General features: G+C 48.4%; 1 protein-coding gene across 1 annotated transcript; it reads left to right on the forward strand.

The window, feature by feature from the left end:
• The first annotated feature begins 13025 nt into the window (after nt 1–13025).
• On the forward strand, nt 13026–44470 carry KCNE2 (potassium voltage-gated channel subfamily E regulatory subunit 2). The gene is made up of 2 exons (XM_063950508.1): nt 13026–13068; nt 42098–44470. The coding sequence occupies exon 2, from the start codon at nt 42109–42111 to the stop codon at nt 42463–42465; it is 357 nt and encodes a 118-aa protein (XP_063806578.1). The 5' UTR covers nt 13026–13068; nt 42098–42108; the 3' UTR covers nt 42466–44470.
• Nucleotides 44471–72089: the final 27619 nt, after the last annotated feature.

Here is a 72089-nt window from a genome sequence, read left to right on the forward strand (position 1 = left end):
GAATGGTCGCTGTGGAGAGCGGAGGAGAGTGAAGCCGCCACATGGTAGCCCGCACAGACAGAGAGACGTGGCTGATCAGAGTGCCAGAAGAGGCTCTGCTACTACACGCGGGAGGAGAAGCGGCTGCGCTGAGAAGGGAGCCGAGGTCTGACCACTGCCCGCCGCCTGTCAGCTGTGCGGAGGAGGGAGCCCAGATCCGACAGCCGCCCACCGCCGGTAAACCACCTGAAAGGGGAGCCAGGGTCCGACCACTACCCGCCACCTGTCAGCTGCTGGAGAACACCACCGACCATGGCCCTGAAGGGAATCCCGAGCTGCCGGCCGCTGCAACATATGAAGTGTGGAGTCACACACCGCTGTCAGCATGCCTGAGCATAAGGGTAAGCCCCGGAGGGGGACACCTAAGCACCATAAGATAACGGGACAACTAAGCCCTCACCTCCCTGCCTATCAGCCTACTTAGGTCAGAGGCTTCTGGCCTGATCAATATTAAGGGACATGACAGTTTAACAGTGAGACACCACAGGGACATTTTGGCCAGGTCCCGAACAACCCGCAGTGCTATCCCGCGGTATTAAGGTCACAGGATATTGTCTGGACTAACCTCAGGGATGAAGCACAAGTTAGTACTTCATGCAGCCATGCGTTATTAAGGTTGCAGACATTTTACCCTCTATTCTGATCAGCGTGTGCTCTTACTCAGGCGCTTGATATGGTGCACTACTTTGTACCCTGTTGAACCCTACTGGTTATGTCCCACAGCACATAATTACAGGCTCATTTTAAAAGCTGGTCCTGTCTATTACCGAGACACTTGATAAGTTATGCCTCACGACAGGAGATAAAATCCACAATAAATACACGTTGATGCCTATGCACTCTCACCACGTTGGCCCATCTGCAGCTGGGTCCCGTATACCGGGTGACTTTTGTGATTCGTTTAAATTGACACTGGGACTTTCTAGGATTTTGTGTAAAGCCAGAGACTTCGCTATTTGAGTTAATTCCGCCACCTAGTGGCTCATTAGTATACTGTTTGTACATTCTTGAACCAACCCATGCTAAATGGTATTTGGGTTTTCTTCTATGTTCTGAAAAGCACTTATGTTAACGTTGTGTTACATTTATGCCTTTTATGCAAATGATATGTGATATTCTGAAATGTGCCTTCTGAGGTCAATTTGATTTACTGGCCAACACTTGGATACATTGATATCCTTTTCCCTAAGTTAATAAACTTGCTGTCACCATCAATTTGCATTTCCTTTGTCCGTGGGGTCCTTCGTGGGGTGTCCAGTCCTCTGCCACGGGCTCCTGTGGAAGAAGCTACAAGAGGTCCTGAAACAGCAAGCGTCATCTGGAAGTACAGGTATGACACTACACCATCACAGGGGCTGATATTACAACTTGGCATCATGAACAGGATCACAAATACCCTTGTGAACGGCGAGATGTCACAGCCGCAGGATGCAACTGACGCGGGAGTTCAACAACAGCCTGTGGCTTCTACACCAAACCGCGATTCTATACCAAGCTGCAGAAGAGCGCCTGAGCCACCCAACCCAGCACCCCCAGCGGCAGTAATGCCAACGACTCCGATCACCATGCCATATTACTTCGGGCCCCCTGGCTTCCCACATATTCAGGTGACAACCGCATCCGGGTGACCAGCTCCTTCAGGGAATTCAAGGAAAAGCTACACTCCATGTTCCGGTTATACACACTGAGCGAGGAACAACGGGCAGAGATTGTCATCGGCCAGCTAAAGGGGTCCGTGCTACGGGAGGCACGATCATGGTCAGATGCAGACCGAAAAACGGCCAAAGGGATTCTGAAGAAGCTGGCCAGCATCTATAACTCCCAGTCCATCGCAGAATTGAAGGGGCGACTATACGCCCGAAAACAACAACCGCAAGAATCCTTGCAAGATTTTGCCTTAGGATTACAAGAGGCGATGCGGGCAAACCAGGCTAGAGCTCCGAGGGATGTAGAACACGTTGACGAAACATTGACGGACCTGTTTATTGAAGGAGCCAGGAGTGAAGCAACAAGGGCCCAGCTTAGAATGTGGAGAAAACAGAAACCCGATTGCACCTTCCCCGAATTTAAAGAAACCTCCATGGCCATACTGGGGTTGAATCAGGACACAGACGCAGAATATGGGGCGACCTCGGAACTGACCGAGGATAAAGAGTGTGACGAAGCGCAACTGTATTTGATGCCCGAACCTGGCCAGCCTAAACGAGTCGCCACTCAGCAGGTCCAATCCAGCCAAGATCTGATCGGGGCTCTCACCAGTGCCGTAACACAAATGATGAAAGAAATCCGAGACATACACCTGGAACAGGCCGAGAATAAACATGGAGGATGGCATCGCAATTCGGGTGGAAGAAACAGACGACAATGGGATATCCTGTGGGGCTCAGGATGACACCCCACCGATCAGTTCGATTCTCAGGGGAGGCCCATCTGTCGACGTTACAAGTTGAGTGGACATATTGAGCACGAATGTGAAGACGAGCCTTTAAACGACGTGACCCCAAGCAAGAGACCGACCCTCGGGAAGAACCTCACAAATAGGTCCATCGGCACTGGAATGGTGGCCACGATACGTTGGCAAGTGTCCCCATCTGAAGATAAGGGTCAACGGAGTAAAAATGCCAGCCCTTTTGGATACCGGATCCCAAGTCATGACTATTCAGCTCACTGAGTTCAGAAAACACTGGGAAGAGAACGAGATCGTGACGCCACCTACCACCTGGCTGAGCCTACTGGCCAGCAACGGCCAACCGATTCAGTTCCGTGGCTACTGGGAATCTGACTTATCTATTGGCGAGGACCACAGCTAGAACACCAAGGCTGTTTGGTCACAACTTCCTGCAATGAACATCTGCCCCCTGTCATTCTGGGGATGAACATGCTGAAAAATTGTCCCGACGAGCTGGTGGAGGCCCTCAGGATAGAGATGAGGTCCGTGGCCCCACGACAACGGAAAACAATGTAGCAGATGATGCATCTGCTTGCAGGGCACAAGTGGTTCGCAAGCCCCAAAGGAGAGGTGGGCAAGGCCAGGATCATGGACCGCCAACCCATTATACTTCGACCCAATGCTGAACACGTGATATGGTGTAAGGCAAGGATCGGCCCAGGTGGGCGGGATTACGAAGCAGTCATCAAAGCCTATGACCCCGATGGGCAGCAGCCATTCGCGGTGGTCAGAACACTGGCGAGAGTGGAACGTGGAAGAGTTCCAGTCCGGGTACTCAATCCGCACTATTACCCGATCCGGCTGTTCCGGAACTGCCCAGTATCCAAGACGTGTTGGGAGAAACCGTGTCCAGAACTCAACAAAGAACTGTGGCCAGCCTAATCACCACGGACACTCCCTGGTGGAACGAGATCCAAATCGGAGATGCGGATACACCAGAGGACCAATGAGAGGGTGTTATCCAAGTCGTGTGCAGGAATGCCGGGGCTTTCAGCCAACATCCAGCTGACTTTGGTAGCGCAGAGGGGGTGCAACACCACATTCCACCGGAGTGAGCCCGCCAATTAAAGAGAGACACAGACCACTCCCACCGGCCATGTACCAACCGGTACGAACCATGATCAGTGAGATGAAAGAGGCTGGCGTGATCAAGGAGAGCCACAGCCCGTGGGCCACGCCGCTGGTCATTGTCAAGAAGAAGGATGGCAGCCTTCGTTTCTGCGTTGATTACAGGAGGTTGAATGAAGTCACCCACAAGGACGCATATCCATTGCCACGAATTGAGGAGTCCCTGACTGCCCTGAAGACCGCTGTCTATTTCTCAACCTTGGATTTGAACAGCGGGTACTGGCAGATCCTGATGACCCCGGAAGATCGGGAGAAAACGGCTTTCACCACCCCCATGGGCCTATTCGAATTCGATAGAATGCCGTTCGGACTCTGCAATGCCCCTGCCACCTTCCAGAGGGTCATGGAACACTGCTTGGGCCATCGTAACTTCGAGATGGTCCTCCTGTATCTCAACAACTTAATCATCTTCTCGAAGACGTACGAGGACCATCTGAAACACCTGGAGGAAGTGTTCGGACAGTTGACTCGCTGTGGCCTGAAGTTGAAGCCATCCAAATGCCACCTCCTGAATTTAAAAGTGCAATACCTTGGGCACATCCTGAGCGCTGAAGGGGTGAAGCCAAATCCAGAGAAGATTTGCATGGTGCGTGACTAACAATTACCAAGAACCGTCAAAGACGTACACAGCGTCCTGGGGTTCGTTGGATACTACCGACGCTTCATCGAGAACTTCGCTAAAGTGGCCTTATCACTGCATGAACTCCTGCGTGGCAAGTCGGGCCAAGAGAGGCGAAGTACAGCAGTGGTCGCATGGACCGAAGACCACCAAGCATCTTTTGAACAGCTTAAGCGGTCACTGGTCGAGGCACCCCTCCTGGCCTACCCTGACTGCGAGAGGCCCTTCCAGGTCTATACTGATGCCAGCCACCGCGGCCTGGGAGCTGTGCTATCGCAAGTACAGGGTGGCCGGAAATGGTGATTGTCTACGCCAGTCTGGGCCTCAGGAAAACAGAACGCAATAACGAAAACTACAGCACGTTCAAACTGGAGCTGCTCGCCCTGATCTGGGCCATGACAGAGTGGTTAAAAAATTACTTGGCCGCCACCCCTTTTCGTAATTGTCACCAACAACAACCCCTTGGCCCACCTATCCACGGCCCAGGTGGGAGCAATGGAGCAGAGATGGTTGTCACGCCTGGCAAACTTCTGATACACAGTAACATATCGCAGTGGGAAATCCAATGGCAATGCAGATGCCCTGTCCCATCTGCCCACAGCGGATGTCGAGGAAGAGGAACAAGATTGGGCTGAAGACGTTGAGTGCCCGGTCTTCAAGGCTCCTAAGGCACAAAGACGTATGGTCACCTCCGACCCTGTTGTTGTCACCACAGACCCCTTGCCTGAACCAAGTCTACAAAACAAGGGAGGATTTGATTGGGAGTTGATCCAAGAAGAAAGTTCGGTGATCCGGAACCTTAAAGAACTTCTCCGCCGGAATGGTCGGCTGACCAAAGTACAGAGGGCTACTGCAGAGCCAGAGTTGGTCAAACTAGTGAGATACCGTCATCGCCTGAGTCTTCGACAAGGACTCGTCATTCGCGCAAGTCTTGACCCTGGGACACATCAGCCCATCCATCAGGTCGTGGTCCCAAAAGAACGAGCCGGCTTCTTGCTCACCGCTTATCACAACCAGTCTGGTCATTTCGGGACACAGAAGACTGAGGCAACTCTGAGGAGGAGGTACTTCTGGATTGGAATGCGGGCTGATGTTGAAATATGGTGCCGCGACTGCGTTAGTTGTACCTTGAAACGCCCAGCTGAGTCCTCTCAGGAAAATCCCCTTCACCTGATTCCGAGCACAGGGATGCTCCGAGCCTCTCAGCAGAAGTCAGGGCCCGGTGGCCAATCTCCTACTGGAAATTACGTATCTGTACAATAACACGGAACATTGTTCAACAGGATTCACGCCCTTCTATCTGATGTTCGGGAGACAAGGCAAACTCTCCAAAGACCTGGAGCTCACCCCAGAGGCCGGAGAAGTGGATACACCACAAATCTACTGGGTACAGGAGCACCAGCACCGCATCGAGACCGCCAGACAAGTTGTAGAGAAGTGACTGGAAGTCGTACACGCCCAGCAAGAGAGAAATTATAGTGCTAATGCACGGCCGGTGCCTCTACAAATAGGCGACAGAGTGTGGAAAAAGAAAAACCGCCGAACCAGTAAACTCGACACCATGTGGGAGGCTGTGCCTTACACCATCACAAGAGTTCCAACTGATGACCAGTATACGTACCAGATCAGAGGAGAAGATGGTCGACTCAGCACTGTACCCCGTGACCAACTGAAGTTGTGTACTTCCGAAGAAACTGTGCCGCAGAAGGAGGAAAGTCCTGTGGCGGAGGGATGGGAGCCCCAGGGAGGTATACCACTTGATGACCCCATTAAATTGTTAATGTTTATGGGAAGTGCCATTCCTTACCCCATTACTCGGAGCACAGCTCCAGAGTCATCAGATGATGAACTCACCAGTGACAGACAGTATTCTTCTTCCGGTGTCTCTGATGCTGAAAGTGAATCTAATGTAATTGGTGTCAGGAGGTCAGAACGGAGCACTAAAGGCGTTCTGACCTTGCGCTACCGAGAATAGAAAATACAATGTGCCAAATGTAGATATGTTCATGCCGCATTTGATTATCTTTAATTGGTGAATGTTGTCATCAAAGAACTGTTACTCAGAGTTGCGAGTCACTATAAAAGAAAATGCGTGAGCACACGCATCCTTACACCAGGGGAACATGTGATACCCACATTTGGGGTATCATTGATGTAAACTAGCCCCAAATATAGTCCCTGCTGCCTGAGAATTGACCCTTATAAGGCACTGACAAGGCCAAAATCTTTTGATCCCGGTTGCCTAGCAACGACCCCCGGAGAGGGAGAACTAAGATGAGGAGCACCAAGACCCAGTGGTCTCCAGCCGTTCTGGGATGAGCAGGAACCCCTGGAGCAGCTAGTATTGGAAGAGGTGAGGTGCGAAAGTAGGAAGGAGGAGCTCACCGTAAGAGTGGAAGAGTGAAGGGCCCGGTGCGTTGGAGAGTTGGCGCTTCGTGGAGAAGAGTGGTCGCTGTGGGGAGCAGAGGAGAGTGAAGCTGTCACGTGTAGCCAGCACAGACAGAGAGACGCGACTGATCGTAGTGCCGGAAGAAGCTTTGCTACTAAACACATGAGGAGAAGCGGCTGCGCTGAGAAGGGAGCCGAGGTCTGACCGCTGCCCGCCACCTGTCAGCTGTGCGGAGGAGGGAGCCCAGATCCAACAGCCGCGCACGCTGGTAAACCACCTGAGGGGAGAGCCGGGGTCCAACCGCTACCCGCCGCCTGTCAGCTGCTGGAGAACACCACCGACCGCGGCCCTGAAGGGAATCCCGAACTGCTGGCCGCCGCAGCATATGAAGTGTGGAGTCACACACCGCCGCCAGCGTGCCTGAGGATAAGTGTAAGCCCCAGAGGGGGACACCTAAGCACCATAAGATAACGGGACAACTAAGCCCTCACCTCCCTGCCTATCAGCCTACTTAGGTCAGAGGCTTCTGGCCTGATCAATATTAAGGGACATGACAGTTTAACAGTGAGACACCACAGGGACATTTTGGCCAGGTCCCGAACAACCCGCAGTGCTGTCCCACGGTGTTAAGGTCACAGGATATTGTCTGGACTAACCTCAGGGATGAAGCACAAGTTAGTACTTCATGCAGCCATGCGTTATTAAGGTTGCAGACATTTTACCCTCTATTCTGATCAGCGTGTGCTCTTACTCAGGCGCTTGATATGGTGCACTTCTTTGTAACCTGTTGAACCCTACTGGTTATGTCCCACAGCACATAATTACAGGCTCTTTTGAAAAGCTGGTCCTGTCTATTACCGAGACACTTGATAAGTTATGCCTCACGACAGGAGATAAAATCCACAATAAATACACGTTGATGCCTATGCACTCTCACCCAGTGGCGTAACTAGAAATTTTTCTCCCCCAAGCCAAAAAATTCTTTGGCGCCCCCCCCCCCCCCACCCCCACCTGCCGCATAATTGGGAGCAAGAAAGGGATAAATATGCGAAGGCGCGCGCTGCAAAAAAAGGGGCGTGGTTTTGTTGGAATGGGCGTGGTTTCTCATAAAGGGGCGTGGTATTGCAGGAAAAGACTACCTTATACCCCAGTTTTGCAACCTGCACGCCCATACGTTGGCCACCACAGGAAAGAAAAATAATCCTGATTCATGCCCCTTACATTATTTGTCATTTTTCTTCCTTATAGTAATGCCCAGTATACATTATGCCACATACTGCAATGGCCCTTAGACATTATTCCACACACAATAATGCACATGACACATTATGCCACACACCATAATGCCCCCGACACATTATGCCACACACCGTAATGCCTGTGACACATTATGCCACACACCGTAATGCCTGTGACACATTATGCCACACACCGTAATGCCCCCGACACATTATGACAGGAATCGCAATGCCCGTTATACATTATGCTATACACTGCAATGCCCCTGATACATTATAGCACATACAATGCCTGTGACACATTATGACACACACCGCAATGACCTTGAGACATTATACCACAATGCCCGTGATATAGTATACCATACACCGTAATGCCTGTGACACATACCGCAATGCCCTGCCAGTTATACCCTATGCCACACACCGCAATGCCCGTTATGTATTATGCCACACTGCAATGACCCTGAGACATTATACCACATACCACAATGCCCGTGATATAGTATACCACACACCGTAATGCCTGACACATTATGACACACACCGCAATGTCCGTGATACATTATGCCACACACTGCAATGACCCTGAGACATTATACCACATATCACAATGCCCGCGATATAGTATACCATACACCGTAATGCCTGTGACACATTATGACACACACCGCAATGTCCGTGATACATTATGCCACACACCGTAATGCCCATTACACATTAAGTCCTACAGTAAGGCTTCTAATTACTTTTCAATTACCTTCTCGTTGTCAGGGGTTTCATGCACTGGGTGTCATGCTCGTTGCCAGGTGTTTCATGCACTGGGTGTCATGCTCGTTGTCAGGTGTTTCATGCACTGGGTGTCATGCTCGTTGCTAGGAGGTAGTCCTTGTTGCTAGGGCTGTGCTCCCAGTGCCACATATGACCCCAGTGCCAGATATTCCCCCACGGTGCCAGGTACTCACATGCCCCCGGTGCCAAATATAGCCCCCCCATGTGCCAGGTACACATATACTACCCCCCCCCCAGTGCCACATATGCCCCCAGTGCCAGATATTCCCCCCCAGTGCCACATATGCCCCCAGTGCCAGATATTCCCCCCGTGCCAGATATGCCGCCAGTGCCATATATTCCCCCCCAGTGCCACATATGCCCCCAGTGCCAGATATTCCCCCAGTGCCAGATATCCCCCCTTGTGCCAGACATCCCCCCCCCAGTGCCAGACATCCCCCCCCCCAGTGCCATATATGCCCCAGTGCCAGATATCCCCCCCAGTGCCAGACATCCCCCCCCCAGTGCCATATATGCCCCAGTGCCAGACATCCCCCCCCAGTGCCATATATGCCCCAGTGCCAGACACCCCCCCCCCAGTGCCAGATATCCCCCCCAGTGCCAGACATCCCCCCCCCCCAGTGCCATATATGCCCCAGTGCCAGATATCCCCTAGTGCCAGACATCTCCCCCCCAGTGCCATATATGCCCCAGTGCCAGACATTCCCCCCCCCCAGTGCCAGATATCCCCCCCAGTGCCAGACATCCCCCCCCAGTGCCATATATGCCCCAGTGCCAGACATCCCCCCCCCCCCAGTGCCAGATATCCCCCCCAGTGCCAGACATCCCCCCCCAGTGCCATATATGCCCCAGTGCCAGATATCCCCCCTAGTGCCAGACATCTCCCCCCCAGTGCTATATATGCCCCAGTGCCAGACATCCCCCCCCCAGTGCCAAATATTCCTCCCAGTGCCGCCGTCGCCGCCGCCGCTTATTGGAGGGACACGGAGGGCACAGATCGCCTCTCCTGTGTCCCTCCTGCTGCATCATCTCCGGCGGCCGCGGGTCTAATAGGGGGAAGTGCCGTCCGTGAGCCAATTAGAGCTCACGGACGGCACTTCCCCCTATTAGACCCGCGGCCGCCGGAGATGATGCAGGAGGGACACAGGAGAGGCACACGCTGTGCCGTCCGTGTCCCTCCAACAAGCGGCGGCGGGAAGGAGAAAGCAGTCTGACATGCGGGCGCTCGTCCGCATGTCAGTCTGCTGTAATCAGTGGCGCCCCCGCAGCCCCTCGCCCCCAAGCCACCGCGAGGACTGCGGGGGCAGTAGTTACGCCACTGCTCTCACCACGTTGGCCCATCTGCAGCTGGGTCCCGTATACCGAGTGACTTTTGTGATTTGTTTAAATCGACACTGGGACTTTCTAGGATTTTGTGTAAAGCCAGAGACTTCGCTATTTGAGTTCATTCCGCCACCTAGTGGCTCATTAGTATACTGTTTGTATATTCTTGAACCAACCCATGCTAAATGGTATTTGGGTTTTCTTCTATGTTCTGAAAAGCACTTATGTTAACATTGTGTTACATTTATGCCTATTATGCAAATGATATGTGATATTCTGAAATGTGCCTTCTGAGGTCAATTTGATTTACTGGCCAACACTTGGATACATTGAAACGTCGACTATCCTTTTCCCTAAGTTAATAAACTTGCTGTCACCATCAGTTTGCATTTCCTTTGTCCATGGGGTCCTTCGTGGGGTGTCCAGTCCTCTACTACGGGCTCCTGCGGAAGAAGCTACGAGAGGTCCTGAAACAGCAAGCGTCATCTGGAAGTATAGGTGCAACACTACACCATCACAGGGGTGGGTATTACACAGGGAGTGCAGCTGCTATGGGGCCCAGCAGTGGCGTAACTAGAAATTTTTCTCCCCCAAGCCAAAAAATTCTTCGGCCCCCCCCCCCCATCCCCCATAATTGGCAATAGAAAAGGGATAAACATGTGCGCGCCGCAAAAAGGAGGCGTGGCTTTGTTGAAATGGGTGTGGTTTCGCATAAAGGGGTGTGGCATTGCAGGAAAAGACTACCTCATACCCCAGTTTTGCAACCTGCACGCCCAGACGTTAGCCACCACAGGAAAGAAAAATAATCCTGATTCATGCCCCTTACATTATTTGTCATTTTTCCTCCTTATAGTAATGTCCAGTATACATTATGCCACATACTGCAATGGCCCTTAGACATTATGCCACACACAATAATGCACACACCGTAATGCCCCCGTCACACTATGCCACACACCGTAATGCCTGTGACACATTATGACAGGAATCGCAATGCCCGTTATACATTATGCTACACACTGCAATGACCCTGATACATTATAGCACATACAATGTCTGTGACACATTATGACACACACCGCAATGACCCTGAGACATTATACCACATACCACAATGCTCGTGATATAGTATACAACACACCGTAATGCCTGACACATTATGACACACACCGCAATGTCCGTGATACATTATGCCACACACTGCAATGACCCTGAGACATTATACCACATACCACAATGCCCGTGATATAGTATACCACACACCGTAATGCCTGTGACACATACTGCAATGCCCATTATACCCTATGCCACACACTGCAATGCCCGTTATACATTATGCCACACTGCAATGCCCCTGAGACATTATACCACATACCACAATGCCCGTGATATAGTATACCACACACCATAATGCCTGTGACACATTATGACACACACCGCAATGTCCGTGATACATTATGCCACACACCATAATGCCCATTACACATTAAGTCCTACAGTAAGGCTTCTAATTACTTTTAAATTACCTGCTCGTTGCCAGGGGTTTCATGCTCTTGGTTCCATGCACGGTGCCAGGGGTTTTCATGCTCAGGGTGTCATGCTCGTTGCCAGGGGTTTCATGCACTGGGTGTCATGCTCGTTGCCAGGGGTTTCATGCACTGGGTGTCATGCTCGTTGCCAGGGGGTAGTGCTTGTTGCTAGGGCTGTGCTCTCCCAGTGCCACATATGCCCCCAGTGCCAGATATTCCCCCATAGTGCCAGGTACTCACATGCCCCCAGTGCCAAATACAGCCCCCTTCCCCCCATGTGCCAGGTACACATATATCCCCCCCCCAGTGCCACATAAGCCCCCCTCCCCCTGTACCACATATTCCCCCAGTGCCACATAAGCCCCCCTCCCCCTGTACCACATATGCCCCCAGTGCCACATAAGCCTCCCTCCCCCTGTGCCACATATGCCCCCAGTGCCACATAAGCCCCCCTCCCCCTGTGCCGCATATGCCCCCAGTGCCACATAAGCCCCCCTTCCCCCTGTGCCGCATATGCTCCCCCAGTGCCCCCCATGCTCCCCCAGTGTGCCCCCGCTCCCCCCCCTGTTTTATGTTGGAGGGACACGGAGGGCACAGCGTGCGCCTCTCCTGTGTCCCTCCGTCCTGCGTCTCCGGCGGGTCTGTTAAAGGAAGTGCCGGTTCGTGAGCCAATCAGAGCTCACGAACTGCACTTCCTTTATTAGACCCGCCGGAGACGCAGGACGGAGGGACACGGAAGAGGCACGCGCTGTGCCCTCCATGTCCCTCCTTACAGCAGCGGAGGGAAGGAGACCGCAGATTGACATGCGGACAGCTCGTCCGCATGTCAATCTGCTAAATCAATAGTGCCCCCGCAGCCCCTCGCCCCCAAGCCACCGCGAGGACTGCAGGGGCAGTAGTTACGCCACTGGAGCCCAGAGCTGAGAGAGGCCACCTTCCCTGTCACAGTTATATATGTATTATATACAGACCGTAGCTACTATAGGTGCAGGGAGTGCAGCTGCTATGGGGCCCAGAGCTGAGAGAGGCCACCTTCCCTCTCACAGTTACATATGTTATATACAAGGGCGTAGCTACCATAGGTGCAGGGAGTGCAGCTGCTATGGGGCCCGGAGCTGAGAGGGGCATAACATTAAATAAGGCTCTACTATGGTTCAGAAAATGAACTAGGGCACTATTATAGGGCACAACATTAACAACTGCTGCAGAGAGGTGTCTCTCCAGAATCATTGGGATGGGGGCCCCTTCAAAATGTTGCTATGGGGCCAACAAAGTTCTGTTTACGCCCCTGCCTACAGACAAGAGTTCTTAAATCATGATAAATGACTTCATTCTACTGTATATAAACTACAGTAATTTAAAAGTCTCAAGGTCATGACTTCTGGATTTATCACATGGTCAGGTTGAAACGTTTCTGAACAATGAATAGTTATGTCTTATACTAATATTTGGGCCAGTGTTGTAGATAAGATTATACTGGGCAGTTTATATAGCGCAGCGTTACATGTGACTGGCAAAAGTATGGAATGATCAGAGAGAGGAATTCATCGCATCTCTATACAGTAAGTGCTCACTACCGACCTAACTACATAGCCCTTCCTGCACATGCTATAGCTTCAGTACTTGAACAATTAAGTAGTTTCATACATTGAAAAACAATCTACGCCCAGAGATCAATGCAAATCTTAATTATTATTATTATAAGCAACCAAAAAACAAACCTGGAGAAAGTAATTATTTGACTAAATCCTTCCCTGGTGGCCATAACTTTGATCAGTCTAAATGTTACTTCATAGTGAGACACTGTGCAGTGCAGATCAGGCTTACAGACCAGCAATAGCGGAACATTGCATTATAGAATGTGTTACTCTGGCAATGGGTAGTAGTACTGTGCGGCTATGAGAATGCACCTGTGGCTTTACAGTGTCCCGTAGGGCTGTATATTGTGTCATCAGGCTAGAATGCTGACCAGGGAATGGTGTATGGTGGTCCTTAGTACTGTATGTTATAGTTATAGGGATCTATGCATCGGCCAGGCTTCATGCTATGAGCCTGGGGCTATGACTGAGTGACGGGTTTCCTGTGCACAGTACTTACTGTATAGTCTGCTGTAATGTGCATGCTATTATCTGTATTCAGCATTAGCGGGATACGGTCATTAGGTCGACCACACTTAGGTCGACAGTCATTAGGTCGACCACTATTGGTCAACAAGCATTAGGTCGACATGGAAAAAGGCCAACATGAATTTTTCATATTTTTTTTTCATTTTTGGAACTTTTTCATACTTTACGATCCACGTGGACTATGATTGGGAATAGTAACCTGTACGAAGCACTAATTGGAGTTCCCCGTCACTTTGCGAAGAAAACAACACCAAAAAAAAAATAAGGAAAATATACTCATAACAACCTTTTTCCATGTCGACCTTGTTCATTTCGACCTAATGACCATGTTGACCTAATGACTGTCGACCAATAGTGGTCGACCTAATGACTGTCGACCTAGGTGTGGTTGACCTAATGGCCCATACCTGCATTAGCAATGGTTAGAACCTTCTTTGTTATACGGCTTGCATACAGAGCACAATCTACGGTATATGCTTTATTTCAGTAGTGTGTTTTACCACAGGCTTTTTGTGTAACTTTATAACCACCAACTTTTTTCCATAAACCTGTCTCCGTTACTATATCCTTTCCTCATAAATGCATGCTAAACATAGTAAATATATTAAATATTATTATGTAAAATTTAATGTATTAAATAAATTGATGTTACAACCGACTATTAGTGCGTTCTGGAACCGATTCAAACTTTTCATTTGGTTCCGTGAAACTCTAAGACCTTACTTTGGATTTTATAGTAGCACGTACAGTATACAGATGTAGCCATGCTCATCATTGCCACGCAGTGTGCACCCATTGAAACCTATGGTGCAAACGCCCGCTGCGGCCAGTCGCAGTGCGGCGTGTTCACATTATGCCGCGATGCGTATACCCATGTGTACGCATCTCGGCATAGGTGAGCATGGCTACATCTGTGTGTCAGCACAGCACAATATATAATAATAATAATAATAATAATAATAATTTTATTTATATAGCGCTCTTTCTCCAATAGGACTCAAGGCGCTTAACAGATACATAACATAATATAGTACAGAAAATAATGAAGTACATTTTCATAAAATACAGAAGCATGAAGATACTAAAAGGGACATTATGGAAATGCTTGAGTAAACAGGAAAGTCTTGAGTCTACTTTTGAAGGATTCTATAGTTGGGGCCTCTCGCACTGTGCGGGGAAGTGAGTTCCATAGAGTCGGAGCCGCATGACTAAAAGCTCGACCGCCAGATGAATTACGGGAGATTCCTTAGTACTGCTAAAAGTCCTTAATCTACAGAACGCAGTAATCGAGTGGGGCAGTATGGGGTCAGAAGCTGTTTCAGGTACCTTGGGCCTTGGTCATGTAATGCTTTGAAACTCAGTAAGCCAATCTTGAAGATGATTCGCCATCTTACAGGCAGCCAGTGAAGGGAGTAGAGGATGGGTGTTATGTGGCTAGAACGGGGCTGGTTGGTTAATAGCATGGCAGCTGTGTTTTGCACCAGCTGTAAGCGTTGCAATTCTTTTGCTGGTAGACCAAGGTAGAGGGCATTACAGTAGTCTAAACGAGATGATACAAATGCATGTATGACTTTTGGCATGTCATCTGAGGGAATTAAGTGCTTGATTCTGGCTATGTTCCTCAGGTGAAAGAATGAGGATTTGATTGTGGCTGATATCTGATGTTTAAGTGTCAAGCCACCATCCAGGACAACACCAAGATTCCGCACACGATCACTGGTCTGTAATTCTGAATCCCCCAGTGTAAGTCCAGTTGGTTGGCTATGCTGCAGTCTTGTCCTTTGATGTTGCGGTCGTATCAAAAGGACCTCTGTTTTATTCGGGTTCAGTCGCAGCCAACTGGCGCTCATCCACTCCTGTAGTTCAGCTAGACAGCCATTTAGGGTTGCTATTGGGTTATCAGTGCCCGGAGCAAAGGACAAGTACAGTTGTACTGTATATAAGGGTATGCATTGAGAGACAATGGGTGGAATATACAGGTGAGACTCAGAAAATTAGAATATCGTGCAAAAGTTCATTTATTTCAGTAATTCAACTTAAAAGGTGAAACTAATATATTACATAGACTCATTACATGTAAAGTGAGATATTTCAAGCCTTTATTTGCTATAATTTTGATGATTTTGGTTTACAGCTTAAAATAACCCCAAATTCAAAATCTCAAAAAATGTGAATATTACATAAAATCAATAAAAAAAAGGATTTTAAATACAGAAATGTCAGCCCTCTGAAAAGTATAATCATGCATATGTACTCAGTACTTGGTTGGTATCCGGACTCTAGGTCGACACCTATTGGGTGACACACATTAGGTCGACACAGGAAATAGGTTGACACAACCATTAGGTCGACATGAACAAGGTCAACATGGAAAAAGGTCGAAATTAGTTTTCCACATTTAAAAATTATTTTTTTTAAACTGTTTCATACTTTTCGATCCACGTGGACTAGAATTGGGAACAGTAACCTGTGCCGAGCGCAGTGAAGCACCTTGCCCGAAGCATGGCGAGCGAAGCGAGGGGACATGGTGCACTAATTGGGGTTCCCCGTCACTTTACGGAGAAAGCGACACCGAAAAAAACATAAAAAAACGCATGTCAAACTTTTTCCATGTCGACCCTGCTCATGTCGACCTAATGGCCGCGTCGACCCATTTCCTGTGTCGACCTAGTCACTGTCGACCAATAAGTGTCGACCTAGACACTGTCGACCCTGGGTCCCATACCCACTTGGTTTGGGCTCCTTTTGCATGAATTACTGCCTCAATGCGGCGTGGCATAGATTCTATCAGCCTGTGGCACTGCTGAGGTGTTATGGAAGACCAGGATGCTTCAATAGCGGCCTTCAGCTCTTCTGCATTGTTCGGTCTCATGTCTCTCATCTTTCTCTTGGCAATGCCCCATGGATTCTCTATGGGGTTGAGGTCAGACGTGGTTGCTGGCCAATCCAGCACAGTAATGTCACGGTCATTGAACCAGGTTTTGGTACTTTTGGCAGTATCGGTAGGTGCCAAGTCTTGCTGGAAAATGAAGTCATCATCTCCATAAAGCTTGTCTGCTGAAGGAAGTGTGAAGTGCTCTAAAATGTCCTGGTAGACGGCTGCGTTGACTCTGGACTTAATAAAGCATAGTGGACCAACACCAGCAGATGACATGGCTCCCCAAACCAACACAGACTGTAGAAACTTCATACTGGACTTCAAGCATCTTGGACTGTGTGCCTCTCCATTCTTCCTCCATACTCTGGGACCTTGGTTTCCAAATGAGATGCAAAATTTGATATCATCAGAAAAGAGGAGTTTGGACCATTGAGCAACAGACCAGTTCTTTTTTTCTTGTCAGGAAAAGGCCATTCAAAAGTGTGGGGGAGCTTCACAAGTAGTGGACTGAGGCTGGAGTCAGTGCATCAAGAGCCACCACACACAGTCACAGACCGATCCTGGACATGGGCTTCAAATGTAGTATTTCTGTTATCAATCTGCTCCTAAACAACAAACAACGTCAGAAGTGTCTTACCTGGGCTAAAGAAAAAAGAGAATCTAAGGGGCATTGCCAAGAGACATAAGACTGAACAATGCAGAAGAGCTGAAGGCGGCTACTGAAGCATCCTGGTCTTCCATAACACCTCAGGCTGATAGGATCCATGCCACGCCGCATTGAGGCAGTAATTCATGCAAAAGGGGCCAAAACCAAGTACTGAGTACATATGCATGATTATACTTTTCAGAGGGCCGACATTTCTGTATTTATAATCCTTTTTTTATTGATTTTATGAAATATTCTAATTTTCTGAGATTTTGGATTTGGGGTTTTCTTAAGCTGTACGCCACAATCATCAAAATTATAACAAATAAAGGCTTAAAATATCTCACTTTGCATGTAATGAGTCTATATATAATATATTAGTTTCACCTTTTAAGTTGAATTACTGAAATAAATGAACTTTTGCACGACATTTTCTGTATTTAAAATCCTTTTTTTTATTGATTTTATGTAATATTCACATTTTTTTGAGATTTTGAATTTGGGGTTATTTTAAGCTGTAAACCAAAATCATCAAAATTATAGCAAATAAAGGCTTGAAATATCTCACTTTACATGTAATGAGTCTATGTAATATATTAGTTTCACCTTTTAAGTTGAATTACTGAAATAAATGAACTTTTGCACGATATTCTAATTTTCTGAGTTTCACCTGTACTAAGGGCAAACATGTGGCCAAGCCTCTGAAAACGCTGTTTTGAACGCATTTCCGTATGTACCATCTGTAGATGGCATTGTCCAATAGAAGCCTATGGACTACTTATCACATTTTCATCTGAGAAGGATCCAATCAGATCCCTCCCAGTGTCCCCCATGGCGTGTGCTGCATACAACGCATGCGCAGGAGGACTCCATGGTCATAAACCCAAAGTCCTGTGATTGCAAAGGACAGCTCTTATCGGAAGAGCTGTCCTTTGCGATTTGAATCACATTTCTATGTTCTTAATGCTGATATATACCTGACAAGTAGCGGGAAGCAACACATCACGTGTGCCATGCTTCGTACATCCCGCTCAATGTTTGCAGTATACTGCCATATTTCTTGGTTAACTAAACTATAGTCAACTCTTGCCTGAGCAGTTACACTGAAGGGGCTTCAGGTGGCGCTGTTGCTATTGTGTAAACTGTGCAGTCTCTCTTTGCTGTGATAATTTCTCTTGTAGAATGTTCTTGATAACCTCTATGTTTTATATAAGTTAAGTCTGTGTGGTGAAATACCTGCGGTGCTCATACTTATGGTATAATATAAACATATCTCTCAACTGTCCCGCAGTCAGAGGGATAGTCCCGTTCTTCATCTTGGAGAGTGCTGGGCACCCCCCACAGACATGCAAACAGGGTGTGTGAGGCTCTGCCCCCTTTCCAGGAGGTCCCACCCAGCTCACAGGGGCATGGCCTCTTGGAGCACCCTCATATCTCTGCATGCCAAGCAGAGTGTCGGGAGTGTTGATGTCTGTGTCCCATATCTAATATATACTGGGGCCACCTGTAAATTTGATGATTACAGTACAGCTGGGTGCACCCTTGTCCAATCCTTGGCAGATCAGACTCTTTATACAATCCTACTGCAGACCAGCTCGCAGATTCCACATCCAATCCTCGCTACACACTGTGTCTGCTGAAACAGTCTTCTGAGAAAATATAATTTTGGCTGGGGGAAGGAGGATTTGCTAATGAGGAATTTGAATAATTTGAATAACATTATTTAGGATGGGGACAGGATTTTAATATTACTCCCCTCTAAGGAAATGTGTGAGGTCCCCCCAAAGGCATAACCAGCCTCGGGATGAGCTGGGCCTGGTAAAAATAAAATAAAATACAGGGAACAAAACAAGTAAGGGTCCCCATATTTTCAGAACCAGCACCGGGCTATACTAACAGGGTGGGTATTAATTCCCCCCTAACTAGTCAGCCCAGCCCAGGGATTCCTGAGGAAGTGGAGATACCAGCAATAAAGGAGTCCCCCCCTCCAGGGCACCCAAGGACAGCACTGAAGCTGGGGCTATCTCCGGCACCCCTGGATGGTGGGTGCCAAGTTAACAGTCCATTAGTGAAATTATAATATTGTCCTTTACATGAGGACCACAGCTACCAGAAAGCCTCCCCTGCATGTTGGTACTTGGTGAACCACAAGTACCAGCAGGTGGGTCATTTAGGGCCCAATGGTACCTATAATGTTATGTTCAACGTACTTGGAACCCAAGAGATTGGGTGGCAATAGAAGAGTTCCGAGTACAGATACGTGGAGCTGCGGTAGAACTGAGATACTCAGCTACCCCTAATAAAAATCCCTGACTCCGTTGTCCTTCCCAGTGGTCGATTAACGCCTGCAAGACTATGGTTTCTTGTGCCCACGGCAGCCACGTTTGAATGGGCGAATTAGGTCCGCCCAGACTCCGATGCCCCCCGGTCTTAATAGGTGACAAGGCGTTAACCGAGACAGAGAGAACAAGGGGAAAACTAACTAAGACAGACACGACATGAAGGAGAGGACTATAGAAAATGAATAACTAGTTTATGTGCTGCGCGGCCACCAAGAAAAACAGCAAACCAAAGTAACACTGCCCAAGTGCCGAATACGAACCCATCGTATTACGGCAAGGACAACAGTTGCAGAACCCTCCGCAGAAAAAACACAGTGACAAGAGACTAAGGAGAATGCGGCTTCAGCCGTAAGGCGCGGCAGTGCCGCTACTCACGACACCGGGAAAGGTGCACGCAGGAAGCAACCAGGATCCCAAGGCTCAAGATTCAAGATCACTCGGCTGGAAAGCAGGAATTGATCCCCAGGACCAGACTCAGGAAAACAGGACACAGGATGCTGGAACGTACAGGCTGTAAGTAGGAACACTCCAGAGGCAGGTACAGGCTCCACAGGAAGCTATCACCGGCGAGGCTTTTCACCGTCCTGGCTCCCATAAAAAGGTCCTACTGACCAATCATGGGAGAGCCAGTCTGGCCAGCCCCCCGGACCCTAATAGCTAATAGCCCCAGCTGTAGCATGGCGCGCTGAGCGCGGCGTCCTGGCTTCTTAGTAATAGCCGGGACCGAAGTGCAGGGCGGCTAACGGCGGAAGTGATGCACCGGCCCCGCTGTCTAGCAATGGCCGGGAGCCGGCGCGTCCCACTACACCCACCACCGCTAACAGTACCCTTGAGGAGGGGTTAAGGAACCCCTAAACCTGGGTTTATGAGGAAATTCCTGAAAAAAGGCTTTTTTTTAGCTTAGGGACATGCAAATCCTTGTCCCGGACCCAAAATCTCTCCTCTGGGCCATACCCCTTTCAATGGACCAAAAAACAAAGCTGACCATGGGAAAACTTAGAATCCAAAACCTTTCCACCAGGAATTCCTGTTGGCCCAGGAGATCTACCCCGGATAATTCTCCGAGGGAATTTCCTGAAAAAGACAAATGGCAGAGAACGGTGTTAGAAATCTTAAGAGATTTAGGCAATTGTAGCCGAAAGGCAACCAGATTGACCTGTTTGATAATAAAAAATAGCCCGATGAATCTGGGTTCCTACTTAACCGATGGTTGTCGGAGTTTGATGTTACGGGTTGACAACCACACCTTGTCTCCCATCTTAAAGGTGTATGGACGTCAGAACCTGTCTGAAAAAAATTCTCCCGGAAAGCAGCTTTCTTAAGAGCATCATGCACCTTTTTCCAAATAACTCTGAGGCGGGAAGTCAAGGCCAAGGAAGAAGATTGATAATTGGGACAAAAGGAATTGGCTCTAGGATGAAAGCCAAGGACTGAAAAGAATGGAGACACCTTGGTGGATGAATGACAGGCGTTATTGTAGGCAAACTCAGCCAGGGGAAGATATTCTGACCAATTGCTCTGAAGCTTTGCAGGATAAACACGCAGACACTGCTTCAGAGATTGGTCCATACGCTCCGTTTGCCCGTTAGACTGCGGATGGTAACCAGGGGTTAAACTGAGTCTCATGTTTAATGAGGCGCAAAAGAGCGTCCAGAAACGAGCAATAAACTGTGGTCCCCGGTCCGAGACAATATCCATGGGTAATCCATGGAGCCTGAAAATGTGGCGAAGGAACAAGCCTGCCAGAACCTGAGTGGATGGTAATCGAGGTAAAGAAATGAAGTGGGCCATTTTGCTAAATCGATCTACCACCACCCAGATAACCTGAAAACCAGAGGAGAGTCGAAAATCAACCACGAAATCCATAGATATGTGTGACCATGGCCTGACTAGAATAGCTAGAGGCAGGAGCTGCCCAATGGGAAGAGACCGGGACACCTTATGCCTGGCACAATCTTGGCAAGAGAGAACAAACTCCTTAACATCCTCAGATAGATTAGGCCACCACACAGAGTGAGACAGCAACTCCAGCATTTTAGCAACACCTGGATGGCCAGCAACCTTGTTATCGTGAAACTCGGCAAGAACACTACTTCTCAGGAACGAAGAGACGGCCAACGGGAGTATTTCTAGGAGCCTGTTCCTGAACATGAGCACACAGGATGTAGATCCTGTGTGAGACCGGTTCGGACAGAGGCTGCTGGAATAATTGGGGTAGCAGGAGAATGGTTATCGTGAACAGGAAGAAAACAACGTGACAGGTCATCAGCTTTAGTGTTCTTAGAACTGGAGCCTGTTCCTGAACCTGAGCTAATTGTGTGTGTAGATCCTGTGTGAGACCACGTTCGGACAGAGGCTGCTGGAATAATTGGGGTAGCAGGAGAATGGTTATCGTGAACAGGAAGAAAAAAAACGTGACAGGTCATTAGCATTAGGGTTCTTAGAACCGGGCCTGTAGGTGATGATGAAATTGAACCGAGTAAAGAATAACACCCAGCGAGCCTGCCGGGAATTAAGATGTTTTGCTGACTCAATATACTGTAGATTCTTGTAGTCCGTAAACACAGTGACAGTATGTTTTGCTCCCTGAAGCCAGTGCCTCCATTCCTCAAAAGCCCACTTGACTGCTAACAATTCTCTATTACCAACATCATAGTTGGTCTCTGCGGAAGAGAATTTTTTAGACATGAAAGTACAAGGATGTAAAACCAAAGACTCGGGTTCCTCTTGAGACAGAACAGTTCCCACCCCAACCTCAGAGTCATCTACTTAACGATAAAGGGAAGATCAGGGTTGGGGTGTCTAAGGACAGGAGCGGAAACGAAAGCCTGTTTCAATGCCCGGAAGGCACCCTTAGCTTGAGGTGACCACTTTGATGGATCAGCACCCTTCTTAGTCAACGCCACAATAGGGGCAACTAATTCGGAAAAAGCATGAATGAAACGTCTATAATAATTGACAAAACCCAAAAACCTCTGAATTGCCTTCAAGTTAGTGGGTTGAGCCCAATCCAAGACTGCCTGGAGTTTTTTAGGTTCCATAAAAAACCCTTCAGGTGAAATAATATATCCTAAAAAGGGTACCTGCGTAACATGAAAATCACATTTTTCCAACTAGCCATATAAGTGATTCTCCCGCAATTTTTGAAGCACTTGCCGAACATGGAGAATATACTGTTCCGGAGACTCAGAATAGATTAAAATGTCATCCAAGTAAACTACCACGAATCTCCCCAAGAAGTCGCGGAGGACTTCGTTAATCAGATCCTGAAACACTACGGGAGTGTTAGAGAGGCCAAATGGCATCACCAGGTATTTGTAGTGCCCGGACTTTGTACTAAAAGCCATTTTCCACTCATCCCTGATCTTATTCGGATGAGGTTATACGCTCCTCTAAGGTCTATTTTAGAGAATATGACCGCGGTGCGGAGTTGATCAAACAACACTGAGATGAGGTGTAAGGGGTAAGTGTTTTTGACCGAAATCTTATTCAGGGCCTGGTAGTCTATGCAGGGTCTAAGAGATGTCTTTTTCTTCTACAAAAAAAACCCTGCACTCAAAGGGGACTTCGACAGCCTAATGAAGCCCTTCTTTAGACTTTCCTGCACATATTCGTCCATGGTCTTAGTTTCTGGGCCAGACAGTGCATAGAGTCTCCCCTTAGGCAAACTAACCCCAGGAATGAGGTCAATGGTGCAATCATAGGAACGATGGGGTGGAAGAACATCCGCATTACCTTTGGAAAATACATCTGCATAGTCCCGGTAAGCAGAAGGAATACCTTCTGAAGCAATGGCTGTGACCCGCACCGGACGAGTAACACATCTGCCAAAGCAGTTGGAACCCCATTGTGAAATTTTTCCAGAATGCCAATCAATGGTTGGATTATGGACGGCAAGCCAGGGGTGACCCAAGACTAGAGGCACGGCCGGACAATGGATGAAAAAGAGTTCAATCTTCTCAGAATGTAACGCACCCACAGTCAAATGCAACGGTGGATTCTGATGGGTAATTACCCCATTCGAGAGAGGGCCTCCATCCAGACCGCGCATGGTAATAGGTCTACTGAGCTGGAGCTGTGGGATTCCCAGAGCCCGAGCCCAAGTAAGATCCAGGAAATTTCCAGCAGCTTCGCTATCAATAAACACAGATACAGGAGAACTCCGATTCCCTAAAGATATCTCTCCTTCAACTTTCACTTAGTCAGAGCGTTTCCCTGTTTGTTTGGGCAGCTGCGCACAACATGTCCCTTGCCGCTACAGTACCAGCAAAGCCCTAAATTTAGTCTCCTGGTTCTCTCTTCAGGGGAAAGTCTGGACAGCCCTACTTGCATGGGGTCCTCGACATCCTCTGGAAGGACATACACAGGTGGACTAGACTTAAAACTGGCCCCTCTTTCAGTCCTCTGTTCTCGGAGACGGCGATCATAATAGAAAGCTCCATGAGCTTATCCAGAGTCTCCGAAACCATGTACTGAATGAGACTATCTTTGATTACCTCTGACAAACTGAGGCGAAACTGACTGCGCAAGGCAGGGTCATTCCAGCCACAGTCGTTCCCTATCAGGATCATCATAAAACAGACCTAAAGATTTAAAAAAGGCATCCACAGTAAGTAAAGCTGTGTCATCAGGTTTTAGCCCAAAGGCCCAAGTTTGTGGGTCCCCCTGAAGTAAAGACATAACTATGCCCATCCGCTGAGATTCTGAACCTGAGGACCGGGGCTTTAAGTGAAAGTAAATTTTACAACTCTCCCGAAGATTAAAAAAATATTTTCGGTTGCCCAAAAAGCGGTCAGGAAGATTCATCTTGGGTTCTGGAGCTACACTCGGGGAAGTTCGTAAAAGATCCTCCTGAGACCTCACCCGAAGGGTAAGATCCTGCACCATTTGAGTGAGGTTCTGGATCTGACTAGCCAATACCTGGCTGGGATTCTGACCTTGCACTGAAGGATTCATGGGAAAAAATGTCAAGGCCACCCTGTTTTGTGTGGCCGGTGATAATGTTATGTTCAACGTACTTGGAACCCAAGAGATTGGGTGGCAATAGAAGAGTTCCGAGTACAGATACGTGGAGCTGTGGTAGAATTGAGATACGCAGCTACCCCTTATAAAAATCCCTGACTCCGTTGTCCTTCTCAGTGGTCGATTAACGCCCGCAAGACTATGGTTTCTTGTGCCCACGGCAGCCGCGTTTGAATGGGCGAATTAGATCCGCCCAGACTCCGATGCCCCCTGGTCTTATTAATAGGTGACAAGGCGTTAACCGAGACAGAGAGAACAAGGGGAAAACTAACTAAGACAGACACGACAATGAAGGAGAAGACTACAGAAAATTAATAACTAGTTTATGCGTGGCGCGGCCGCCAAGAAAAACAGAAAACCAAAGTAACACTGCCCAAGTTCCGAATACGAACCTGTCGTAGTACGGCAAGGACAACAGTTGCGGAACCCTCCGCAGAAAAAAAACAATGACAAGAGAATAAGGAGAATGTAGCTTCAGCCGTAAGGTGCGGCAGAGCCGCTACTCACGACACCGGGAAAGGTGCACGCAGGAAGCAACCAGGATCCCAAGGGTCAAGATTCAAGATCACTCGGCTGGAAAGCAGGACTTTATCCCCAGGACCAGACTCAGGAAAACATGACACAGGATGCTGGAATGTACAGGCTGTAAGCAGGAACACTCCAGAGGCAGGTACAGGGTCCACAGGAAGCTATCATCGGTGAGGCTGCACCGTCATGGCTCCCATAAAAAGGTCCTACTGACCAATCACGGGAGAGCCAGTCAAGCCAGCCTCCCGGACCCTAATAGCCCCAGCTGTAGCGTAGCGCCTGGCGTCCTCGGGTACTAGGCAACCAGCCGGAGATGGACGCTCAGCGGCGGAAGTGATGCGCCGGCCCCGCTGCCTAGCAACGGCCGGGACCCGGCGCATCTCACTACACCCACCACCGCTAACATATAGTACCCCCGTAAAAGAAATATTAAAATAAAGACAGGACACAAAATATTTTAATAGTTTATTTGCCAGCACCTTCACCTGGTGGGCGTTGGACTATAAGCTCTTTTACATGGCCGCTGCCTCCCCCAGGACTTCACATTATTAGTACAGTATACCGATGTTTATGAAATACTAGCTGAACACCCATGCTTCGCTACGGAATTTAAAGACCAATGCAAATCTTTGTCAGGCCGCACCTCTGGGCTTCCTGGGATTGATGCTGTCAAAAGGCTGGCACTGAGGAGAATAATCCGCCTCCTTCTATGCCCCGTCCCGCCTCTGATGCGGCCCTGCTCAGTGCTGTAAATGTTGGGATGACAGGCCAAGCTCCGCCTGCTGTATGTTGAATATGTTAGGTTTGAAGGCTGACTCTATGTCAAGGGCCCTCTGCCCCTACCCGTGTGTGCATCTGCCCTTACCCGTAGGTGCCTCTGCCCCTACCATGTGTGCATCTGCCATTACGCATAGGTGCCTCGTCTTCTCCTACATGTATGCCTATGCCTCTGCCCCTACCCATGTGTGCCTCTATCCTTACCTGTGGGTGCCTCTGCCCCTACCCGTCTGTTTCTTCCCCTACCCGTGGGCTCCTCTGCCCCTACCTGTGGGTGCTTCTATCCTCACCTATGGGTGCCTCTGCCCCGAGCCGGATTAAGCCTTGCGGGTGCCCGGGGCACTTAAGACAAGGGGGCCCCCGGTGGAAGGCAGAGGAGTGTATTTTAGATTGTGCATGACCCATTCCAGGAGTGATAAAATGCTCTCTACCTGGACTTCATTCTTAATATATGATTGTAGTCACCTGTGTTGAACTATTTACTAGATAAGGAAGGCGTTTCACCACAGGTGATTGCAATCATAACTTAAGATAGCATGTTATCCCTCCAGGACTGGGTCATGTTAGGAGGTATGGGTTGTGTATATTAAATTTAAGTCAATGGAGTATATTAGATTTAAACTAATAGTTGAATAATGCCAGGTTACACAGGACCCAGACACCCAGGCAGGGAGGAGGAGAAGCTGGGATCCCTGTGTCACTTACAGCTCTCTCCACCCTCCTATCTCTCCACCCTCCTATCTCTCCTCTGGTCAGAAAGCTCAATCGGCAGCTCATAAAACCTGATACTCTGCCTGCACTGTACACTGCCCTTCTCGCATTCTGTACTGCCCTGCTCACATTCTATACTGCCCTGCTCACATTCTATACTGCCCTGCTCGCATTCTGTACTGCACTGCTTGCATTCTGTACTGCCCTGCTCGCATTCTGGCTGTCTGGTTCTGCTGCTGCTTGAGAGGGAAAGCTAGCGATGTCGGAGTGCTCTGGCTAGGGGACCCAGGGTACTGTATGCCCTGTGGTGTGAGCTCCCCCCCCCCCCCTTAATCTGGCTATGCCTCTGCCCCTACCCATGTGTGCCTCTGCCCCTACCCGTGGGTGCCTCTGCCCTTACACGTGGATGCCTCTGCCCCTACCTACAGTATGTGTGCCTCTGTGTAAATTGCTCCAGGCATTCCAGGGATATACCGAAAACTATGGATTTTTACATGTCACCCCCTTCCCACACCCACCCCCAGGGGTGCTAGGGGTGTCTTACCCCCACAGTATCTTTTTTTACAGATTGTAAGTCAAATGTGCACCAAGATTGATGTAAATTGCTCTAGGCATTCCAGAGTTCTGCTGGAACATACATACACACATAGGTTCATTTTTATATACACTGCTCAAAAAAATAAAGGGAACACTAAAATAACACATCCTAGATCTGAATGAATGAATTATTCTTATTAAATACTTTGTTCTTTACATAGTTGAATGTGCTGACAACAAAATCACACAAAAATGATCAATGGAAATCAAATTTATTAACCCATGGAGGTCTGGATTTGGAGTCACACTCAAAATGAAAGTGGAAAAACACACTACAGGCTGATCCAACTTTGATGTAATGTCCTTAAAACAAGTCAAAATGAGGCTCAGTAGTGTGTGTGGCCTCCACGTGCCTGTATGACCTCCCTACAACGCCTGGGCATGCTCCTGATGAGGTGGCGGATGGTCTCCTGAGGGATCTCCTCCCAGACCTGGACTAAAGCATCCGCCAACTCCTGGACAGTCTGTGGTGCAACGTGGCGTTGGTGGATGGTGCGAGACATGATGTCCCAGATGTACTCAATTGGATTCAGGTCTGGGGAACGGGCGGGCCAGTCTATAGCATCAATGCCTTTGTCTTGCAGGAACTGCTGACACACTCCAGCCACATGAGGTCTAGCATTGTCTTGCATTAGGAGGAACCCAGGGCCAACCGCACCAGCATATGGTCTCACAAGGGGTCTGAGGATCTCATCTCGGTACCTAATGGCAGTCAGGCTACCTCTGGCGAGCCTATGGAGGGCTGTGCGGCCCCCCAAAGAAATGCCACCCCACACCATTACTGACCCACTGCCAAACTGGTCATGCTGGAGGATGTTGCAGGCAGCAGAACGTTCTCCTTGGCGTCTCCAGACTCTGTCATGTCTGTCACATGTGCTCAGTGAGAACCTGCTTTCATCTATGAAGATCACAGGGCGCCAGTGGCGAATTTGCCAATCTTGATGTTCTCTGGCAAATGCCAAATGTCCTGCACGGTGTTGGGCTGTAAGCCCAACTCCGACCTGTGGACGTCGGGCCCTCATACCACCCTCATGGAGTCTGTTTCTGATCATTTGAGTAGACACATGCACATTTGTGGCTTGCTGGAGGTCATTTTTAGAGATGAGCGGGTTCGGTTTCTCTGAATCCGAACCCGCCCGAACTTCATGGTTTTTTTCACGGGTCCGAGCAGACTCGGATCCTCCCGCCTTGCTCGGTTAACCCGAGCGCGCCCGAACGTCATCATGACGCTGTCGGATTCTCGCGAGACTCGGATTCTATATAAGGAGCCGCGCGTCGCCGCCATTTTCACACGTGCATTGAGATTGATAGGGAGAGGACGTGGCTGGCGTCCTCTCCATTTAGATTATAAGAGAGAGAGATTTACTGGAGCTTAGGACTAGGAGGAGTACTGTAGAAGTGTAGAGAGTGCAGAGAGTTTACTAGTGAGTGACCACCAGACAGTGCAGTTTATTTAATATATCCGTTCTCTGCCTGAAAAAAGCGATACACACAGTGACTCAGTCACATACCATATCTGTGTGCACTGCTCAGGCTCAGCCCAGTATGCTGCATCATCTATATATATTATATATCTGTCTGACTGCTCAGCTCACACAGCTTATAATTGTGGGGGAGACTGGGGAGCACTGCAGTGCCAGTTATAGGTTATAGCAGGAGCCAGGAGTACATAATATTATATAGTGAGTGACCACCAGACAGTGCAGTTTATTTAATATATCCGTTCTCTGCCTGAAAAAAGCGATACACACAGTGACTCAGTCACATACCATATCTGTGTGCACTGCTCAGGCTCAGCCCAGTGTGCTGCATCATCTATATATATTATATATCTGTCTGACTGCTCAGCTCACACAGCTTATAATTGTGGGGGAGACTGGGGAGCACTGCAGTGCCAGTTATAGGTTATAGCAGGAGCCAGGAGTACATAATATTATATTAAAATTAAACAGTGCACACTTTTGCTGCAGGAGTGCCACTGCCAGTGTGACTGACCAGTGACCTGACCACACTGACCACCAGTATAGTTAGTAGTATACTTATATTGTGATTGCCTGAAAAAGTTAAACACTCGTCGTGTGACTTCACTTGTGTGTTGTTGTTTTTTTTATTCTATAAAAATAAAACTCATTCTGCTGACAGACAGTGTCCAGCAGGTCCGTCATTATATAATATATAATATATACCTGTCCGGCTGCAGTAGTGATATATATATATTTTTTATATCATTTATCATCCAGTCGCAGCAGACACAGTACGGTAGTTCACGGCTGTGGCTACCTCTGTGTCTGCATTCGGCAGGCAGTCCGTCCATAATTGTATACCACCTAACCGTGGTTTTTTTTTCTTCTTTATACATACATACTACTACGACATCTCTTTATCAACCAGTCTATATTAGCAGCAGACACAGTACAGTACGGTAGTTCACGGCTGTGGCTACCTCTGTGTCTGCACTCGGCAGGCAGTCCGTCCATAATTGTATACCACCTAACCGTGGTTTTTTTTTCTTTCTTCTTTATACATACATAGTTACATAGACATCTCTTTATCAACCAGTCTATATTAGCAGCAGACACAGTACAGTACGGTAGTTCACGGCTGTGGCTACCTCTGTGTCTGCACTCGGCAGGCAGTCCGTCCATAATTGTATACCACCTAACCGTGGTTTTTTTTTCTTTCTTCTTTATACATACATAGTTACATAGACATCTCTTTATCAACCAGTCTATATTAGCAGCAGACACAGTACAGTACGGTAGTTCACGGCTGTGGCTACCTCTGTGTCTGCACTCGGCAGGCAGTCCGTCCATAATTGTATACCACCTAACCGTGGTTTTTTTTTCTTTCTTCTTTATACATACATAGTTACATAGACATCTCTTTATCAACCAGTCTATATTAGCAGCAGACACAGTACAGTACGGTAGTTCACGGCTGTGGCTACCTCTGTGTCTGCACTCGGCAGGCAGTCCGTCCATAATTGTATACCACCTAACCGTGGTTTTTTTTTCTTTCTTCTTTATACATACATACTACTACGACATCTCTTTATCAACCAGTCTATATTATTAGCAGCAGACACAGTACAGTACGGTAGTTCACGGCTGTGGCTACCTCTGTGTCTGCACTCGGCAGGCAGTCCGTCCATAATTGTATACCACCTAACCGTGGTTTTTTTTTCTTTCTTCTTTATACATACATAGTTACATAGACATCTCTTTATCAACCAGTCTATATTAGCAGCAGACACAGTACAGTACGGTAGTTCACGGCTGTGGCTACCTCTGTGTCTGCACTCGGCAGGCAGTCCATAATTGTATACTAGTATCCATCTCCATTGTTTACCTGAGGTGCCTTTTAGTTGTGCCTATTAAAATATGGAGAACAAAAATGTTGAGGTTCCAAAATTAGGGAAAGATCAAGATCCACTTCCACCTCGTGCTGAAGCTGCTGCCACTAGTCATGGCCGAGACGATGAAATGCCAGCAACGTCGTCTGCCAAGGCCGATGCCCAATGTCATAGTACAGAGCATGTCAAATCCAAAACACCAAATATCAGAAAAAAAAGGACTCCAAAACCTAAAATAAAATTGTCGGAGGAGAAGCGTAAACTTGCCAATATGCCATTTACGACACGGAGTGGCAAGGAACGGCTGAGGCCCTGGCCTATGTTCATGGCTAGTGGTTCAGCTTCACATGAGGATGGAAGCACTCAGCCTCTCGCTAGAAAAATGAAAAGACTCAAGCTGGCAAAAGCAGCACAGCAAAGAACTGTGCATTCTTCGAAATCCCAAATCCACAAGGAGAGTCCAATTGTGTCGGTTGCGATGCCTGACCTTCCCAACACTGGACGTGAAGAGCATGCGCCTTCCACCATTTGCACGCCCCCTGCAAGTGCTGGAAGGAGCACCCGCAGTCCAGTTCCTGATAGTCAGATTGAAGATGTCAGTGTTGAAGTACACCAGGATGAGGAGGATATGGGTGTTGCTGGCGCTGGGGAGGAAATTGACCAGGAGGATTCTGATGGTGAGGTGGTTTGTTTAAGTCAGGCACCCGGGGAGACACCTGTTGTCCGTGGGAGGAATATGGCCGTTGACATGCCAGGTGAAAATACCAAAAAAATCAGCTCTTCGGTGTTGAGGTATTTCAACAGAAATGCGGACAACAGGTGTCAAGCCGTGTGTTCCCTTTGTCAAGCTGTAATAAGTAGGGGTAAGGACGTTAACCACCTCGGAACATCCTCCCTTATACGTCACCTGCAGCGCATTCATAATAAGTCAGTGACAAGTTCAAAAACTTTGGGTGACAGCGGAAGCAGTCCACTGACCAGTAAATCCCTTCCTCTTGTAACCAAGCTCACGCAAACCACCCCACCAACTCCCTCAGTGTCAATTTCCTCCTTCCCCAGGAATGCCAATAGTCCTGCAGGCCATGTCACTGGCAATTCTGACGATTCCTCTCCTGCCTGGGATTCCTCCGATGCATCCTTGCGTGTAACGCCTACTGCTGCTGGCGCTGCTGTTGTTGCTGCTGGGAGTCGATGGTCATCCCAGAGGGGAAGTCGTAAGCCCACTTGTACTACTTCCAGTAAGCAATTGACTGTTCAACAGTCCTTTGCGAGGAAGATGAAATATCACAGCAGTCATCCTGCTGCAAAGCGGATAACTGAGGCCTTGACAACTATGTTGGTGTTAGACGTGCGTCCGGTATCCGCCGTTAGTTCACAGGGAACTAGACAATTTATTGAGGCAGTGTGCCCCCGTTACCAAATACCATCTAGGTTCCACTTCTCTAGGCAGGCGATACCGAGAATGTACACGGACGTCAGAAAAAGACTCACCAGTGTCCTAAAAAATGCAGTTGTACCCAATGTCCACTTAACCACGGACATGTGGACAAGTGGAGCAGGGCAGGGTCAGGACTATATGACTGTGACAGCCCACTGGGTAGATGTATGGACTCCCGCCGCAAGAACAGCAGCGGCGGCACCAGTAGCAGCATCTCGCAAACGCCAACTCTTTCCTAGGCAGGCTACGCTTTGTATCACCACTTTCCAGAATACGCACACAGCTGAAAACCTCTTACGGCAACTGAGGAAGATCATCGCGGAATGGCTTACCCCAATTGGACTCTCCTGTGGATTTGTGGCATCGGACAACGCCAGCAATATTGTGTGTGCATTAAATATGGGCAAATTCCAGCACGTCCCATGTTTTGCACATACCTTGAATTTGGTGGTGCAGAATTTTTTAAAAAACGACAGGGGCGTGCAAGAGATGCTGTCGGTGGCCAGAAGAATTGCGGGACACTTTCGGCGTACAGGCACCACGTACAGAAGACTGGAGCACCACCAAAAACTACTGAACCTGCCCTGCCATCATCTGAAGCAAGAAGTGGTAACGAGGTGGAATTCAACCCTCTATATGCTTCAGAGGTTGGAGGAGCAGCAAAAGGCCATTCAAGCCTATACAATTGAGCACGATATAGTAGGTGGAATGCACCTGTCTCAAGCGCAGTGGAGAATGATTTCAACGTTGTGCAAGGTTCTGATGCCCTTTGAACTTGCCACACGTGAAGTCAGTTCAGACACTGCCAGCCTGAGTCAGGTCATTCCCCTCATCAGGCTTTTGCAGAAGAAGCTGGAGACATTGAAGGAAGGAGCTAACACGGAGCGATTCCGCTAGGCATGTGGGACTTGTGGATGGAGCCCTTAATTCGCTTAACAAGGATTCACGGGTGGTCAATCTGTTGAAATCAGAGCACTACATTTTGGCCACCGTGCTCGATCCTAGATTTAAAGCCTACCTTGGATCTCTCTTTCCGGCAGACACAAGTCTGCTGGGGTTGAAAGACCTGCTGGTGACAAAATTGTCAAGTCAAGCGGAACGCGACCTGTCAACATCTCCTCCTTCACATTCTCCCGCAACTGGGGGTGCGAGGAAAAGGCTCAGAATTCCGAGCCCACCCGCTGGCGGTGATGCAGGGCAGTCTGGAGCGACTGCTGATGCTGACATCTGGTCCGGACTGAAGGACCTGACAACGATTACGGACATGTCGTCTACTGTCACTGCATATGATTCTCTCAACATTGATAGAATGGTGGAGGATTATATGAGTGACCGCATCCAAGTAGGCACGTCACACAGTCCGTACTTATACTGGCAGGAAAAAGAGGCAATTTGGAGGCCCTTGCACTAACTGGCTTTATTCTACCTAAGTTGCCCTCCCACAAGTGTGTACTCCGAAAGAGTGTTTAGTGCCGCCGCTCACCTTGTCAGCAATCGGCGTACGAGGTTACATCCAGAAAATGTGGAGAAGATGATGTTCATTAAAATTAATTATAATCAATTCCTCCGCGGAGACATTGACCAGCAGCAATTGCCTCCACAAAGTACACAGGGAGCTGAGATGGTGGATTCCAGTGGGGACGAATTGATAATCTGTGAGGAGGGGGATGTACACGGTGATATATCGGAGGGTGATGATGAGGTGGACATCTTGCCTCTGTAGAGCCAGTTTGTGCAAGGAGAGATTAATTGCTTCTTTTTTGGGGGGGTCCAAACCAACCCGTCATATCAGTCACAGTCGTGTGGCAGACCCTGTCACTGAAATGATGGGTTGGTTAAAGTGTGCATGTCCTGTTTTGTTTATACAACATAAGGGTGGGTGGGAGGGCCCAAGGACAATTCCATCTTGCACCTCTTTTTTCTTTTCTTTTTCTTTGCATCATGTGCTGATTGGGGAGGGTTTTTTGGAAGGGACATCCTGCGTGACACTGCAGTGCCACTCCTAAATGGGCCAGGTGTTTGTGTCGGCCACTAGGGTCGCTAATCTTACTCACACAGTCAGCTACCTCATTGCGCCTCTTTTTTTCTTTGCGTCATGTGCTGTTTGGGGAGGGTTTTTTGGAAGGGACATCCTGCGTGACACTGCAGTGCCACTCCTAGATGGGCCCGGTGTTTGTGTCGGCCACTAGGGTCGCTAATCTTACTCACACAGCTACCTCATTGCGCCTCTTTTTTTCTTTGCGTCATGTGCTGTTTGGGGAGGGTTTTTTGGAAGGGACATCCTGCGTGACACTGCAGTGCCACTCCTAGATGGGCCCGGTGTTTGTGTCGGCCACTAGGGTCGCTAATCTTACTCACACAGCTACCTCATTGCGCCTCTTTTTTTCTTTGCGTCATGTGCTGTTTGGGGAGGGTTTTTTGGAAGGGCCATCCTGCGTGACACTGCAGTGCCACTCCTAGATGGGCCCGGTGTTTGTGTCGGCCACTAGGGTCGCTAATCTTACTCACACAGCTACCTCATTGCGCCTCTTTTTTTCTTTGCGTCATGTGCTGTTTGGGGAGGGTTTTTTGGAAGGGACATCCTGCGTGACACTGCAGTGCCACTCCTAGATGGGCCCGGTGTTTGTGTCGGCCACTAGGGTCGCTTATCTTACTCACACAGCGACCTCGGTGCAAATTTTAGGACTAAAAATAATATTGTGAGGTGTGAGGTATTCAGAATAGACTGAAAATGAGTGTAAATTATGGTTTTTGAGGTTAATAATACTTTGGGATCAAAATGACCCCCAAATTCTATGATTTAAGCTGTTTTTTAGTGTTTTTTGAAAAAAACACCCGAATCCAAAACACACCCGAATCCGACAAAAAAAATTCGGTGAGGTTTTGCCAAAACGCGTTCGAACCCAAAACACGGCCGCGGAACCGAACCCAAAACCAAAACACAAAACCCGAAAAATTTCAGGCGCTCATCTCTAGTCATTTTGCAGGGCTCTGGCAGTGCTCCTCCTTTTCCTCCTTGCACAAAGGCGGAGGTAGCGGTCCTGCTGCTGGGTTGTTGCCCTCCTACGGCCTCCTCCACGTCTCCTGATGTACTGGCCTGTCTCCTGGTAGCGCCTCCATGCTCTGGACACTACGCTGACAGACACAGCAAACCTTCTTGCCACAGCTCGCATTGATGTGCCATCCTGGATGAGCTGCACTACCTGAGCCACTTGTGTGGGTTGTAGGGAGGTCATACAGGCACGTGGAGGCCACACACACTACTGAGCCTCATTTTGACTTGTTTTAAGGACATTACATCAAAGTTGGATCAGCCTGTAGTGTGTTTTTCCACTTTAATTTTGAGTGTGACTCCAAATCCAGACCTCCATGGGTTAATTAATTTGATTTCCATTGATAATTTTTGTGTGATTTTGTTGTCAGCACATTCAACTATGTAAAGAACAAAGTATTTAATAAGAGTATTTCATTCATTCAGATCTAGGATGTGTTATCTTAGTGTTCCCTTTATTTTTTTTGAGCAGTGCGTGTATATATATATATATATATATTTTTTTTTTTTTTTTTTTCCCGAAACTGTAATTTGCAGCATCCTCTAATTTTGGACTGTTATGGATCATTTCGGGTTATTCAGACCCGGCTGCTAATGCGTCCCGCAGCGCAGTTTGCCAACACACATAGCAGTCGCATAACCAACGGATGCGGCCACAATGTGATTTACAGTGTCATCTGCCGGAGGGGGTCGTCATGGCATTGAGGGGGAGTGGCGGGAACATTTCTGTGGCGGCTGCATGCCGTCACACGCAGCCACTCTGGTAAAAAAAAATGGCGGCAGACCCCCTGATAGCGCAGCCCAGCCAAGGGTCATACTTAGTTCCAAAACGTATGAAATCTAATTGCGGAAGCATTGGGCGGCCCCCAGCATGTGAGGAGATGAATGCAGATCTGGCTGCGTATGCCGCAATATGCGTCCATATCTGAATAACCCCCTTTGTCTGGATATTAAATTCTAGAGTTGCAGAAAAAAGCTAATTTATCCAGCATTAAAGCTTAAAAAAATAATAATTATTATTTCTAAAATGCAGCGATTAAAAAAAATTAACACAATTCACATTCTGTAGAAATGTAGTAAAAATGGAAAACTGCAACAACAAAATTGTATTCACCTTGGGGGTCATTCCAAGTTGTTCGCTCGTTGCCGATTTTCGCTATGCGGCGATTTGTTGCTAATTGCGCATGCGCAAGGCACGCAGGGCGCATGCGCTTAGTTATTTAACTTAAAACTTAGCAGTTTTGCTGTGGATCCTGCTGCGCTTTTCAGTCGCACTGCTGATCAGTGAGTGATTGACAGGAAAGGGGCGTTTCTGGGTGGTAACTGAGCGTTTTCCAGGAGTGTGCTAAAAAATGCAGGCGTGTCTGGGAAAAACGCGGGAGTGTCTGGCCGAACGCAGGGCGTGTTTGTGACGTCAAACCAGGAACTAAACGGACTGAGGTGATCGCAATCTGTGAGTAGGTCTGAAGCTACTCAGAAACTGCAAATAATTATTTAGTAGCAATTCTGCTAATCTTTCGTTTGCTATTCTGCTAAGCTAAGATACACTCCCAGAGGGCGGAGGCCTAGCGTGTGCAATGCTGCTAAAAGCAGCTAGCGAGCGAACAACTCGGAATGAGGGCCTTGTCATGTGTTATATAAACCACCCAATCACAGGGAGCCTGTATATACTGTTTATATATATTTTTAAGCTGTGACAGTTTTTCCCATTACACTTTTCTTATTAGCCTAAATCAATGGCACTGCTGTGAGCTAGGGTGGATTTAGGGGTGAGGGCACCCCAAGGCACAACAGCAATGGCCGCCCTTCACCCCCCCCCCCTCCCCCCTCTTACCTAATTTTATTATTTTCAATGATTGGTTATAAGCTCTCATTTGATGATAGTCAGTTTAATAAAATAATAAAAAAAACAGTATGACGTTTTTTTTATTTTTAATTACTGTATGTATACATATTTACTAAGTAGGTCAGCTTACAGGGGAAGTATGTGCATGTGCTACCCGTTTACACTCCAATCAAGATGGCATATGGGGGGTAATTCAGATCCGATCGCTGCTGTGTGTTATCGTACAGCGGGCGATCAGATCTGAACTGCGCATGCGTCAGAGCCGCACTGCGCCGGCGCGTTGCACAACAGCAACAGCCATCGGCGCCTAGCGACGGGATGGTGTGAAAAATCCGAACGCACGGGCGTTCACAAGGAGATTGACAGGAAGAGGCCAAATGACCGTTTTCAAGGAGTGTCCGGAAAAACACAGGCGGGACCATGCGTTTGAAGGGAAGGTGTCCGACGTCAGCTCCGGCCCCGATCAGCAGGATTCCATAGCACATGACGAGTAAGTCCTGGGCTGCGCAGAGACTGCACAAATTGATTTTTGTGCAGCTCTGCAAAAGAAGCGAACGCACACTTGCACAGCGCTTTTCCCCTCCCCCTGTAGGCAGCGACTATCTGATCGCAGGACAGCAAAAAAACTCAGCCCAGCGATCAGATCTGAATTACCCTCATGGTACAGTACAGTGGAAATATTTAGCAGTTACTGGTACATTTGGGATTGACAGTACCAACACAAGCATCCAAGTGCCGCATATAAAGATGGAGCAATATTATGTCCAGGTGTGGTTCTAGACCTTGTGGCGCCCAGGGCGAAAGTTTCCTTTGCCCCCCCCCCCCCCTTCCTGACATGACTTTAGAGGTCAATTAGGACACCTAGCGTCTGTGGCCGCTCCCACAATGCCATGCGGTGCGCAATGATGTCAGGCAAACCGCACGGCAGCATGTGGGAGGGTCAGGCGGCGCAGCGGCGGCGGCAGCGCCCTTAAGAATGCTGCGCCCCGGGCAAAAATCCTGCTTGCCCGCGGCAAGAGCTGCTCCTCATTATGTCACATAAGCTTTACTGCTGAGAGTCAGTCGTGGACCACACCTATTGCGTAGCATAGCTCTCCCAATGACGCACGCCTGTGAGTGGGGGCAGATAATGCACTGCAATCCAGTGACTGTACTGTAATTACACGTCTTTTCATATAAGATAAACTCGTCATTTAGCTTTAATAACTCGCAAAGTCTATCGTAGCAAATATGTTATTTTTCTTCTAACCTCGGATGACATAGAATCATTTGAGTCTTTTAGTTTCGGCCACAAGATTTTTGCTCCCGGTGGGTACTTTCGTAAGGGCTTCCTAATAATGTGGAATACTACAGTAAGGGGATGGTTGGGTGTAATGCAGCGATAACTCGGATTGTTTCTACAGCTACAGCATACCCAAAGGAGATGGCGATGTATATAAGGCCGTAACTAGAGGTTGGTCAGGATGCCATCTGCACTGGTCGAATGGGGGGCACCATCCTGCCCATAAGCAAAACTAACGCAGTCCCCCTGGCCTGGCAATCAACAGGACTTCTCTATAAGGGAGCACAATGCCAGGCCAGCCGTGCCCACCCAGCATTATAAATGATACAGGTGGTGCTCCCTTCTGTTGCCCACCTCTCTTCCTCCTTCACCAGCCTGCATGGTGATAACGAGATGTCATTTGGAAAAAGTGGCAGGACAGGAGTCAGGACTGGAGCTTCATAGAGGCTGAGGACAGCAAGTTAGTAACAACTAATATGGGGGCAGTGTGGCATGTCATTTGAATTGGGGCACACACAGTGTGGCATATAATGTGGATTGGCAGAATGCACAGTGTGGCATAAAATGTGAATTGGCAGCATGCCAACTAGACCTCAGCTGGGTACACGTTAAACGATGTGTACCCAGCACAATCTCATCAACGACAGGACCCAGCTGCAGGACTGGCATCGGCAAGTACATACTGTACACACTTGTTGATGGTAGCAGTGACGAGCGACGACTAGGGGGAGCAGGGGGCCCTCAATGGAGATGTCGCTGGTCGGACATGTATGAAAGTCCATGGAGGATGTCAGTGACGACGCGCGGGAGTCAGGCCGGTTATAGACCTTGTGGCGCCCAAGGCGAACGTTTCCTTTGGCAACTCCCCCCTCCATTGCAAACAAGGTTAGTGCCTTCTGCGTGCCTAAAAAATAGGGGTGTGGCTTCATGGGGAAGGGGCGTGGCCACCAAATAGTACCAATTCACATTACACCACACAGTAGTGCCCGTCAGTCACATTACACCACACAGTAGTACTCCTTATACACATTACGCCAGGTAGAGCCCCTTATACAACACAGGCAAAACAAACACACTGGGAAAAAAACACCTGTTTCATGCCCTTTACATTATTTGTCATTTTTTCACCTTATAGTAATACCCCTTACAAATTATTCCCACACCATAATGCCCATTACACATTATGCCACACACCATAATGCCCATTACACATTATGCCACACATCATAATGCCCATTACGCATTATGCCACACACCGTAACGACCATTAGATGTTATTCTACACACATAATGGCCATTACATCTTATGCCACACACCGCTATGCCCATTACACGTTATACTACACACTGTAATTCCTATTACAACTTATTCCACACATTTTACTACCCATTACACGTTATGCCACACACCATAATGCCCATTTCATATTATATCACACACCATAATGCCCATTACACGTTATGCCACACATTAGGTCATACACTGTAATGCCCATACCCATTATGCCACATACAGTTATGCCCCTTACAGCATTTTATGCCCCACACACAATAATGTTCCTTACAAATTATGCCCCACAGTAAGGCTTCTAATTACTTTTAAATTACCTGCTCATTGCCAGGGGTGTAATGTTCATTGCCAAGGGTCTCATGCTCGTTGTCAAGGGGTCTCATGCTTGTTGTCAAGGGGTCTCATGCTTGTTGTAAAGGGTTTCCTGCTCATTTCCAGGTGTCTCATTTTCATTGTCAGGGGTCTCATGCTCTTTGCCAAGGGTTTCATACTCATTTTCAGGGGTTTCATGCTGTGGGTTCCATGCTCATTGCCAGGAGCTTCCTGCTCATTGCCAGGGGTCCTGCTGCCCCCCCCCCCTCTGTCCCCCCGTCCCCCGGCTGCAGTAGGCGCCGTGGGTTGCGTGGGCCCCGCTGCAGCTGACACCATTGACAGAGACAGTCAAGCGCTAGAGGTCCCAGTTGATCTCTGGCATCTGTCTCCATGCTCTCCTGCGCACTCTACAGGTCAAGTGGGACCTCTAGTGTCTGACTGTGTCTGTAATGCTGTCGGCTGCAGTAGGTGCCCATGCAGCCCATGGCACCTGCTGCAGCTGGGGTGCGGGTGGGCAGTGGGCGTCTGTGGGACCTGCCCTGCTTGCTCGCACCTAAAACCACTCCTGGCGGGAGTGCATACACACTAGACAATATTGTGAACAATGTGTCAGAATCAGGTACATCGTCCATGATATCGTCTAGTTGTAGACACACGCGCACGCAGGGGGGGGTTCCGAGTACCCAGAAACCCAAGCCGCCGATCTATAGTGCAGCAGTTTACTGATTTTTTTTTTTACTACCCATTCACGGAGGTCTGACTGCCGCTTGAGCTTCACCTGCATTGTGATAGTCTCTCTGCGCGGCAGCAGCAGTTGCCTCACACACGCACTGAGAGGCTGGCTGCTGCATGTAGGGGGAGCAGCTGCAGCTCCTCTCAGGCTGAGAGGTAAGACAAGCATAGCATGGGTTCACCCCCCGCCAGCAGCCAGCCCACGAAATCTGGATTGCAGAGCAGCGAGGACCAGGAGGTGATTTTGTGTGTGTGTGAATGCTGGGGGCGGGCTCCAGTATTTAATAATAATAGATTATTCTGTAAACGGCGCCAGTATGACTGCACGGTCCGGGGAGGGGGAGGGGGTGGGGGAACAGCGGACGGAGAGAGGAGGTGCTGGTGCCTGTATTTCATATTAAATTATGCGTTTATCGGGGCCTCTGCGTGCTTGGGGTAAGGTAGTTTGTCAATACAGTCGGCCTGTTTATTTATGGGGTTCAGGATGTTTCAGTATTATAATGATAAATTGCTAACTGCCTCTTTCCTCATTTGTGTAATTGATTAATGTATCCAGTTTGCAATGCATGCTGGTGAATTACAGGTATGTCATAAAGCATAAATATATTACAATAACATGTTTGTGCTTCTACCAAACAGGGGAATACACAATCACTCTTTTAAACCTATTGGAACATTGCTCAACTTGTATTCTCATTGGCCGTGGTGATTGCTCTGGTATTGAACATACAGTAACAGGCCACAAAATTAGTCCCGGAACTGAGAAGAATTATAGAAACTGACTTTTGCAGATCCTCACACAGGGGTGTATTCAATGCTTGTTGGATCCTTTCCATTGTCGGAAACGGGGCTAAAACCTGTCGGATTTGGCCGCGAATCCGACAAAACACGTGGTTCTTAAGCCGCCAATCCACGTGCTTTCGGACAAGTCGGATTTTCTGACTTGTCGGATAAACGGGAGTATGATTGAATAGGTCGAATCTGGATTCGACCTATTACTCCCGTTAATCCGACAAGTCAGGAAATCCGACTTCAGTTGAATACACCCCTATGTAGCACAACCCACCTAATACATAGCAGCTAGGAGGTGATGGTCAAAGGCACCCTGCTCTGCTACTGTTACTGGCATAGGCAAACACTGTGAGACGGACGACGACTTCATTACATCTCGTTCACTATTTAGTGTTTAAAAAGAATAATGTGCACATATATGTACCAGGGTCAGTACTAGTTTCTTCTACTGCTACCTCAGACTCCCGCACTTGCTCCAATGTTCTGCAGAGTGTGAGATGGTAGATTGCATGTGGAAACCCCCCTCTAGAAATCCTGCGTTTGCCACTGGTAGATGTTAAAATAAATAAATAAACAACCCTATTAGAATAACAGCAGGATTTGTATTTCATTTGCCTCAGCTGGTTAACAGTCAGTTCTCTGGGGACGGGCAACCTGGATACAAATATATGGAGAAGAACAAGTGTATAGAGAACATTGAAAGGATGACGGTTTACACACATGCTCCAGTACGAGTGACGTAAAATACCAGTACCTATAAAAGACTATTACGCAGATCAATGTATCATGCATTGTTGACATTTCCTGTCTGTCCTTTCTGCGTGTATGCCCCTCTATACAATAACATACTCTCTGGTTTCCTCACAGCATCAGCAATCATGTTCAAAGCAGGTAACTTCACAAAGAAGTTGGAAAATGCCTTTAAGAAAATCTTTGAAGATTACATGAACAACTGGCGCAATAATGTTACGCAGGAGAACAATGAACTGCAGGACACGATGAACGCAGAGAACTTTGACTACGTCATCCTGTATCTGATGGTCATGATCGGGATGTTCTCCTTCATCATTGTAGCCATTCTAGTCAGTACCACCCGGTCAAAGAGACATAAGCACCTGGATGACCAAGATCCCTACAGCAAATATATTGCCAATGACTTCCCTGATAAGAAGAGCCAGGTAACGGTACTAGAGAACCCAGGTGCCAAGTCATATAATGCTCCTATGTCACCATAAATGGTGGAGACTGTACCTGCCCTGGAAATAACTGACTGAATATCTGAAAGATGAGCATTCAAATCAAAACTCTTTGGTTGTTACTAAACTACAATTCACTTCATCCTTATTAACCATAGTTTGCAGTTTTCTAATATTGGACATGATGGCCAGACAGCTGTTTATTCTCATTATGCTGAAACCAAAACTACTGGTAAAATGTATGTCCTCATAACATTGTTAATCATTTTCTCTTTCTTATTAAATGTATTTTCCTATCAGGATGAGAAAGATCTCCATGAGAAGGGAATTTAATATGAACATTATCCAAATTCAGTGCTAGCTATTACCCATGACTGGCTGCTTAGCACTTAGTGTTTCCTCTTCTCGTGCACTTCTCTAACGCTGCCCCTCTTCCCTGGAACTCTCTACCTCCCTCTATCAGACTCTACTTCAGATTCTCAGGTTACTGAAAAACTGACGGTGTGATAGAATCTTATTCAGATTACTCTTGGCATCCTGTCCTCTACAAAAGAGCTGTGCAATCTGTGGATTGACATGTAATCACCCCATTAGTGTTCCCTGAATAATAGGCAATACATTATTTTTAGTAGTGGCTCTTATGGAGTCTGGGAATAATGGCCCACTAACACCTATGGGGTCCCAGATTAATGGCCCACTGGCACTTGCTAGCCCCAGAAGAGTGGCCCACTGACACTTAGTTGCTCCAGAAGAGTAGTTCACTGACACTAGGTAGTCCCTGAAGAGTGGCTCACAGATAGTTGGTAGTCACAGAAGAGTGGCCCACTGACATTTGGGAGTCCCAGTAGAGTGGCCCACTGATACTTGGGAGTCCCAGCAGAGTGACCAACTGACACTAGGTTGTCCCAGAAGAGTAGCCCACTGACACTAGGTAGTGCCTGGAGAATATCTCACTGACACTTGGTAGTCCCAGAAGAGTGGCCCACTGACATTTGGGAATCCCAGTAGAGTGTCCCAGTGACACTTGGGAGTCCCAAAAGAATGTCCCACTGACACTAGGTAGTCCCAGAAGAGTGGCCCACTGACACTTGGTAGTCCCAGAAGAGTGGCCCACAGACAATTGGGAGTCCCAGTAGAGGGGTCCACTAACACTTGGGAGTCCCAAAAGAGTGTCCCACTGACACTTGGAAATCCCAGAAGAGTGGCCCACTGACACTTGGAAGTCCGAGTAGAGTGGCCCACTCCATAGTTGCCGACATCCTGGCTGCTGTCCCAGGAGAGAGCAGCCAGGTCGGCTCAGAATGGGGCGGAGTTATGATGCATCAAGGCAGAATGAGGGCGTGGTTACCCCATCATTGTAGCCTCGCCCCTGCTCTGTAATGCCGAGATTACCGGAATTATACTGCAGGTGGCGTGGCTATGATGACGCAATTCAGTGAGAATCGCGTTATCGACCGCCCGGACCAGCCACTTTACTCACTAAGTGGGTGGCTGGGCAGGGGGGAACATACAAAATCGGGAGAATTGCCTTTTCTTCTGGAGGGCCGGGAGGGCCACCCGATCTTTGGGAGCCTCCCAGCTATTCCGGGAGAGTAGGCAAGTATGGCCCACTGACACTTGGGAGTCCCAGAGGAGTGGCCCACTGATACTTGGAAAACCCAGTGGAGTGGCCCACCGACATTTGGTTGTCCCAGAAGAGTGGCCCACTGACACTGGTATTAATTTAAAAAAATTAAGGCTGTAATGCTTTATATCACTTGTGCTTTTTTTCACTAGCCACCCTGTATCCATTCTATGGCACAGCAATGCATACATCTGGTACTCCTCATTCCACCTCTTTGTTTAGATATTAAGGACTATGATTAGTAGAGCTTACGCATACTGAACAGTAATGAGTGGTGTGCCAAACGTGAAGTGCAATATATTTTTTATTCTATATACATTCTTTCTGTAAATATATATTTGTTTTGCACATGAGTTTGTTGATGAACCATAAATATAGCACCTTGTTATTTGCACTGTAATTTAGACAATGTTCTGTATTTAAAAGGGAAAATAAACTTTTATCCTATAACATGCAAGAGCCAGACATGTTGAGATCTGATCTCACAGCATATGATACAAGACACCTACAGTAACTTAAATTGTACCTATACTGGGACATAGACAGTGCATAAAGTGGTCCTAGAGAAGTGGTGGAACTCTCCATGGCATAAAGGTATTGCAAAAAAAGGGTCATGGTCTCAAAAAGAAAGGAGCGTGGTCACAGAATAGTAATAATGCCCACAGTAGTAGCACCCCTAATACAGATAATGCCCACAGCAGTAGTGCCCCTTATACAATGCCCACAGTAGTAGTGTTCCTTATGCAATTTCCACTGTACTGGTAGTGCCCACAGTGGTAATGCCCCTTATACAGAGCCCTTAGTAGTGGTGCCCCTTATGCAATGCCCCCTTTACAATGCCGTTGTTATTAGTGCCCCCATTAGTAATGCGCTTAATGGTAATGCGCCTGTGTAGTATTGCCCCCAGTAATAATGTTGCCTGTAGTAATGCCCCCAGTAGTTTAGCCCCCAGTGGTAATGCCCCTGCAGTTATGACCCCAGTAGTTTACCCCCCCTTTAGTTTAGCCTCCCAGTGGTAATGCCCCCAGTAGTTTAGCCCTCTTGTAGTTTGTCCCATATAGTTTAGCCCCCCCTGTAGTTTAGCCCCAGTGGTAATGCCCCCTGCAGTCTAGCCCCTCTAGTTATGCCCCCAGTAGTAATGCCCCCAGTAGTTTAGCCCCTGTAGTTTGCCCCCATTAGTAATGCCCCCAGTAGTTTAGCCCCCTTGTAGTAATGCCCCCAGTAGTTTAGCCCCCCTGTAGTTTGCCCCTTGTAGTTTAGCACCTGTAGTTATGGGGTGTAGTACGGCTGACCGGCGGTCTCCTGACCACCGGTCAGCTTACCGACGCCGGGATCCCGGCGGGGAGGGGCGAGTGCAGCAAGCCCCTTGCGGGCTCGCTGCGCTCACCACGCTGAGGGCTCGGTGGCGACCTGCGGTCGCCACGGGTTCTATTCCCACTCTACGGGTGTCGTGGACTCCCACGAGTGGAAATAGTCCCTGTTGGTCGGCATGCCGACCATCGGGACAGTGACCCGTCGGGCTGGTGGAGGAGGTCATGTGACTGTCGGTCAGCTGACCGGCGGTCACATGAATACCACCCGTAGTTATGCCCACAGTAGTTTAGCCCCCATTAGTAATGCCCCCCTGTAGTTTGCCTCCTTGTAGTTTAGCCTCCAAGTAGTAATGCCACCCAGTAGTTTAGCTCCTGTAGCTATGCCCCCAGTAGTTCAGCTCCAAGTAGTTTAGCCCCCAGTAGTAATGGCCCCAGTAGTAATGCCCCCTGTAGTTTGCCCCCTTGTAGTTTAGCCACCCTGTACTTTGCCCCCCGTAGGAATGCCCCTGTAGTTATGCCCCCAGTAGTAATGCCCCATATAGTTTGCCCCCAATAGTAATGCGCCCCTGTAGCTTGCCCCCTTGTAGTTTGCCCCCAGAAGTTAGCCCCCTTGTAGTTTGCCCCCAGTATCTTGCTCCCTTGTAATTAGCCCCCTTGTAATTAGCCCCCAAGTAGTTTGCCCACCTGTAGCTTGCCCCCAGTAGACGCGACGCTAATACATCACACATATGTAAAAAAAACAAAACACCATACTCACCAAGCCCCGCTCCCGCGTCCGACCGCTGCAGTCCTCCGGGCGTGCGCTCCTCGGCACTATGACAGAGACATCATGACGTCTCTCCCATAGCGGGCACTGACAGAGACAGATGCCAGAGCTCAGTAGTGAGCTCCTGCCGCTGGCTTCCGCTGTGGAGAGGGAGCCGAGCGCCCGCTGGTAACACAATCTCAGAGTGAGCCCGGCGTCTCCCTGCGGCGTCGGGCACACATCAGGTTAGGTGAGGCAGAGGAAGCGGAACTGTGTTCCGTCTCCAAGTGGAACTCACGTAACGCAGTTCCGCCCCATTCCGGCTCACTTTAATCCCTGGACATAGAGATGTACAACAAACCAGTGCTGTAACTAGACATTTTAGCACTGTGTGCAAGAAACATCTTTGGCGCTCCCCCCCCCTTCCATATACAAAATAGGGCCAGTGCGTGCGCCAAAAATATAGGGGCTTGGCTTCATGGGGAAGGGCCGTGGCCACAAAATAATACCAATTCATATTACGCTGTACGGAAGTCTCCATTATTCAAATTGTGCTGCATAGTAGCGCCTCTTACAGACATTACACCAGGTAGAGCCTCTTTTACAAATTACACCAGGTGCAGCCCCTGTCACACATTATGCCAGGTAGAGTCCCCTTTTACACAGTACGGCAGGCAGAGTCCCCTTTTACACAGGACACCAGGTAGAGTCTCCTTTTACACAGTACGGCAGGCATAGCCCCCTTTTACACAGTACGGCAGGTAGAGTCCCCTTTTACACAGTACGGCAGGCAGAGTCCCCTTTTATACAGTACAGCAGGTAGAGTCCCATTTTATACAATATGCAGGTAGAGTCCCCTTTTACACAGTATGGCAGGTAGAGTCCCCTTTTACACAGTATGGCAGGTAGAGTCCCCTTTTATACAGTACACAGGTAGAGTCCCCTTTTACACAGTATGGCAGGTAGAGTCCCCATTTACACATTACAACAGGTAGAGCTCCCTTTTACACATTACGGCAGGAAGAGTCCCCCTTTCTACACACTACGGCTTGCAGAGTCCCATTTTTACAAATTATGGCAGCAGAGTCCCCTTTTTACACAATACAGCAGGCAGAGCACCCTTTTACACAGTACAACAGGCAGAGCTCCCTTTTACACATTACGGGGTGGGGGTGAAGCTGCAGCGCTGCCTGGCTACCTACAGTATGTGAGAAGAGGTAGCTGGGCAATGCAGCTGAGCGGTGACGGCAGAGGGGACGTGGACCCCACAGTGTGGTGGTGGAGCAGCCAGCCGGGTGTTGCCAGTAGTACTGTGCCCACAGTGCATCTGCACTGTGTGCCAGGCACCACTGGCACACACCTAGTTATGGCCTGGCAACAAACCACTGTGTTCTAATGGTCATTTTAAATTAATCATTTTTGTTTCATCATATCAGGCACATGTAATGATGAAGAAATGGAGATCTTAATTGCATAAATTGCAAAGTATATATAAACCGTCTTCCATTTTCATAGTGTATCTGCCAGTAGTGCTTCTAACCCTAGACTGGTGAGATTACCAAGAATAAGGGGAAGATATATCAAGCTTTAGAGGGAGATAAAGTGTAGATTTGGCAAACAGCTGCAAATAATCTCCTGTCATTTATCTACTGTAGCAGTTATCTAAATTACAAACTGGTTGGTTGCTTTAGGCATCTTCCCCACTTCATCTCTCTCCAAGGTTTGATACATCTCCTCCTAGGTATTACTTACATCCATTGCATTTAAGTTTTAATAGTAGTTTTTATGTTTAGAGACTTATACTTTTTACAAATGTACACCTGCATCATCCTATGCCCTAAGTATAATACAGAGGTTGGACTGCCAAGATGACATTTGTGGCCACCTCAAGCAACAAGTGCTAAGGACTCTACAGTAGCAGACCCAACACTTCTGGTAATATGATGCACAAACAGGATCTAGCAGTGATGGAATGCAGAGGGTGACGACCAGATCTACACTGAAACTAATGAAGATTAAGTTTATGGGCCCCTAATACCGAAGGCGCCCTGAAGCAAAATACTTTTTTTTAGTGATAGTCTAGAATCATCACTCGTCTGGCTTGTGCATTTAACACCAAAGGTGAGATGCAATGTTGTCCAAGATTTCCGCAGGTGCGGGATGTCAGCCGATCTCAAGCGTTTATTTAAATGGGCATTCATTTACAAGGCATGGTTTTGCAGGCTCCATTACATCTAGCCTCAAAAATCTATTTTTTACCTCTTGTTTTTACTTTTTATGTACTATGTGGTTATAGCTTGTCACCAACAACACCATGACAGCCAGGCTTCTAGTACAGCATACTGTACCTGTAATTATAGCTTGGAGGTGCATCGCTTAGTACCGCAGGAGCTGCTGGGAGTTGTAGTCTAGCTCTGTGATTTGCACTCTGTAATTAGCGTGAAATGTATATCTGTTTTAAACAGAGATGAGACTTGTTAGCAGGGCCGGATTTAGACTATGTGGCGCCCTGAATGAAAAAATATGGGTGTGGCTTCATGGAGAAGGGGCGTGGTCAGTTATGCCCCCTGTGGAGTTGTGCCCCCAGTAGAGTTGTGCTCCCTAGTTGCACCGTGCCCACAGTACTGTGCCCCCTGTAGAGTTTGTGCCCCCTAGTTGCACAATTTAAAAAAAATAAAATAAAAAAAATAAAAAATTAATACTTACAATCCCCACTCCTGCTTCCCGACCGCTGCTGCCCTCCGTCTCTGGCGCCGCTCCTCTGATCTATGGGAGAGACGTCATTACGTCTCTCCCATAGCACCGCATAGACACTAGAGGTCAGTTATGACCTCTAGTGTCTATGTGATGCTCCCACAATGCAGTGCGGTGCGCAATGACTTCATCGCGCACAGCACCGCATCTTCTGAACACCGGGGGGCACCAGTAGCGGATCTTGCCATGGCGGCGGCGACCTCTGGAAGGCGGTGCCCCGGGCAAAAATCATGCGTGCCCGTAGCAAGATCCGCTACTGCTTGTTAGCAAGAGCCGCATCCGAGTCCTGGCTCAGGGTTCCCTGCCAGGCTTGGATGTCAGATCGATGCCGAACGTCATTCTCCCAGTGTTGGATTCTCACGGGTTTTGGATTTTATATACAGTAAGGAGCCGTGGCCGGGATTCAGCGCCATTTCACTCTAGTCCAGTCACGCATCTGCATGCTGCTCTGTGGTGTCCAATTGTGCTGCTTTGGCTGTGTCCATCTCTAAGGGACTGTGCTACTGGAGCTGGGTCCATCTCTAAGGGACTGTGCTGCTGGAGCTGGGTCCATCTCTAAGGGACTGTGCTGCTGGAGCTGGGTCCATCTCTAAGGGACTGTGCTTCTGGAGCTGGGTCCATCTCTAAGGGACTGTGCTGCTGGGACTGGGTCCATCTCTAAGGGACTGTGCTGCTGGGGCTGTGTCCATCTCTAAGGGACTGTGCTGCTGGGGCTGGGTCCATCTCTAAGGGACTGTGCTACTGGAGCTGGGTCCATCTCTAAGGGACTGTGCTGCTGGAGCTGGGTCCATCTCAAAAGGACTGTGCTGCTGGAGCTGGGTCCATCTATAAGGGACTGTGCTGCTGGGACTGGGTCCATCTCTACGGGACTGTGCTGCTGGGGCTGTGTCCATCTCTAAGGGACTGTGCTGCTGGGGCTGGGTCCATCTCTAAGGGACTGTGCTGCTGGGGCTGTGTCCATCTCTAAGGGACTGTGCTGCTGGGGCTGGGTCCATCTCTAAGGGACTGTGCTGCTGGGGCTGCGTCCATCTCTGAGGGACTGTGCTGCTGGGGCTGCGTCCATCTCTGAGGGACTGTGCTGCTGGGGCTGCGTCCATCGCTAAGGGGCTGTGGTGTCGTCACTGTATCCGCCTCTAATGGGCTGTGCTGTCACTGTGTCCATCTAAGTGGCTGTGTGTTTCCATCCACAAGCTGTGTCCATCAGTGGTGTAAGTTCATCCCAGTTACCCGGAGGCAAGATAAACATTGATGCCCCCCCATATATAGATAAATATACAGTATGCAGGGGCAGATTGGGATTGAACACCAGCCCGCCCGGGAAAATTGTGGAAGCAGCCCTAATGGGGGCGGAGTCTATTGAGGGAGAGGGAGCACACACTACATACAGTACAGTACAGGGAGGGAGCACACACTACATACAGCACAGTACAGGGAGGGAGCACACACTACATACAGCACAGTACAGGGAGGAGGAGCACACACTACATACAGCACAGTACAGGGAGGAGGAGCACACACTACATACAGCACAGTACAGGTAGGAGGAGCACACACTACATACAGCACAGTACAGGGAGGAGCACACACTACATACAGCACAGTACAGGGAGGGAGCACACACTACATACAGTCCAGTACAGGGAGGAGGAGCACACACTACATAGAGCACAGTACAGGGAGGGAGCGCACACACTACATACAGCACAGTACAGGGAGGAGGAGCACACACTACATACAGCACAGTACAGGGAGGAGGAGAACACACTACATACAACACAGTACAGGGAGGGAGCACACACTACATAGAGCACAGTACAGGGAGGGAGCGCACACACTACATACAGCACAGTACAGGGAGGAGGAGCACACACTACATACAGCACAGTACAGGGAGGAGGAGCACACACTACATACAGCACAGTACAGGGAGAAGGAGCACACACTACATACAGCACAGTACAGGGAGGGAGCACACACTACATACAGCACAGTACAGGGAGGAGGAGAACACACTACATACAGCACAGTACAGGGAGGGAGCACACATTACATACAGCACAGTACAGGGAGAAGCACACACTACATACAGCAAAGTACAGGGAGGAGGAGCACACACTACATACAGCACAGTACAGGGAGGGAGCACACATTACATACAGCACAGTACAGGGAGAAGCACACACTACATACAGCACAGTACAGAGAGGGAGAACACGTGTAGTACATACAGCACAGTACAGGGAGGAAGTACACACTACATACAGCACAGTACAGGGAGGGAGCACACACTACATACAGCACAGTACAGGGAGGGAGCACACACTACATACAGCACAGTACTGGGAGGAGGAGCACACACTACATACAGTACAGGGAGGGAGCACACACTACATACAGCACAGTACAGGGAGGAGCACACACTACATACAGCACAGTACTGGGAGGGGGAGCACACACTACATACAGCACAGTACAGGGAATGAGCACACACTACATACAGAACAGTACTGGGAGGGGGAGCACACACTACATACAGTACAGGGAGGGAGCACACACTACATACAGCACAGTACAGGGAGGGGGAGCACACACTACATACAGTACAGGGAGGGAGCACACACTACATACAGCACAGTACAGGGAGAGGGAGCACACACTACATACAGCACAGTACAGGGAGGAGGAGCACACACTACATACAGCACAGTACAGGGAGGGAGTACACACTGCATACAGCACAGTACAGGGAGGAGGAGCACACACTACATACAGCACAGTACAGGGAGGGAACACACACTACATACTAGTGATTGAGCGGGTTCGGTTCCTCGGAAACCGAACCCCCCCGAACTTCAGCCTTTTTACACGGGTCCGAGGCAGGTTCGAACCTTCCCGCCTTGCTCGGCTAACCCGAGCGCGCCGCGAACGTCATCATCCCGCTGTCGGATTCTCGCGAGGCTCGAATTCTATCGCGAGACTCTGATTCTATATAAGGAGCCGCGCGTCGCCGCCATTTTCACACGTGCATTGAGATTGATAGGGAGAGGACGTGGCTGGCGTCCTCTCCGTTTATAGAGAAGAGAGTAGAGAGTTAGAGACACTATTTAGTATTTACTAATTTTGGGGAGCATATTAGGACTGGAGTACTACTACTTGCTGATAGTGTGACCATTGACCACCAGTTTAATTAATCCGTTCTCTGCCTGAAAAAAAACGATACACAGTGTGACACAGTCACATACCATATCTGTGCTCTGCCTCAGTGTGCTGCATCATCATATGTAATACTGTATATCTGACTGTGCTGAGTGCTCACTGCTCACACAGCTTAATTGTGGGGGAGACTGGGGAGCAGTTAGAGCAGGAGTACATAAATAATATATTTTAAGTACAGTGCACACTTTTGCTGCCAGAGTGCCACACTGCCAGTGTGACTGACCAGTGACCACACTGACCACCAGTATATTGTGATTGTCTGCTTAGGACGGAGTACTACTTGCTGATAGTGTGACCAGTGACCAGCACCAGTTTAATTAATCCGTTCTCTGCCTGAAAAAAAAACGATACACAGTGTGACACAGTCACATACCATATCTGTGCTCAGCCCAGTGTGCTGCATCATATGTAATACTGTATATCATTATCTGACTGTGCTGAGTGCTCACTGCTCACACAGCTTAATTGTGGGGGAGACTGGGGAGCAGTTATAGCAGGAGTACATATTTTAAGTACAGTGCACACTTTTGCTGCCAGAGTGCCACTGCCAGTGTGACTGACCAGTGACCACTGACCACCAGTATATTGTGATTGTCTGCTGACCACCAGTATATTGTGATTGTCTGCCTGAAAAAGTTAAACACTCGTCGTGTGGTGTTTTTATAAACGCATTCTGCAGACAGTGTCCAGCAGGTCCGTCATTACATAATATATACCTGTCCGGCTGCAGTACTAGTGCGATATATATATATATATTTTAATTTTATCTCATTATCATCCAGTCTATATTAGCAGCAGACACAGTACGGTAGTCCACGGCTGTAGCTACCTCTGTGTCGGCAGTCGCTCGTCCATCCATAATTGTATACCACCTACCCGTGTTTTTTTTTTCTATCTTCTTGATACTAGTAGCTTACTTTAGGAGTCTGCAGTGCTGACAGACAGTGTCCAGCAGGTCCGTCATTACATAATATATATACCTGTCCGGCTGCAGTACTAGTGTGATATATATATATATTTTATTTTTATCTCATTATCATCCAGTCTATATTAGCAGCAGACACAGTACGGTAGTCCACGGCTGTAGCTACCTCTGTGTCGGCAGTCACTCGTCCATCCATAATTGTATACCACCTACCCGTGGTTTTTTTTTCTATCTTCTTTCTACTAGTAGCTTACTTTAGGAGTCTGCAGTGCTGACAGACAGTGTCCAGCAGGTCCGTCATTACATAATATATATACACCTGTCCGGCTGCAGTACTAGTGTGATATATATATATATTTTATTTTTATCTCATTATCATCCAGTCTATATTAGCAGCAGACACAGTACGGTAGTCCACGGCTCTAGCTACCTCTGTGTCGGCAGTCGCTCGTCCATCCATAATTGTATACCACCTACCCGTGGTTTTTTTTTCTATCTTCTTGATACTAGTAGCTTACTTTAGGAGTCTGCAGTGCTGACAGACAGTGTCCAGCAGGTCCATCATTACATAATATATATACCTGTCCGGCTGCAGTACTAGTGTGATATATATATATATTTTAATTTTATCTCATTATCATCCAGTCTATATTAGCAGCAGACACAGTACGGTAGTCCACGGCTGTAGCTACCTCTGTGTCGGCAGTCGCTCGTCCATCCATAAGTATACTAGTATCCATCCATCTCCATTGTTTACCTGAGGTGCCTTTTAGTTGTGCCTATTAAAATATGGAGAACAAAAATGTTGAGGTTCCAAAAATAGGGAAAGATCAAGATCGACTTCCACCTCGTGCTGAAGCTGCTGCCACTAGTCATGGCCGAGACGATGAAATTCCATCAACGTCGTCTGCCAAGGCCGATGCCCAATGTCATAGTACAGAGCATGTAAAATCCAAAACACCAAATATCAGTAAAAAAAGGACTCAAAAATCTAAAATAAAATTGTCGGAGGAGAAGCGTAAACTTGCCAATATGCCATTTACCACACGGAGTGGCAAGGAACGGCTGAGGCCCTGGCCTATGTTCATGGCTAGTGGTTCAGCTTCACGTGAGGATGGAAGCACTCAGCCTCTCGCTAGAAAAATTAAAAGACTCAAGCTGGCAAAAGCACAGCAAAGAACTGTGCGTTCTTCGAAATCCCAAATCCACAAGGAGAGTCCTATTGTGTCGGTTGCGATGCCTGACCTTCCCAACACTGGACGTGAAGAGCATGCGCCTTCCACCATTTGCACGCCCCCTGCAAGTGCTGGAAGGAGCACCCGCAGTCCAGTTCCTGATAGTCAGATTGAAGATGTCAGTGTTGAAGTACACCAGGATGAGGAGGATATGGGTGTTGCTGGCGCTGGGGAGGAAATTGACAAGGAGGATTCTGATGGTGAGGTGGTTTGTTTAAGTCAGGCACCCGGGGAGACACCTGTTGTCCGTGGGAGGAATATGGCCATTGACATGCCTGGTGAAAATACCAAAAAAATCAGCTCTTCGGTGTGGAAGTATTTCAACAGAAATGCGGACAACATTTGTCAAGCCGTGTGTTGCCTTTGTCAAGCTGTAATAAGTAGGGGTAAGGACGTTAACCACCTCGGAACATCCTCCCTTATACGTCACCTGCAGCGCATTCATAATAAGTCAGTGACAAGTTCAAAAACTTTGGGCGACAGCGGAAGCAGTCCACTGACCAGTAAATCCCTTCCTCTTGTAACCAAGCTCACGCAAACCACCCCACCAACTCCCTCAGTGTCAATTTCCTCCTTCCCCAGGAATGCCAATAGTCCTGCAGGCCATGTCACTGGCAATTCTGACGAGTCCTCTCCTGCCTGGGATTCCTCCGATGCATCCTTGCGTGTAACGCCTACTGCTGCTGGCGCTGCTGTTGTTGCTGCTGGGAGTCGATGGTCATCCCAGAGGGGAAGTCGTAAGACCACTTTTACTACTTCCACCAAGCAATTGACTGTCCAACAGTCCTTTGCGAGGAAGATGAAATATCACAGCAGTCATCCTGCTGCAAAGCGGATAACTGAGGCCTTGGCATCCTGGGTGGTGATAAACGTGGTTCCGGTATCCATCATTACTGCAGAGCCAACTAGAGACTTGTTGGAGGTACTGTGTCCCCGGTACCAAATACCATCTAGGTTCCATTTCTCTAGGCAGGCGATACCGAAAATGTACACAGACCTCAGAAAAAGACTCACCAGTGTCCTAAAAAATGCAGCTCTACCCAATGTCCACTTAACCACGGACATGTGGACAAGTGGAGCAGGGCAGGGTCAGGACTATATGACTGTGACAGCCCACTGGGTAGATGTATGGACTCCCGCCGCAAGAACAGCAGCGGCGGCACCAGTAGCAGCATCTCGCAAACGCCAACTCTTTCCTAGGCAGGCTACGCTTTGTATCACCGCTTTCCAGAATACGCACACAGCTGAAAACCTGTTACGGCAACTGAGGAAGATCATCGCAGAATGGCTTACCCCAATTGGACTCTCCTGTGGATTTGTGGCATCGGACAACGCCAGCAATATTGTGTGTGCATTAAATATGGGCAAATTCCAGCACGTCCCATGTTTTGCACATACCTTGAATTTGGTGGTGCAGAATTATTTAAAAAACGAGAGGGGCGTGCAAGAGATGCTGTCGGTGGCCAGAAGAATTGCAGGACACTTTCGGCGTACAGGCACCACGTACAGAAGACTGGAGCACCACCAAAAACGCCTGAACCTGCCCTGCCATCATCTGAAGCAAGAAGTGGTAACGAGGTGGAATTCAACCCTATATATGCTTCAGAGGTTGGAGGAGCAGCAAAAGGCCATTCAAGCCTATACAACTGACCACGATATAAGAGGTGGAATGCACCTGTCTCAAGCGCAGTGGAGAATGATTTCAACGTTGTGCAAGGTTCTGCTGCCCTTTGAACTTGCCACACGTGAAGTCAGTTCAGACACTGCCAGCCTGAGTCAGGTCATTCCCCTCATCAGGCTTTTGCAGAAGAAGCTGGAGACATTGAAGGAGGAGCTAACACAGAGCGATTCCGCTAGGCATGTGGGACTTGTGGATGGAGCCCTTAATTCGCTTAACAAGGATTCACGGGTGGTCAATCTGTTGAAATCAGAGCACTACATTTTGGCCACCGTGCTCGATCCTAGATTTAAAACCTACCTTGGATCTCTCTTTCCGGCAGACACAAGTCTGCTGGGGTTCAAAGACCTGCTGGTGAGAAAATTGTCAAGTCAAGCGGAACGCGACCTGTCAACATCTCCTCCTTCACATTCTCCCGCAACTGGGGGTGCGAGGAAAAGGCTCAGAATTCCGAGCCCACCCGCTGGCGGTGATGCAGGGCAGTCTGGAGCGACTGCTGATGCTGACATCTGGTCCGGACTGAAGGACCTGCCAACGATTACGGACATGTCGTCTACTGGCACTGCATATGATTCTCTCCCCATTGAAAGAATGGTGGAGGATTATATGAGTGACCGCATCCAAATAGGCACGTCAGACAGTCCGTACTTATACTGGCAGGAAAAAGAGGCAATTTGGAGGCCCTTGCACAAACTGGCTTTATTCTACCTAAGTTGCCCTCCCACAAGTGTGTACTCCGAAAGAGTGTTTAGTGCCGCCGCTCACCTTGTCAGCAATCGGCGTATGAGGTTACTTCCAGAAAATGTGGAGAAGATGATGTTCATTAAAATGAATTATAATCAATTCCTCCGTGGAGACATTGACCAGCAGCAATTGCCTCCACAAAGTACACAGGGAGCTGAGATGGTGGATTCCAGTGGGGACGAATTGATAATCTGTGAGGAGGGGGATGTACACGGTGATATATCGGAGGATGATGATGAGGTGGACATCTTGCCTCTGTAGAGCCAGTTTGTGCAAGGAGAGATTAATTGCTTCTTTTTTGGTGGGGGTCCAAACCAACCCGTCATTTCAGTCACAGTCGTGTGGCAGACCCTGTCACTGAAATGATGGGTTGGTTAAAGTGTGCATGTCCTGTTTATACAACATAAGGGTGGGTGGGAGGGCCCAAGGACAATTCCATCTTGCACCTCTTTTTTCTTTCATTTTTCTTTGCGTCATGTGCTGTTTGGGGAGTGTTTTTTGGAAGGGCCATCCTGCGTGACACTGCAGTGCCACTCCTAGATGGGCCAGGTGTTTGTGTCGGCCACTAGGGTCGCTTAGCTTACTCACACAGCTACCTCATTGCGCCTCTTTTTTTCTTTGCGTCATGTGCTGTTTGGGGAGTGTTTTTTGGAAGGGCCATCCTGCGTGACACTGCAGTGCCACTCCTAGATGGGCCAGGTGTTTGTGTCGGCCACTAGGGTCGCTTAGCTTACTCACACAGCTACCTCATTGCGCCTCTTTTTTTCTTTGCGTCATGTGCTGTTTGGGGAGTGTTTTTTGGAAGGGCCATCCTGCGTGACACTGCAGTGCCACTCCTAGATGGGCCAGGTGTTTGTGTCGGCCACTAGGGTCGCTTAGCTTACTCACACAGCTACCTCATTGCGCCTCTTTTTTTCTTTGCGTCATGTGCTGTTTGGGGAGTGTTTTTTGGAAGGGCCATCCTGCGTGACACTGCAGTGCCACTCCTAGATGGGCCAGGTGTTTGTGTCGGCCACTAGGGTCGCTTAGCTTACTCACACAGCTACCTCATTGCGCCTCTTTTTTTCTTTGCGTCATGTGCTGTTTGGGGAGTGTTTTTTGGAAGGGCCATCCTGCGTGACACTGCAGTGCCACTCCTAGATGGGCCAGGTGTTTGTGTCGGCCACTAGGGTCGCTTATCTTACTCACACAGCTACCTCATTGCGCCTCTTTTTTTCTTTGCGTCATGTGCTGTTTGGGGAGTGTTTTTTGGAAGGGCCATCCTGCGTGACACTGCAGTGCCACTCCTAGATGGGCCAGGTGTTTGTGTCGGCCACTAGGGTCGCTTATCTTACTCACACAGCTACCTCATTGCGCCTCTTTTTTTCTTTGCGTCATGTGCTGTTTGGGGAGTGTTTTTTGGAAGGGCCATCCTGCGTGACACTGCAGTGCCACTCCTAGATGGGCCAGGTGTTTGTGTCGGCCACTAGGGTCGCTTAGCTTACTCACACAGCTACCTCATTGCGCCTCTTTTTTTCTTTGCGTCATGTGCTGTTTGGGGAGTGTTTTTTGGAAGGGCCATCCTGCGTGACACTGCAGTGCCACTCCTAGATGGGCCAGGTGTTTGTGTCGGCCACTAGGGTCGCTTAGCTTACTCACACAGCTACCTCATTGCGCCTCTTTTTTTCTTTGCGTCATGTGCTGTTTGGGGAGTGTTTTTTGGAAGGGCCATCCTGCGTGACACTGCAGTGCCACTCCTAGATGGGCCAGGTGTTTGTGTCGGCCACTTGGGTCGCTTAGTTTAGTCATCCAGCGACCTCGGTGCAAATTTTAGGACTAAAAATAATATTGTGAGGTGTGAGGTGTTCAGAATAGACTGAAAATGAGTGGAAATTATGGTTTTTGAGGTTAATAATACTTTGGGATCAAAATGACCCCCAAATTCTATGATTTAAGCTGTTTTTTTAGGGTTTTTTGAAAAAAACACCCGAATCCGACAAAAAAAATTCGGTGAGGTTTTGCCAAAACGCGGTCGAACCCAAAACACGGCCGCGGAACCGAACCCAAAACCAAAACCCGAAAAATTTCAAGTGCACATCTCTACTACATACAGCACAGTACAGGGAGGGAGCACACACTACATACAGCACAGTACAGGGAGGAGGAGCACACACTACATACAGCACAGTACAGGGAGGGAACACGCACTACATACAGCACAGTACAGGAGGGAGCACACACTACATACAGCACTGTACGGGGATTGAGTACACACTACATACAGCACTGTACAGGGAGGGAGCACACACTACATACAGCACAGTACAGGGAGGGGGAGCACACACTACATACAGTACAGTACAGGGAGGGGGAGTACACACTACATACAGCACTGTAAAGGGAGGGAGCACACACTACATACAGTACAGGGAGGGAGCACACACTACACACAGCACAGTACAAGGAGGGGGAGCACACACTACATACAGCACAGTACAGGGAGGGGGAGCACACACACTACATACAACCCCTAACAATGAGCAGGTACAGTGCCAATTATAAGTGAGGCAAGGTGCAAGGGGCATTACTGTGTGGGGCATAAGGTGCAAGGGGCATTACTGTGTGGGTCGTAATTAGAGATGAGCGGGTTCGGTTCCTCGGAATCCGAACCCCTCCGAACTTCAGCCTTTTTACACGGGTCCGAGGCAGACTCGGATCTTCCCGCCTTGCTCGGCTAACCCGAGCACGCCCGAACGTCATCATACCGCTGTCGGATTCTCGCGAGGCTCGTATTCTATCGCGAGACTCGGATTCTATATAAGGAGCCGCGCGTCGCCGCCATTTTCACACGTGCATTGAGATTGATAGGGAGAGGACGTGGCTGGCGTCCTCTCCGTTAGAATAGATAGAGACACTTGAGTTGATTTACTACTAACTTAGTAATTTTGGGGAGCATTAGGAGTACTCAGAGTGCAGAGTTTTGCTGATAGTTACTAGTGACTGACCACCACCAGTTTTATTTATTATTTAATATAATCCGTTCTCTGCCTGAAAAAAAACGATACACAGTCACATACCATATCTGTGCTCAGCCTCAGTGTGCTGCATGATAATATCATCTATATGTATATCTGACTGTGCTGAGTGCTCACTGTTCACACAGCTGAATTGTGGGGGAGACTGGGGTGCAGTTATAGCAGGAGTACAGTGCACACTTGCTGCCAGTGTGACTGACCAGTGACCACCAGTATATTGTCTGCCTGAAAAAGTTAAACACTCCTGTCTGTGGTGTTTTTTTTTTTTTTATTATATAAACGCATTCTGCTGACAGTGTCCAGCAGGTCCGTCATTCATTATATTATATAAATATTTACCTGCAGTAGTGTTATATTTTTTTTGTTCATCTCTATCATCTTTATCATCTCTATATTAGCAGACGCAGTACGGTAGTCCACGGCTGTGGCTACCTCTGTGTCGTCAGTGCTCGTCCATAATTGTATACCTACCTGTGGTAGTTTTTTTTTTACTATCTTCTTCATACTAGTAGTTTAGGAGTCTGCTGACAGTGTCCAGCAGGTCCGTCATTATATTATATACCTGCAGTAGTGATATATATATATTTTTTATATCATTATCATCTCTATACTAGCAGACGCAGTACGGTAGTCCACGGCTGTAGCTACCTCTGTGTCGTCAGTGCTCGTCCATAATTGTATACCTACCTGTGGTGGGTTTTTTTTTCTATCTTGTTCATACTAGTAGTTTAGGAGTCTGCTGACAGTGTCCAGCAGGTCCGTCATTATATTATATATACCTGCAGTAAAGATATATATATATATTTTTTATATCATTATCATCTCTATACTAGCAGACGCAGTATGGTAGTCCACGGCTGTAGCTACCTCTGTGTCGTCAGTGCCTCGTCCATAATTGTATACCTACCTGTGGTGGGGTTTTTTTTTTCTATCTTCTTCATACTAGTAGTTCAGGAGTCTGCTGACAGTGTCCAGCAGGTCCGTCATTATATTATATATACCTGCAGTAGTGATATATATATATTTTTTATATAATTATCATCTCTATACTAGCAGACGCAGTACGGTAGTCCACGGCTGTAGCTACCTCTGTGTCGTCAGTCACTCGTCATCCATAAGTATACTAGTATCCATCCATCTCCATTGTTTACCTGAGGTGCCTTTTAGTTGTGCCTATTAAAATATGGAGAACAAAAATGTTGAGGTTCCAAAAATAGGGAAAGATCAAGATCCACTTCCACCTCGTGCTGAAGCTGCTGCCACTAGTCATGGCCGAGACGATGAAATTCCATCAACGTCGTCTGCCAAGGCCGATGCCCAATGTCATAGTACAGAGCATGTAAAATCCAAAACACAAAAGATCAGTAAAAAAAGGACTCAAAAATCTAAATTCAAATCGTCGGAGGAGAAGCGTAAACTTGCCAATATGCCATTTACCACACGGAGTGGCAAGGAACGGCTGAGGCCCTGGCCTATGTTCATGGCTAGTGGTTCAGCTTCACGTGAGGATGGAAGCACTCAGCCTCTCGCTAGAAAAATGAAAAGACTCAAGCTGGCAAAAGCACAGCAAAGAACTGTGCGTTCTTCGAAATCCCAAATCCACAAGGAGAGTCCTATTGTGTCGGTTGCGATGCCTGACCTTCCCAACACTGGACGTGAAGAGCATGCGCCTTCCACCATTTGCACGCCCCCTGCAAGTGCTGGAAGGAGCACCCGCAGTCCAGTTCCTGATAGTCAGATTGAAGATGTCAGTGTTGAAGTACACCAGGATGAGGAGGATATGGGTGTTGCTGGCGCTGGGGAGGAAATTGACAAGGAGGATTCTGATGGTGAGGTGGTTTGTTTAAGTCAGGCACCCGGGGAGACACCTGTTGTCCGTGGGAGGAATATGGCCATTGACATGCCTGGTGAAAATACCAAAAAAATCAGCTCTTCGGTGTGGAAGTATTTCAACAGAAATGCGGACAACATTTGTCAAGCCGTGTGTTGCCTTTGTCAAGCTGTAATAAGTAGGGGTAAGGACGTTAACCACCTCGGAACATCCTCCCTTATACGTCACCTGCAGCGCATTCATAATAAGTCAGTGACAAGTTCAAAAACTTTGGGCGACAGCGGAAGCAGTCCACTGACCAGTAAATCCCTTCCTCTTGTAACCAAGCTCACGCAAACCACCCCACCAACTCCCTCAGTGTCAATTTCCTCCTTCCCCAGGAATGCCAATAGTCCTGCAGGCCATGTCACTGGCAATTCTGACGAGTCCTCTCCTGCCTGGGATTCCTCCGATGCATCCTTGCGTGTAACGCCTACTGCTGCTGGCGCTGCTGTTGTTGCTGCTGGGAGTCGATGGTCATCCCAGAGGGGAAGTCGTAAGACCACTTTTACTACTTCCACCAAGCAATTGACTGTCCAACAGTCCTTTGCGAGGAAGATGAAATATCACAGCAGTCATCCTGCTGCAAAGCGGATAACTGAGGCCTTGGCATCCTGGGTGGTGATAAATGTGGTTCCGGTATCCATCATTACTGCAGAGCCAACTAGAGACTTGTTGGAGGTACTGTGTCCCCGGTACCAAATACCATCTAGGTTCCATTTCTCTAGGCAGGCGATACCGAAAATGTACACAGACCTCAGAAAAAGACTCACCAGTGTCCTAAAAAATGCAGCTCTACCCAATGTCCACTTAACCACGGACATGTGGACAAGTGGAGCAGGGCAGGGTCAGGACTATATGACTGTGACAGCCCACTGGGTAGATGTATGGACTCCCGCCGCAAGAACAGCAGCGGCGGCACCAGTAGCAGCATCTCGCAAACGCCAACTCTTTCCTAGGCAGGCTACGCTTTGTATCACCGCTTTCCAGAATACGCACACAGCTGAAAACCTGTTACGGCAACTGAGGAAGATCATCGCAGAATGGCTTACCCCAATTGGACTCTCCTGTGGATTTGTGGCATCGGACAACGCCAGCAATATTGTGTGTGCATTAATGTGCATTGTGTGGGCAAATTCCAGCACGTCCCATGTTTTGCACATACCTTGAATTTGGTGGTGCAGAATTATTTAAAAAACGAGAGGGGCGTGCAAGAGATGCTGTCGGTGGCCAGAAGAATTGCAGGACACTTTCGGCGTACAGGCACCACGTACAGAAGACTGGAGCACCACCAAAAACGCCTGAACCTGCCCTGCCATCATCTGAAGCAAGAAGTGGTAACGAGGTGGAATTCAACCCTATATATGCTTCAGAGGTTGGAGGAGCAGCAAAAGGCCATTCAAGCCTATACAACTGACCACGATATAAGAGGTGGAATGCACCTGTCTCAAGCGCAGTGGAGAATGATTTCAACGTTGTGCAAGGTTCTGCTGCCCTTTGAACTTGCCACACGTGAAGTCAGTTCAGACACTGCCAGCCTGAGTCAGGTCATTCCCCTCATCAGGCTTTTGCAGAAGAAGCTGGAGACATTGAAGGAGGAGCTAACACAGAGCGATTCCGCTAGGCATGTGGGACTTGTGGATGGAGCCCTTAATTCGCTTAACAAGGATTCACGGGTGGTCAATCTGTTGAAATCAGAGCACTACATTTTGGCCACCGTGCTCGATCCTAGATTTAAAACCTACCTTGGATCTCTCTTTCCGGCAGACACAAGTCTGCTGGGGTTCAAAGACCTGCTGGTGAGAAAATTGTCAAGTCAAGCGGAACGCGACCTGTCAACATCTCCTCCTTCACATTCTCCCGCAACTGGGGGTGCGAGGAAAAGGCTCAGAATTCCGAGCCCACCCGCTGGCGGTGATGCAGGGCAGTCTGGAGCGACTGCTGATGCTGACATCTGGTCCGGACTGAAGGACCTGCCAACGATTACGGACATGTCGTCTACTGGCACTGCATATGATTCTCTCCCCATTGAAAGAATGGTGGAGGATTATATGAGTGACCGCATCCAAGTAGGCACGTCAGACAGTCCGTACTTATACTGGCAGGAAAAAGAGGCAATTTGGAGGCCCTTGCACAAACTGGCTTTATTCTACCTAAGTTGCCCTCCCACAAGTGTGTACTCCGAAAGAGTGTTTAGTGCCGCCGCTCACCTTGTCAGCAATCGGCGTACGAGGTTACTTCCAGAAAATGTGGAGAAGATGATGTTCATTAAAATGAATTATAATCAATTCCTCCGTGGAGACATTGACCAGCAGCAATTGCCTCCACAAAGTACACAGGGAGCTGAGATGGTGGATTCCAGTGGGGACGAATTGATAATCTGTGAGGAGGGGGATGTACACGGTGATATATCGGAGGATGATGATGAGGTGGACATCTTGCCTCTGTAGAGCCAGTTTGTGCAAGGAGAGATTAATTGCTTCTTTTTTGGTGGGGGTCCAAACCAACCCGTCATTTCAGTCACAGTCGTGTGGCAGACCCTGTCACTGAAATGATGGGTTGGTTAAAGTGTGCATGTCCTGTTTATACAACATAAGGGTGGGTGGGAGGGCCCAAGGACAATTCCATCTTGCACCTCTTTTTTCTTTCATTTTTCTTTGCGTCATGTGCTGTTTGGGGAGTGTTTTTTGGAAGGGCCATCCTGCGTGACACTGCAGTGCCACTCCTAGATGGGCCAGGTGTTTGTGTCGGCCACTAGGGTCGCTTAGCTTACTCACACAGCTACCTCATTGCGCCTCTTTTTTTCTTTGCGTCATGTGCTGTTTGGGGAGTGTTTTTTGGAAGGGCCATCCTGCGTGACACTGCAGTGCCACTCCTAGATGGGCCAGGTGTTTGTGTCGGCCACTAGGGTCGCTTAGCTTACTCACACAGCTACCTCATTGCGCCTCTTTTTTTCTTTGCGTCATGTGCTGTTTGGGGAGTGTTTTTTGGAAGGGCCATCCTGCGTGACACTGCAGTGCCACTCCTAGATGGGCCAGGTGTTTGTGTCAGCCACTAGGGTCGCTTAGCTTACTCACACAGCTACCTCATTGCGCCTCTTTTTTTCTTTGCGTCATGTGCTGTTTGGGGAGTGTTTTTTGGAAGGGCCATCCTGCGTGACACTGCAGTGCCACTCCTAGATGGGCCAGGTGTTTGTGTTGGCCACTAGGGTCGCTTAGCTTACTCACACAGCTACCTCATTGCGCCTCTTTTTTTCTTTGCGTCATGTGCTGTTTGGGGAGTGTTTTTTGGAAGGGCCATCCTGCGTGACACTGCAGTGCCACTCCTAGATGGGCCAGGTGTTTGTGTCGGCCACTAGGGTCGCTTAGCTTACTCACACAGCTACCTCATTGCGCCTCTTTTTTTCTTTGCGTCATGTGCTGTTTGGGGAGTGTTTTTTGGAAGGGCCATCCTGCGTGACACTGCAGTGCCACTCCTAGATGGGCCAGGTGTTTGTGTCGGCCACTAGGGTCGCTTAGCTTACTCACACAGCTACCTCATTGCGCCTCTTTTTTTCTTTGCGTCATGTGCTGTTTGGGGAGTGTTTTTTGGAAGGGCCATCCTGCGCGTCACTGCAGTGCCACTCCTAGATGGGCCAGGTGTTTGTGTCGGCCACTAGGGTCGCTTAGCTTACTCACACAGCTACCTCATTGCGCCTCTTTTTTTCTTTGCGTCATGTGCTGTTTGGGGAGTGTTTTTTGGAAGGGCCATCCTGCGTGACACTGCAGTGCCACTCCTAGATGGGCCAGGTGTTTGTGTCGGCCACTAGGGTCGCTTATCTTACTCACACAGCTACCTCATTGCGCCTCTTTTTTTCTTTGCGTCATGTGCTGTTTGGGGAGTGTTTTTTGGAAGGGCCATCCTGCGTGACACTGCAGTGCCACTCCTAGATGGGCCAGGTGTTTGTGTCGGCCACTAGGGTCGCTTATCTTACTCACACAGCTACCTCATTGCGCCTCTTTTTTTCTTTGCGTCATGTGCTGTTTGGGGAGTGTTTTTTGGAAGGGCCATCCTGCGTGACACTGCAGTGCCACTCCTAGATGGGCCAGGTGTTTGTGTCGGCCACTAGGGTCGCTTAGCTTACTCACACAGCTACCTCATTGCGCCTCTTTTTTTCTTTGCGTCATGTGCTGTTTGGGGAGTGTTTTTTGGAAGGGCCATCCTGTGTGACACTGCAGTGCCACTCCTAGATGGGCCAGGTGTTTGTGTCGGCCACTACGGTCGCTTAGCTTACTCACACAGCTACCTCATTGCGCCTCTTTTTTTCTTTGCGTCATGTGCTGTTTGGGGAGTGTTTTTTGGAAGGGCCATCCTGCGTGACACTGCAGTGCCACTCCTAGATGGGCCAGGTGTTTGTGTCGGCCACTAGGGTCGCTTAGCTTACTCACACAGCTACCTCATTGCGCCTCTTTTTTTCTTTGCGTCATGTGCTGTTTGGGGAGTGTTTTTTGGAAGGGCCATCCTGCGTGACACTGCAGTGCCACTCCTAGATGGGCCAGGTGTTTGTGTCGGCCACTAGGGTCGCTTAGCTTACTCACACAGCTACCTCATTGCGCCTCTTTTTTTCTTTGCGTCATGTGCTGTTTGGGGAGTGTTTTTTGGAAGGGCCATCCTGCGTGACACTGCAGTGCCACTCCTAGATGGGCCAGGTGTTTGTGTCGGCCACTTGGGTCGCTTAGTTTAGTCATCCAGCGACCTCGGTGCAAATTTTAGGACTAAAAATAATATTGTGAGGTGTGAGGTGTTCAGAATAGACTGAAAATGAGTGGAAATTATGGTTTTTGAGGTTAATAATACTTTGGGATCAAAATGACCCCCAAATTCTATGATTTAAGCTGTTTTTTTAGGGTTTTTTGAAAAAAACACCCGAATCCGACAAAAAAAATTCGGTGAGGTTTTGCCAAAACGCGGTCGAACCCAAAACACGGCCGCGGAACCGAACCCAAAACCAAAACACAAAACCCGAAAAATTTCAAGTGCACATCTCTACTACATACAGCACAGTACAGGGAGGGAGCACACACTACATACAGCACAGTACAGGGAGGAGGAGCACACACTACATACAGCACAGTACAGGGAGGGAACACGCACTACATACAGCACAGTACAGGAGGGAGCACACACTACATACAGCACTGTACGGGGATTGAGTACACACTACATACAGCACTGTACAGGGAGGGAGCACACACTACATACAGCACAGTACAGGGAGGGGGAGCACACACTACATACAGTACAGTACAGGGAGGGGGAGTACACACTACATACAGCACTGTAAAGGGAGGGAGCACACACTACATACAGTACAGGGAGGGAGCACACACTACACACAGCACAGTACAAGGAGGGGGAGCACACACTACATACAGCACAGTACAGGGAGGGGGAGCACACACACTACATACAACCCCTAACAATGAGCAGGTACAGTGCCAATTATAAGTGAGGCAAGGTGCAAGGGGCATTACTGTGTGGGGCATAAGGTGCAAGGGGCATTACTGTGTGGGTCGTAATTAGAGATGAGCGGGTTCGGTTCCTCGGAATCCGAACCCCTCCGAACTTCAGCCTTTTTACACGGGTCCGAGGCAGACTCGGATCTTCCCGCCTTGCTCGGCTAACCCGAGCACGCCCGAACGTCATCATACCGCTGTCGGATTCTCGCGAGGCTCGTATTCTATCGCGAGACTCGGATTCTATATAGGGAGCCGCGCGTCGCCGCCATTTTCACACGTGCATTGAGATTGATAGGGAGAGGACGTGGCTGGCGTCCTCTCCGTTAGAATAGATAGAGACACTTGAGTTGATTTACTACTAACTTAGTAATTTTGGGGAGCATTAGGAGTACTCAGAGTGCAGAGTTTTGCTGATAGTTACTAGTGACTGACCACCACCAGTTTTATTTATTATTTAATATAATCCGTTCTCTGCCTGAAAAAAAACGATACACAGTCACATACCATATCTGTGCTCAGCCTCAGTGTGCTGCATGATAATATCATCTATATGTATATCTGACTGTGCTGAGTGCTCACTGTTCACACAGCTGAATTGTGGGGGAGACTGGGGTGCAGTTATAGCAGGAGTACAGTGCACACTTGCTGCCAGTGTGACTGACCAGTGACCACCAGTATATTGTCTGCCTGAAAAAGTTAAACACTCCTGTCTGTGGTGTTTTTTTTTTTTTTATTATATAAACGCATTCTGCTGACAGTGTCCAGCAGGTCCGTCATTCATTATATTATATAAATATTTACCTGCAGTAGTGTTATATTTTTTTTGTTCATCTCTATCATCTTTATCATCTCTATATTAGCAGACGCAGTACGGTAGTCCACGGCTGTGGCTACCTCTGTGTCGTCAGTGCTCGTCCATAATTGTATACCTACCTGTGGTAGTTTTTTTTTTACTATCTTCTTCATACTAGTAGTTTAGGAGTCTGCTGACAGTGTCCAGCAGGTCCGTCATTATATTATATACCTGCAGTAGTGATATATATATATTTTTTATATCATTATCATCTCTATACTAGCAGACGCAGTACGGTAGTCCACGGCTGTAGCTACCTCTGTGTCGTCAGTGCTCGTCCATAATTGTATACCTACCTGTGGTGGGTTTTTTTTTCTATCTTGTTCATACTAGTAGTTTAGGAGTCTGCTGACAGTGTCCAGCAGGTCCGTCATTATATTATATATACCTGCAGTAAAGATATATATATATATTTTTTATATCATTATCATCTCTATACTAGCAGACGCAGTATGGTAGTCCACGGCTGTAGCTACCTCTGTGTCGTCAGTGCCTCGTCCATAATTGTATACCTACCTGTGGTGGGGTTTTTTTTTTCTATCTTCTTCATACTAGTAGTTCAGGAGTCTGCTGACAGTGTCCAGCAGGTCCGTCATTATATTATATATACCTGCAGTAGTGATATATATATATTTTTTATATAATTATCATCTCTATACTAGCAGACGCAGTACGGTAGTCCACGGCTGTAGCTACCTCTGTGTCGTCAGTCACTCGTCATCCATAAGTATACTAGTATCCATCCATCTCCATTGTTTACCTGAGGTGCCTTTTAGTTGTGCCTATTAAAATATGGAGAACAAAAATGTTGAGGTTCCAAAAATAGGGAAAGATCAAGATCCACTTCCACCTCGTGCTGAAGCTGCTGCCACTAGTCATGGCCGAGACGATGAAATTCCATCAACGTCGTCTGCCAAGGCCGATGCCCAATGTCATAGTACAGAGCATGTAAAATCCAAAACACAAAAGATCAGTAAAAAAAGGACTCAAAAATCTAAATTCAAATCGTCGGAGGAGAAGCGTAAACTTGCCAATATGCCATTTACCACACGGAGTGGCAAGGAACGGCTGAGGCCCTGGCCTATGTTCATGGCTAGTGGTTCAGCTTCACGTGAGGATGGAAGCACTCAGCCTCTCGCTAGAAAAATGAAAAGACTCAAGCTGGCAAAAGCACAGCAAAGAACTGTGCGTTCTTCGAAATCCCAAATCCACAAGGAGAGTCCTATTGTGTCGGTTGCGATGCCTGACCTTCCCAACACTGGACGTGAAGAGCATGCGCCTTCCACCATTTGCACGCCCCCTGCAAGTGCTGGAAGGAGCACCCGCAGTCCAGTTCCTGATAGTCAGATTGAAGATGTCAGTGTTGAAGTACACCAGGATGAGGAGGATATGGGTGTTGCTGGCGCTGGGGAGGAAATTGACAAGGAGGATTCTGATGGTGAGGTGGTTTGTTTAAGTCAGGCACCCGGGGAGACACCTGTTGTCCGTGGGAGGAATATGGCCATTGACATGCCTGGTGAAAATACCAAAAAAATCAGCTCTTCGGTGTGGAAGTATTTCAACAGAAATGCGGACAACATTTGTCAAGCCGTGTGTTGCCTTTGTCAAGCTGTAATAAGTAGGGGTAAGGACGTTAACCACCTCGGAACATCCTCCCTTATACGTCACCTGCAGCGCATTCATAATAAGTCAGTGACAAGTTCAAAAACTTTGGGCGACAGCGGAAGCAGTCCACTGACCAGTAAATCCCTTCCTCTTGTAACCAAGCTCACGCAAACCACCCCACCAACTCCCTCAGTGTCAATTTCCTCCTTCCCCAGGAATGCCAATAGTCCTGCAGGCCATGTCACTGGCAATTCTGACGAGTCCTCTCCTGCCTGGGATTCCTCCGATGCATCCTTGCGTGTAACGCCTACTGCTGCTGGCGCTGCTGTTGTTGCTGCTGGGAGTCGATGGTCATCCCAGAGGGGAAGTCGTAAGCCCACTTTTACTACTTCCACCAAGCAATTGACTGTCCAACAGTCCTTTGCGAGGAAGATGAAATATCACAGCAGTCATCCTGCTGCAAAGCGGATAACTGAGGCCTTGGCATCCTGGGTGGTGATAAATGTGGTTCCGGTATCCATCATTACTGCAGAGCCAACTAGAGACTTGTTGGAGGTACTGTGTCCCCGGTACCAAATACCATCTAGGTTCCATTTCTCTAGGCAGGCGATACCGAAAATGTACACAGACCTCAGAAAAAGACTCACCAGTGTCCTAAAAAATGCAGCTCTACCCAATGTCCACTTAACCACGGACATGTGGACAAGTGGAGCAGGGCAGGGTCAGGACTATATGACTGTGACAGCCCACTGGGTAGATGTATGGACTCCCGCCGCAAGAACAGCAGCGGCGGCACCAGTAGCAGCATCTCGCAAACGCCAACTCTTTCCTAGGCAGGCTACGCTTTGTATCACCGCTTTCCAGAATACGCACACAGCTGAAAACCTGTTACGGCAACTGAGGAAGATCATCGCAGAATGGCTTACCCCAATTGGACTCTCCTGTGGATTTGTGGCATCGGACAACGCCAGCAATATTGTGTGTGCATTAATGTGCATTGTGTGGGCAAATTCCAGCACGTCCCATGTTTTGCACATACCTTGAATTTGGTGGTGCAGAATTATTTAAAAAACGAGAGGGGCGTGCAAGAGATGCTGTCGGTGGCCAGAAGAATTGCAGGACACTTTCGGCGTACAGGCACCACGTACAGAAGACTGGAGCACCACCAAAAACGCCTGAACCTGCCCTGCCATCATCTGAAGCAAGAAGTGGTAACGAGGTGGAATTCAACCCTATATATGCTTCAGAGGTTGGAGGAGCAGCAAAAGGCCATTCAAGCCTATACAACTGACCACGATATAAGAGGTGGAATGCACCTGTCTCAAGCGCAGTGGAGAATGATTTCAACGTTGTGCAAGGTTCTGCTGCCCTTTGAACTTGCCACACGTGAAGTCAGTTCAGACACTGCCAGCCTGAGTCAGGTCATTCCCCTCATCAGGCTTTTGCAGAAGAAGCTGGAGACATTGAAGGAGGAGCTAACACAGAGCGATTCCGCTAGGCATGTGGGACTTGTGGATGGAGCCCTTAATTCGCTTAACAAGGATTCACGGGTGGTCAATCTGTTGAAATCAGAGCACTACATTTTGGCCACCGTGCTCGATCCTAGATTTAAAACCTACCTTGGATCTCTCTTTCCGGCAGACACAAGTCTGCTGGGGTTCAAAGACCTGCTGGTGAGAAAATTGTCAAGTCAAGCGGAACGCGACCTGTCAACATCTCCTCCTTCACATTCTCCCGCAACTGGGGGTGCGAGGAAAAGGCTCAGAATTCCGAGCCCACCCGCTGGCGGTGATGCAGGGCAGTCTGGAGCGACTGCTGATGCTGACATCTGGTCCGGACTGAAGGACCTGCCAACGATTACGGACATGTCGTCTACTGGCACTGCATATGATTCTCTCCCCATTGAAAGAATGGTGGAGGATTATATGAGTGACCGCATCCAAGTAGGCACGTCAGACAGTCCGTACTTATACTGGCAGGAAAAAGAGGCAATTTGGAGGCCCTTGCACAAACTGGCTTTATTCTACCTAAGTTGCCCTCCCACAAGTGTGTACTCCGAAAGAGTGTTTAGTGCCGCCGCTCACCTTGTCAGCAATCGGCGTACGAGGTTACTTCCAGAAAATGTGGAGAAGATGATGTTCATTAAAATGAATTATAATCAATTCCTCCGTGGAGACATTGACCAGCAGCAATTGCCTCCACAAAGTACACAGGGAGCTGAGATGGTGGATTCCAGTGGGGACGAATTGATAATCTGTGAGGAGGGGGATGTACACGGTGATATATCGGAGGATGATGATGAGGTGGACATCTTGCCTCTGTAGAGCCAGTTTGTGCAAGGAGAGATTAATTGCTTCTTTTTTGGTGGGGGTCCAAACCAACCCGTCATTTCAGTCACAGTCGTGTGGCAGACCCTGTCACTGAAATGATGGGTTGGTTAAAGTGTGCATGTCCTGTTTATACAACATAAGGGTGGGTGGGAGGGCCCAAGGACAATTCCATCTTGCACCTCTTTTTTCTTTCATTTTTCTTTGCGTCATGTGCTGTTTGGGGAGTGTTTTTTGGAAGGGCCATCCTGCGTGACACTGC

This window comes from Pseudophryne corroboree, chromosome 2 (assembly GCF_028390025.1).
Source record: "Pseudophryne corroboree isolate aPseCor3 chromosome 2, aPseCor3.hap2, whole genome shotgun sequence".
NCBI classification, from domain to species: Eukaryota; Metazoa; Chordata; class Amphibia; order Anura; family Myobatrachidae; genus Pseudophryne; species Pseudophryne corroboree.

What these genes read in the sequence shown, in the direction of transcription:
- KCNE2 (XM_063950508.1), top strand. Translation starts at nt 42,109, where the DNA reads ATGTTCAAAGCAGGTAACTTCACAAAGAAGTTGGAAAATGCCTTTAAG.